Consider the following 72,089-nt stretch of genomic DNA (forward strand, 5'->3'; position numbering starts at 1 on the left):
GGCCTGGAAACATGACATCAGTGGATTCTGGAACCCTGTGGTCTGGGAACATGAGAACGGTTTGATTCTGGAACCCTGTGGCCTGGGAACATGTCTGAGGTTTGATGGTGGAATCCTGTGGCCTGGCAACATGACTGAGGTTTGTTTCTGGAATCCTTTTCCCTGGGAACATGACTGTGGTTTGATCCTGCACACCTTTGTCCTGGGAACATGACTGAGGTTTGATAGTGGAACCCTGTGGCCTGCGAACATGACAGACGTTTGATTCTAGAACCATGTGTCCTGGGAACATGACTGAGGTTTGATAGTGGAACACTGTGGCCTGCGAACATGACGGACGTTTGATTCTGGAACCATGTGTCCTGGGAATATGACTGAGGTTTGATTGTGGAAATCTGTGGCCTGGGAACTTGACTGAGGTTTGATGGCCGAAACCTGTGGACTGGCAACATGATGGAGGTTTGATTGTGGAACCCTGTGCCCTGGAAACATGACTGAGGCCTGGTACTGGAAACCCATGGCCTGGGAACTTGACATTGGTTGATTCTGGAACCCTGTTTCCTGTGAACAAGATTGAGGTTTGATGGAGGAACCCTGTGGCCTGGGAACATGACTGAGGTTTGATGGAGGAAACCTGTGGCCTGGGAACATGACTGAGGTTTGATGGTGGTACCCTGTGGCCTGGCAACATGACTGAGGCTTGATTCTGGAACCCTGTTGCCTGGAACTTGACTCTGATTTGATCGCAGAAACCTGTGGACTGGCAACATGACTGCGGTTTCATGGTGGAACCCTGTGCACTGGGAACATGACTGAGGCCTGATACTGGAACCCCGTGGCCTGGGAACATGACATTGGTTTGATTCTGGAACCCTGTTTCCTGGGAACGTGACTGAGGTTTGATAGTTGAACCCTGTGGCCTGGCAACATGACTGAGGTTTGATTCTGGAACCATGGGGCCTGGGAATATGACTGAGGTTTGATTCTGGAAACCATTGGCCTGGGAACATGACTGATATTAGATTGTGGAATTCTGTGGCCTGCGAACATGACATCGGTTTGGATTCTGGTACCCTGTTGCCTGGGAACATGAAATTAGTTTGATTCTGGAAACCTGTGGTCTGCGAATATGACTGAGGTTTGATGGTGGTACCCTATGTACTGGCAACATGACTGAGGTTTGATTCTGGTTTCCTGTGGCCTGGGAACATGACTGAGGCGTGATTCTGGAAACCTGTGACCTGGGAAGATGAAATCTGTTTAGATTGTGGAATACTGTGCCCTGGCAACCTGACTGAGGCTTGGTTCTGGAACCCTGTGGCCTGGGAACATGAAATCGGTTTGATTCTGGAAACCTGTGTCGTGGGAACATGACTGAGGTTTGAATGTGGAACCCTGTGGCGGGGGAACATGAGTGAGGTTTGATTCTGGAACCATGGGTCCTGGGAATATGACTGAGGTTTGATTCTGGATACCTGTGGCCTGGGAAAATGACTGAGGTTTCAGTGTGGAAATATGTGGCCTGGGATCATGAGTGAGGTTTGATGGTGGAACACTCTGGCCTGGCAAAATGACTGAGGCTTGATTCTGGAACCCTGTGGCCTGGGAACTTGACTGAGGTTTGGTGGCAGAAACCTGTGGAGTGGAAACATGACTGTGGTTTGATTGTGGAACCCTGTGCCCTGGAAACATGACTGTGTCCTGGTACAGGAAACCCATGGCCTGAGAACTTGACACTGGTTTGATTCTGGAACCCTGTGTCCTGGGAATATGATTGAGGTTTGATTTTGGAAACCATTGGTCTGGGAACATGACTGATGTTAGATTGTGGAATCCTGTGGCCTGGGAACATGACTGAGGTTTGATGGAGGAACCCTGTGGCCTGGGAATATGACTGAAGTTTGATGGTGGTACCCTGTGGCCTGGCAACATGACTGAGTCTTGATCATGGAACCCTGTGGCCTGGGAACTTGAATGTTGTGTGATCGCAGAAACCTGTGGACTGGCAACATGACTGAGGTTTGATGGTGGAACCCTGTGCACTGGGAACATGACTGAGGCCTGATACTGGAACCCCATGGCCTGGGAACATGACATTGGTTTGACTCTGGAAACCTGTTTCCTGGGAACATGACTGAGGTTTGATAGTTGAACCCTGTGTCCTGGCAACATGACAGAGGTTTGATTGTGGAACCCTCAGGATTTGGAACATGACTGAGGTTTGATGGTGGAAACCTGTGGCCTGGCAACAGGACTGAAGTTTGATGCTGGAATCCTGTGGCCTGGCAAGATGACACAGGTTTGATTGTGGAACACTCTGGCCTGGGAACATGACTGAGGCTTGATGGTGGAATCATGGCCTGGCAACAGTACTGAGGTTTGATTGTGGAACCCTCTGGCCTGGGAATATGACTGAGGTTTAATTGTGGAACCCTGTTTCCTGGGAATATGAGTGAGGCTTGATTCTGGAACCCTGTGGCCTGGGAACATGACTAGGGTTTTATGTTTGAATGCTGTGTCCAGGGAACATGACTGAGGTTTTATTCTGGAACCCTGTGTCCTGAGAACATGTCTGAGGTTTGATTCTGGAACCATGTGGCCTGGGAATATGACTGAGGTTTGATTCTGGAAACCATTGGCCTGGGAACATGACTGATGTTAGATTGTGGAATCCTGTGGCCTGGGAACATGACATCGGTTTGGATTCTGGTACCCTGTTGCCTGGGAACATGAAATCGGGGTGATTCTGGAAACCTGTGGTCTGGGAATATGACTGAGGTTTGATGGTGGTACCCTATGTCCTGGCAACATGACTGAGGTTTCATTCTGGATCCCTGTGGCCTGGGAACATGACTGAGGCGTGATTCTGGAAACCTGTGTCCTGGCAACATGACATCTGCTTACATTGTCCAATAATGTGCCCTGGGAACCTGACTGAGGCTTGGTTCTGGAATCCTGTGGACTGAGAACATGACTGAGGTTTTATTCTGGAAACCTGTAGCCTGGGAACATAACTGAGGATTGATTCTGGAACCCTGGGGCCTGGAAACATGACATCAGTGGATTCTGGAACCCTGTGGTCTGGGAACATGAGAACGGTTTGATTCTGGAACCCTGTGGCCTGGGAACATGTCTGAGGTTTGATGGTGGAATCCTGTGGCCTGGCAACATGACTGAGGTTTGTTTCTGGAATCCTTTTCCCTGGGAACATGACTGTGGTTTGATCCTGCACACCTTTGTCCTGGGAACATGACTGAGGTTTGATAGTGGAACCCTGTGGCCTGCGAACATGACAGACGTTTGATTCTAGAACCATGTGTCCTGGGAACATGACTGAGGTTTGATAGTGGAACACTGTGGCCTGCGAACATGACGGACGTTTGATTCTGGAACCATGTGTCCTGGGAATATGACTGAGGTTTGATTGTGGAAATCTGTGGCCTGGGAACTTGACTGAGGTTTGATGGCCGAAACCTGTGGACTGGCAACATGATGGAGGTTTGATTGTGGAACCCTGTGCCCTGGAAACATGACTGAGGCCTGGTACTGGAAACCCATGGCCTGGGAACTTGACATTGGTTGATTCTGGAACCCTGTTTCCTGTGAACAAGATTGAGGTTTGATGGAGGAACCCTGTGGCCTGGGAACATGACTGAGGTTTGATGGAGGAAACCTGTGGCCTGGGAACATGACTGAGGTTTGATGGTGGTACCCTGTGGCCTGGCAACATGACTGAGGCTTGATTCTGGAACCCTGTTGCCTGGAACTTGACTCTGATTTGATCGCAGAAACCTGTGGACTGGCAACATGACTGCGGTTTCATGGTGGAACCCTGTGCACTGGGAACATGACTGAGGCCTGATACTGGAACCCCGTGGCCTGGGAACATGACATTGGTTTGATTCTGGAACCCTGTTTCCTGGGAACGTGACTGAGGTTTGATAGTTGAACCCTGTGGCCTGGCAACATGACTGAGGTTTGATTCTGGAACCATGGGGCCTGGGAATATGACTGAGGTTTGATTCTGGAAACCATTGGCCTGGGAACATGACTGATATTAGATTGTGGAATTCTGTGGCCTGCGAACATGACATCGGTTTGGATTCTGGTACCCTGTTGCCTGGGAACATGAAATTAGTTTGATTCTGGAAACCTGTGGTCTGCGAATATGACTGAGGTTTGATGGTGGTACCCTATGTACTGGCAACATGACTGAGGTTTGATTCTGGTTTCCTGTGGCCTGGGAACATGACTGAAGCGTGATTCTGGAAACCTGTGACCTGGGAAGATGAAATCTGTTTAGATTGTGGAATACTGTGCCCTGGCAACCTGACTGAGGCTTGGTTCTGGAACCCTGTGGCCTGGGAACATGAAATCGGTTTGATTCTGGAAACCTGTGTCCTGGGAACATGACTGAGGTTTGAATGTGGAACCCTGTGGCGGGGGAACATGAGTGAGGTTTGATTCTGGAACCATGGGTCCTGGGAATATGACTGAGGTTTGATTCTGGATACCTGTGGCCTGGGAAAATGACTGAGGTTTCAGTGTGGAAATATGTGGCCTGGGATCATGAGTGAGGTTTGATGGTGGAACACTCTGGCCTGGCAAAATGACTGAGGCTTGATTCTGGAACCCTGTGGCCTGGGAACTTGACTGAGGTTTGGTGGCAGAAACCTGTGGAGTGGAAACATGACTGTGGTTTGATTGTGGAACCCTGTGCCCTGGAAACATGACTGTGTCCTGGTACAGGAAACCCATGGCCTGAGAACTTGACACTGGTTTGATTCTGGAACCCTGTGTCCTGGGAATATGATTGAGGTTTGATTTTGGAAACCATTGGTCTGGGAACATGACTGATGTTAGATTGTGGAATCCTGTGGCCTGGGAACATGACTGAGGTTTGATGGAGGAACCCTGTGGCCTGGGAATATGACTGAAGTTTGATGGTGGTACCCTGTGGCCTGGCAACATGACTGAGTCTTGATCATGGAACCCTGTGGCCTGAGAACTTGAATGTTGTGTGATCGCAGAAACCTGTGGACTGGCAACATGACTGAGGTTTGATGGTGGAACCCTGTGCACTGGGAACATGACTGAGGCCTGATACTGGAACCCCATGGCCTGGGAACATGACATTGGTTTGACTCTGGAAACCTGTTTCCTGGGAACATGACTGAGGTTTGATAGTTGAACCCTGTGTCCTGGCAACATGACAGAGGTTTGATTGTGGAACCCTCAGGATTTGGAACATGACTGAGGTTTGATGGTGGAAACCTGTGGCCTGGCAACAGGACTGAAGTTTGATGCTGGAATCCTGTGGCCTGGCAAGATGACACAGGTTTGATTGTGGAACACTCTGGCCTGGGAACATGACTGAGGCTTGATGGTGGAATCATGGCCTGGCAACAGTACTGAGGTTTGATTGTGGAACCCTCTGGCCTGGGAATATGACTGAGGTTTAATTGTGGAACCCTGTTTCCTGGGAATATGAGTGAGGCTTGATTCTGGAACCCTGTGGCCTGGGAACATGACTAGGGTTTTATGTTTGAATGCTGTGTCCAGGGAACATGACTGAGGTTTTATTCTGGAACCCTGTGTCCTGAGAACATGTCTGAGGTTTGATTCTGGAACCATGTGGCCTGGGAATATGACTGAGGTTTGATTCTGGAAACCATTGGCCTGGGAACATGACTGATGTTAGATTGTGGAATCCTGTGGCCTGGGAACATGACATCGGTTTGGATTCTGGTACCCTGTTGCCTGGGAACATGAAATCGGGGTGATTCTGGAAACCTGTGGTCTGGGAATATGACTGAGGTTTGATGGTGGTACCCTATGTCCTGGCAACATGACTGAGGTTTCATTCTGGATCCCTGTGGCCTGGGAACATGACTGAGGCGTGATTCTGGAAACCTGTGTCCTGGCAACATGACATCTGCTTACATTGTCCAATAATGTGCCCTGGGAACCTGACTGAGGCTTGGTTCTGGAATCCTGTGGACTGAGAACATGACTGAGGTTTTATTCTGGAAACCTGTAGCCTGGGAACATAACTGAGGATTGATTCTGGAACCCTGGGGCCTGGAAACATGACATCAGTGGATTCTGGAACCCTGTGGTCTGGGAACATGAGAACGGTTTGATTCTGGAACCCTGTGGCCTGGGAACATGTCTGAGGTTTGATGGTGGAATCCTGTGGCCTGGCAACATGACTGAGGTTTGTTTCTGGAATCCTTTTCCCTGGGAACATGACTGTGGTTTGATCCTGCACACCTTTGTCCTGGGAACATGACTGAGGTTTGATAGTGGAACCCTGTGGCCTGCGAACATGACAGACGTTTGATTCTAGAACCATGTGTCCTGGGAACATGACTGAGGTTTGATAGTGGAACACTGTGGCCTGCGAACATGACGGACGTTTGATTCTGGAACCATGTGTCCTGGGAATATGACTGAGGTTTGATTGTGGAAATCTGTGGCCTGGGAACTTGACTGAGGTTTGATGGCCGAAACCTGTGGACTGGCAACATGATGGAGGTTTGATTGTGGAACCCTGTGCCCTGGAAACATGACTGAGGCCTGGTACTGGAAACCCATGGCCTGGGAACTTGACATTGGTTGATTCTGGAACCCTGTTTCCTGTGAACAAGATTGAGGTTTGATGGAGGAACCCTGTGGCCTGGGAACATGACTGAGGTTTGATGGAGGAAACCTGTGGCCTGGGAACATGACTGAGGTTTGATGGTGGTACCCTGTGGCCTGGCAACATGACTGAGGCTTGATTCTGGAACCCTGTTGCCTGGAACTTGACTCTGATTTGATCGCAGAAACCTGTGGACTGGCAACATGACTGCGGTTTCATGGTGGAACCCTGTGCACTGGGAACATGACTGAGGCCTGATACTGGAACCCCGTGGCCTGGCAACATGACATTGGTTTGATTCTGGAACCCTGTTTCCTGGGAACGTGACTGAGGTTTGATAGTTGAACCCTGTGGCCTGGCAACATGACTGAGGTTTGATTCTGGAGCCATGGGGCCTGGGAATATGACTGAGGTTTGATTCTGGAAACCATTGGCCTGGGAACATGACTGATATTAGATTGTGGAATTCTGTGGCCTGCGAACATGACATCGGTTTGGATTCTGGTACCCTGTTGCCTGGGAACATGAAATTAGTTTGATTCTGGAAACCTGTGGTCTGCGAATATGACTGAGGTTTGATGGTGGTACCCTATGTACTGGCAACATGACTGAGGTTTGATTCTGGTTTCCTGTGGCCTGGGAACATGACTGAGGCGTGATTCTGGAAACCTGTGACCTGGGAAGATGAAATCTGTTTAGATTGTGGAATACTGTGCCCTGGCAACCTGACTGAGGCTTGGTTCTGGAACCCTGTGGCCTGGGAACATGAAATCGGTTTGATTCTGGAAACCTGTGTCGTGGGAACATGACTGAGGTTTGAATGTGGAACCCTGTGGCGGGGGAACATGAGTGAGGTTTGATTCTGGAACCATGGGTCCTGGGAATATGACTGAGGTTTGATTCTGGATACCTGTGGCCTGGGAAAATGACTGAGGTTTCAGTGTGGAAATATGTGGCCTGGGATCATGAGTGAGGTTTGATGGTGGAACACTCTGGCCTGGCAAAATGACTGAGGCTTGATTCTGGAACCCTGTGGCCTGGGAACTTGACTGAGGTTTGGTGGCAGAAACCTGTGGAGTGGAAACATGACTGTGGTTTGATTGTGGAACCCTGTGCCCTGGAAACATGACTGTGTCCTGGTACAGGAAACCCATGGCCTGAGAACTTGACACTGGTTTGATTCTGGAACCCTGTGTCCTGGGAATATGATTGAGGTTTGATTTTGGAAACCATTGGTCTGGGAACATGACTGATGTTAGATTGTGGAATCCTGTGGCCTGGGAACATGACTGAGGTTTGATGGAGGAACCCTGTGGCCTGGGAATATGACTGAAGTTTGATGGTGGTACCCTGTGGCCTGGCAACATGACTGAGTCTTGATCATGGAACCCTGTGGCCTGGGAACTTGAATGTTGTGTGATCGCAGAAACCTGTGGACTGGCAACATGACTGAGGTTTGATGGTGGAACCCTGTGCACTGGGAACATGACAGAGGCCTGATACTGGAACCCCATGGCCTGGGAACATGACATTGGTTTGACTCTGGAAACCTGTTTCCTGGGAACATGACTGAGGTTTGATAGTTGAACCCTGTGTCCTGGCAACATGACAGAGGTTTGATTGTGGAACCCTCAGGATTTGGAACATGACTGAGGTTTGATGGTGGAAACCTGTGGCCTGGCAACAGGACTGAAGTTTGATGCTGGCATCCTGTGGCCTGGCAAGATGACACAGGTTTGATTGTGGAACACTCTGGCCTGGGAACATGACTGAGGCTTGATGGTGGAATCATGGCCTGGCAACAGTAGTGAGGTTTGATTGTGGAACCCTCTGGCCTGGGAATATGACTGAGGTTTAATTGTGGAACCCTGTTTCCTGGGAATATGAGTGAGGCTTGATTCTGGAACCCTGTGGCCTGGGAACATGACTAGGGTTTTATGTTTGAATGCTGTGTCCAGGGAACATGACTGAGGTTTTATTCTGGAACCCTGTGTCCTGAGAACATGTCTGAGGTTTGATTCTGGAACCATGTGGCCTGGGAATATGACTGAGGTTTGATTCTGGAAACCATTGGCCTGGGAACATGACTGATGTTAGATTGTGGAATCCTGTGGCCTGGGAACATGACATCGGTTTGGATTCTGGTACCCTGTTGCCTGGGAACATGAAATCGGGGTGATTCTGGAAACCTGTGGTCTGGGAATATGACTGAGGTTTGATGGTGGTACCCTATGTCCTGGCAACATGACTGAGGTTTCATTCTGGATCCCTGTGGCCTGGGAACATGACTGAGGCGTGATTCTGGAAACCTGTGTCCTGGCAACATGACATCTGCTTACATTGTCCAATAATGTGCCCTGGGAACCTGACTGAGGCTTGGTTCTGGAATCCTGTGGACTGAGAACATGACTGAGGTTTTATTCTGGAAACCTGTAGCCTGGGAACATAACTGAGGATTGATTCTGGAACCCTGGGGCCTGGAAACATGACATCAGTGGATTCTGGAACCCTGTGGTCTGGGAACATGAGAACGGTTTGATTCTGGAACCCTGTGGCCTGGGAACATGTCTGAGGTTTGATGGTGGAATCCTGTGGCCTGGCAACATGACTGAGGTTTGTTTCTGGAATCCTTTTCCCTGGGAACATGACTGTGGTTTGATCCTGCACACCTTTGTCCTGGGAACATGACTGAGGTTTGATAGTGGAACCCTGTGGCCTGCGAACATGACAGACGTTTGATTCTAGAACCATGTGTCCTGGGAACATGACTGAGGTTTGATAGTGGAACACTGTGGCCTGCGAACATGACGGACGTTTGATTCTGGAACCATGTGTCCTGGGAATATGACTGAGGTTTGATTGTGGAAATCTGTGGCCTGGGAACTTGACTGAGGTTTGATGGCCGAAACCTGTGGACTGGCAACATGATGGAGGTTTGATTGTGGAACCCTGTGCCCTGGAAACATGACTGAGGCCTGGTACTGGAAACCCATGGCCTGGGAACTTGACATTGGTTGATTCTGGAACCCTGTTTCCTGTGAACAAGATTGAGGTTTGATGGAGGAACCCTGTGGCCTGGGAACATGACTGAGGTTTGATGGAGGAAACCTGTGGCCTGGGAACATGACTGAGGTTTGATGGTGGTACCCTGTGGCCTGGCAACATGACTGAGGCTTGATTCTGGAACCCTGTTGCCTGGAACTTGACTCTGATTTGATCGCAGAAACCTGTGGACTGGCAACATGACTGCGGTTTCATGGTGGAACCCTGTGCACTGGGAACATGACTGAGGCCTGATACTGGAACCCCGTGGCCTGGCAACATGACATTGGTTTGATTCTGGAACCCTGTTTCCTGGGAACGTGACTGAGGTTTGATAGTTGAACCCTGTGGCCTGGCAACATGACTGAGGTTTGATTCTGGAGCCATGGGGCCTGGGAATATGACTGAGGTTTGATTCTGGAAACCATTGGCCTGGGAACATGACTGATATTAGATTGTGGAATTCTGTGGCCTGCGAACATGACATCGGTTTGGATTCTGGTACCCTGTTGCCTGGGAACATGAAATTAGTTTGATTCTGGAAACCTGTGGTCTGCGAATATGACTGAGGTTTGATGGTGGTACCCTATGTACTGGCAACATGACTGAGGTTTGATTCTGGTTTCCTGTGGCCTGGGAACATGACTGAGGCGTGATTCTGGAAACCTGTGACCTGGGAAGATGAAATCTGTTTAGATTGTGGAATACTGTGCCCTGGCAACCTGACTGAGGCTTGGTTCTGGAACCCTGTGGCCTGGGAACATGAAATCGGTTTGATTCTGGAAACCTGTGTCGTGGGAACATGACTGAGGTTTGAATGTGGAACCCTGTGGCGGGGGAACATGAGTGAGGTTTGATTCTGGAACCATGGGTCCTGGGAATATGACTGAGGTTTGATTCTGGATACCTGTGGCCTGGGAAAATGACTGAGGTTTCAGTGTGGAAATATGTGGCCTGGGATCATGAGTGAGGTTTGATGGTGGAACAGTGTGGCCTGGCAAAATGACTGAGGCTTGATTCTGGAACCCTGTGGCCTGGGAACTTGACTGAGGTTTGGTGGCAGAAACCTGTGGAGTGGAAACATGACTGTGGTTTGATTGTGGAACCCTGTGCCCTGGAAACATGACTGTGTCCTGGTACAGGAAACCCATGGCCTGAGAACTTGACACTGGTTTGATTCTGGAACCCTGTGTCCTGGGAATATGATTGAGGTTTGATTTTGGAAACCATTGGTCTGGGAACATGACTGATGTTAGATTGTGGAATCCTGTGGCCTGGGAACATGACTGAGGTTTGATGGAGGAACCCTGTGGCCTGGGAATATGACTGAAGTTTGATGGTGGTACCCTGTGGCCTGGCAACATGACTGAGTCTTGATCATGGAACCCTGTGGCCTGGGAACTTGAATGTTGTGTGATCGCAGAAACCTGTGGACTGGCAACATGACTGAGGTTTGATGGTGGAACCCTGTGCACTGGGAACATGACAGAGGCCTGATACTGGAACCCCATGGCCTGGGAACATGACATTGGTTTGACTCTGGAAACCTGTTTCCTGGGAACATGACTGAGGTTTGATAGTTGAACCCTGTGTCCTGGCAACATGACAGAGGTTTGATTGTGGAACCCTCAGGATTTGGAACATGACTGAGGTTTGATGGTGGAAACCTGTGGCCTGGCAACAGGACTGAAGTTTGATGCTGGCATCCTGTGGCCTGGCAAGATGACACAGGTTTGATTGTGGAACACTCTGGCCTGGGAACATGACTGAGGCTTGATGGTGGAATCATGGCCTGGCAACAGTAGTGAGGTTTGATTGTGGAACCCTCTGGCCTGGGAATATGACTGAGGTTTAATTGTGGAACCCTGTTTCCTGGGAATATGAGTGAGGCTTGATTCTGGAACCCTGTGGCCTGGGAACATGACTAGGGTTTTATGTTTGAATGCTGTGTCCAGGGAACATGACTGAGGTTTTATTCTGGAACCCTGTGTCCTGAGAACATGTCTGAGGTTTGATTCTGGAACCATGTGGCCTGGGAATATGACTGAGGTTTGATTCTGGAAACCATTGGCCTGGGAACATGACTGATGTTAGATTGTGGAATCCTGTGGCCTGGGAACATGACATCGGTTTGGATTCTGGTACCCTGTTGCCTGGGAACATGAAATCGGGGTGATTCTGGAAACCTGTGGTCTGGGAATATGACTGAGGTTTGATGGTGGTACCCTATGTCCTGGCAACATGACTGAGGTTTCATTCTGGATCCCTGTGGCCTGGGAACATGACTGAGGCGTGATTCTGGAAACCTGTGTCCTGGCAACATGACATCTGCTTACATTGTCCAATAATGTGCCCTGGGAACCTGACTGAGGCTTGGTTCTGGAATCCTGTGGACTGAGAACATGACTGAGGTTTTATTCTGGAAACCTGTAGCCTGGGAACATAACTGAGGATTGATTCTGGAACCCTGGGGCCTGGAAACATGACATCAGTGGATTCTGGAACCCTGTGGTCTGGGAACATGAGAACGGTTTGATTCTGGAACCCTGTGGCCTGGGAACATGTCTGAGGTTTGATGGTGGAATCCTGTGGCCTGGCAACATGACTGAGGTTTGTTTCTGGAATCCTTTTCCCTGGGAACATGACTGTGGTTTGATCCTGCACACCTTTGTCCTGGGAACATGACTGAGGTTTGATAGTGGAACCCTGTGGCCTGCGAACATGACAGACGTTTGATTCTAGAACCATGTGTCCTGGGAACATGACTGAGGTTTGATAGTGGAACACTGTGGCCTGCGAACATGACGGACGTTTGATTCTGGAACCATGTGTCCTGGGAATATGACTGAGGTTTGATTGTGGAAATCTGTGGCCTGGGAACTTGACTGAGGTTTGATGGCCGAAACCTGTGGACTGGCAACATGATGGAGGTTTGATTGTGGAACCCTGTGCCCTGGAAACATGACTGAGGCCTGGTACTGGAAACCCATGGCCTGGGAACTTGACATTGGTTGATTCTGGAACCCTGTTTCCTGTGAACAAGATTGAGGTTTGATGGAGGAACCCTGTGGCCTGGGAACATGACTGAGGTTTGATGGAGGAAACCTGTGGCCTGGGAACATGACTGAGGTTTGATGGTGGTACCCTGTGGCCTGGCAACATGACTGAGGCTTGATTCTGGAACCCTGTTGCCTGGAACTTGACTCTGATTTGATCGCAGAAACCTGTGGACTGGCAACATGACTGCGGTTTCATGGTGGAACCCTGTGCACTGGGAACATGACTGAGGCCTGATACTGGAACCCCGTGGCCTGGGAACATGACATTGGTTTGATTCTGGAACCCTGTTTCCTGGGAACGTGACTGAGGTTTGATAGTTGAACCCTGTGGCCTGGCAACATGACTGAGGTTTGATTCTGGAACCATGGGGCCTGGGAATATGACTGAGGTTTGATTCTGGAAACCATTGGCCTGGGAACATGACTGATATTAGATTGTGGAATTCTGTGGCCTGCGAACATGACATCGGTTTGGATTCTGGTACCCTGTTGCCTGGGAACATGAAATTAGTTTGATTCTGGAAACCTGTGGTCTGCGAATATGACTGAGGTTTGATGGTGGTACCCTATGTACTGGCAACATGACTGAGGTTTGATTCTGGTTTCCTGTGGCCTGGGAACATGACTGAGGCGTGATTCTGGAAACCTGTGACCTGGGAAGATGAAATCTGTTTAGATTGTGGAATACTGTGCCCTGGCAACCTGACTGAGGCTTGGTTCTGGAACCCTGTGGCCTGGGAACATGAAATCGGTTTGATTCTGGAAACCTGTGTCGTGGGAACATGACTGAGGTTTGAATGTGGAACCCTGTGGCGGGGGAACATGAGTGAGGTTTGAATCTGGAAACATGGGTCCTGGGAATATGACTGAGGTTTGATTCTGGATACCTGTGGCCTGGGAAAATGACTGAGGTTTCAGTGTGGAAATATGTGGCCTGGGATCATGAGTGAGGTTTGATGGTGGAACAGTGTGGCCTGGCAAAATGACTGAGGCTTGATTCTGGAACCCTGTGGCCTGGGAACTTGACTGAGGTTTGGTGGCAGAAACCTGTGGAGTGGAAACATGACTGTGGTTTGATTGTGGAACCCTGTGCCCTGGAAACATGACTGTGTCCTGGTACAGGAAACCCATGGCCTGAGAACTTGACACTGGTTTGATTCTGGAACCCTGTGTCCTGGGAATATGATTGAGGTTTGATTTTGGAAACCATTGGTCTGGGAACATGACTGATGTTAGATTGTGGAATCCTGTGGCCTGGGAACATGACTGAGGTTTGATGGAGGAACCCTGTGGCCTGGGAATATGACTGAAGTTTGATGGTGGTACCCTGTCGCCTGGCAACATGACTGAGTCTTGATCATGGAACCCTGTGGCCTGAGAACTTGAATGTTGTGTGATCGCAGAAACCTGTGGACTGGCAACATGACTGAGGTTTGATGGTGGAACCCTGTGCACTGGGAACATGACTGAGGCCTGATACTGGAACCCCATGGCCTGGGAACATGACATTGGTTTGACTCTGGAAACCTGTTTCCTGGGAACATGACTGAGGTTTGATAGTTGAACCCTGTGTCCTGGCAACATGACAGAGGTTTGATTGTGGAACCCTCAGGATTTGGAACATGACTGAGGTTTGATGGTGGAAACCTGTGGCCTGGCAACAGGACTGAAGTTTGATGCTGGCATCCTGTGGCCTGGCAAGATGACACAGGTTTGATTGTGGAACACTCTGGCCTGGGAACATGACTGAGGCTTGATGGTGGAATCATGGCCTGGCAACAGTACTGAGGTTTGATTGTGGAACCCTCTGGCCTGGGAATATGACTGAGGTTTAATTGTGGAACCCTGTTTCCTGGGAATATGAGTGAGGCTTGATTCTGGAACCCTGTGGCCTGGGAACATGACTAGGGTTTTATGTTTGAATGCTGTGTCCAGGGAACATGACTGAGGTTTTATTCTGGAACCCTGTGTCCTGAGAACATGTCTGAGGTTTGATTCTGGAACCATGTGGCCTGGGAATATGACTGAGGTTTGATTCTGGAAACCATTGGCCTGGGAACATGACTGATGTTAGATTGTGGAATCCTGTGGCCTGGGAACATGACATCGGTTTGGATTCTGGTACCCTGTTGCCTGGGAACATGAAATCGGGGTGATTCTGGAAACCTGTGGTCTGGGAATATGACTGAGGTTTGATGGTGGTACCCTATGTCCTGGCAACATGACTGAGGTTTCATTCTGGATCCCTGTGGCCTGGGAACATGACTGAGGCGTGATTCTGGAAACCTGTGTCCTGGCAACATGACATCTGCTTACATTGTCCAATAATGTGCCCTGGGAACCTGACTGAGGCTTGGTTCTGGAATCCTGTGGACTGAGAACATGACTGAGGTTTTATTCTGGAAACCTGTAGCCTGGGAACATAACTGAGGATTGATTCTGGAACCCTGGGGCCTGGAAACATGACATCAGTGGATTCTGGAACCCTGTGGTCTGGGAACATGAGAACGGTTTGATTCTGGAACCCTGTGGCCTGGGAACATGTCTGAGGTTTGATGGTGGAATCCTGTGGCCTGGCAACATGACTGAGGTTTGTTTCTGGAATCCTTTTCCCTGGGAACATGACTGTGGTTTGATCCTGCACACCTTTGTCCTGGGAACATGACTGAGGTTTGATAGTGGAACCCTGTGGCCTGCGAACATGACAGACGTTTGATTCTAGAACCATGTGTCCTGGGAACATGACTGAGGTTTGATAGTGGAACACTGTGGCCTGCGAACATGACGGACGTTTGATTCTGGAACCATGTGTCCTGGGAATATGACTGAGGTTTGATTGTGGAAATCTGTGGCCTGGGAACTTGACTGAGGTTTGATGGCCGAAACCTGTGGACTGGCAACATGATGGAGGTTTGATTGTGGAACCCTGTGCCCTGGAAACATGACTGAGGCCTGGTACTGGAAACCCATGGCCTGGGAACTTGACATTGGTTGATTCTGGAACCCTGTTTCCTGTGAACAAGATTGAGGTTTGATGGAGGAACCCTGTGGCCTGGGAACATGACTGAGGTTTGATGGAGGAAACCTGTGGCCTGGGAACATGACTGAGGTTTGATGGTGGTACCCTGTGGCCTGGCAACATGACTGAGGCTTGATTCTGGAACCCTGTTGCCTGGAACTTGACTCTGATTTGATCGCAGAAACCTGTGGACTGGCAACATGACTGCGGTTTCATGGTGGAACCCTGTGCACTGGGAACATGACTGAGGCCTGATACTGGAACCCCGTGGCCTGGGAACATGACATTGGTTTGATTCTGGAACCCTGTTTCCTGGGAACGTGACTGAGGTTTGATAGTTGAACCCTGTGGCCTGGCAACATGACTGAGGTTTGATTCTGGAGCCATGGGGCCTGGGAATATGACTGAGGTTTGATTCTGGAAACCATTGGCCTGGGAACATGACTGATATTAGATTGTGGAATTCTGTGGCCTGCGAACATGACATCGGTTTGGATTCTGGTACCCTGTTGCCTGGGAACATGAAATTAGTTTGATTCTGGAAACCTGTGGTCTGCGAATATGACTGAGGTTTGATGGTGGTACCCTATGTACTGGCAACATGACTGAGGTTTGATTCTGGTTTCCTGTGGCCTGGGAACATGACTGAGGCGTGATTCTGGAAACCTGTGACCTGGGAAGATGAAATCTGTTTAGATTGTGGAATACTGTGCCCTGGCAACCTGACTGAGGCTTGGTTCTGGAACCCTGTGGCCTGGGAACATGAAATCGGTTTGATTCTGGAAACCTGTGTCCTGGGAACATGACTGAGGTTTGAATGTGGAACCCTGTGGCGGGGGAACATGAGTGAGGTTTGATTCTGGAACCATGGGTCCTGGGAATATGACTGAGGTTTGATTCTGGATACCTGTGGCCTGGGAAAATGACTGAGGTTTCAGTGTGGAAATATGTGGCCTGGGATCATGAGTGAGGTTTGATGGTGGTACCCTGTCGCCTGGCAACATGACTGAGTCTTGATCATGGAACCCTGTGGCCTGAGAACTTGAATGTTGTGTGATCGCAGAAACCTGTGGACTGGCAACATGACTGAGGTTTGATGGTGGAACCCTGTGCACTGGGAACATGACTGAGGCCTGATACTGGAACCCCATGGCCTGGGAACATGACATTGGTTTGACTCTGGAAACCTGTTTCCTGGGAACATGACTGAGGTTTGATAGTTGAACCCTGTGTCCTGGCAACATGACAGAGGTTTGATTGTGGAACCCTCAGGATTTGGAACATGACTGAGGTTTGATGGTGGAAACCTGTGGCCTGGCAACAGGACTGAAGTTTGATGCTGGCATCCTGTGGCCTGGCAAGATGACACAGGTTTGATTGTGGAACACTCTGGCCTGGGAACATGACTGAGGCTTGATGGTGGAATCATGGCCTGGCAACAGTACTGAGGTTTGATTGTGGAACCCTCTGGCCTGGGAATATGACTGAGGTTTAATTGTGGAACCCTGTTTCCTGGGAATATGAGTGAGGCTTGATTCTGGAACCCTGTGGCCTGGGAACATGACTAGGGTTTTATGTTTGAATGCTGTGTCCAGGGAACATGACTGAGGTTTTATTCTGGAACCCTGTGTCCTGAGAACATGTCTGAGGTTTGATTCTGGAACCATGTGGCCTGGGAATATGACTGAGGTTTGATTCTGGAAACCATTGGCCTGGGAACATGACTGATGTTAGATTGTGGAATCCTGTGGCCTGGGAACATGACATCGGTTTGGATTCTGGTACCCTGTTGCCTGGGAACATGAAATCGGGGTGATTCTGGAAACCTGTGGTCTGGGAATATGACTGAGGTTTGATGGTGGTACCCTATGTCCTGGCAACATGACTGAGGTTTCATTCTGGATCCCTGTGGCCTGGGAACATGACTGAGGCGTGATTCTGGAAACCTGTGTCCTGGCAACATGACATCTGCTTACATTGTCCAATAATGTGCCCTGGGAACCTGACTGAGGCTTGGTACTGGAATCCTGTGGACTGAGAACATGACTGAGGTTTTATTCTGGAAACCTGTAGCCTGGGAACATAACTGAGGATTGATTCTGGAACCCTGGGGCCTGGAAACATGACATCAGTGGATTCTGGAACCCTGTGGTCTGGGAACATGAGAACGGTTTGATTCTGGAACCCTGTGGCCTGGGAACATGTCTGAGGTTTGATGGTGGAATCCTGTGGCCTGGCAACATGACTGAGGTTTGTTTCTGGAATCCTTTTCCCTGGGAACATGACTGTGGTTTGATCCTGCACACCTTTGTCCTGGGAACATGACTGAGGTTTGATAGTGGAACCCTGTGGCCTGCGAACATGACAGACGTTTGATTCTAGAACCATGTGTCCTGGGAACATGACTGAGGTTTGATAGTGGAACACTGTGGCCTGCGAACATGACGGACGTTTGATTCTGGAACCATGTGTCCTGGGAATATGACTGAGGTTTGATTGTGGAAATCTGTGGCCTGGGAACTTGACTGAGGTTTGATGGCCGAAACCTGTGGACTGGCAACATGATGGAGGTTTGATTGTGGAACCCTGTGCCCTGGAAACATGACTGAGGCCTGGTACTGGAAACCCATGGCCTGGGAACTTGACATTGGTTGATTCTGGAACCCTGTTTCCTGTGAACAAGATTGAGGTTTGATGGAGGAACCCTGTGGCCTGGGAACATGACTGAGGTTTGATGGAGGAAACCTGTGGCCTGGGAACATGACTGAGGTTTGATGGTGGTACCCTGTGGCCTGGCAACATGACTGAGGCTTGATTCTGGAACCCTGTTGCCTGGAACTTGACTCTGATTTGATCGCAGAAACCTGTGGACTGGCAACATGACTGCGGTTTCATGGTGGAACCCTGTGCACTGGGAACATGACTGAGGCCTGATACTGGAACCCCGTGGCCTGGGAACATGACATTGGTTTGATTCTGGAACCCTGTTTCCTGGGAACGTGACTGAGGTTTGATAGTTGAACCCTGTGGCCTGGCAACATGACTGAGGTTTGATTCTGGAGCCATGGGGCCTGGGAATATGACTGAGGTTTGATTCTGGAAACCATTGGCCTGGGAACATGACTGATATTAGATTGTGGAATTCTGTGGCCTGCGAACATGACATCGGTTTGGATTCTGGTACCCTGTTGCCTGGGAACATGAAATTAGTTTGATTCTGGAAACCTGTGGTCTGCGAATATGACTGAGGTTTGATGGTGGTACCCTATGTACTGGCAACATGACTGAGGTTTGATTCTGGTTTCCTGTGGCCTGGGAACATGACTGAGGCGTGATTCTGGAAACCTGTGACCTGGGAAGATGAAATCTGTTTAGATTGTGGAATACTGTGCCCTGGCAACCTGACTGAGGCTTGGTTCTGGAACCCTGTGGCCTGGGAACATGAAATCGGTTTGATTCTGGAAACCTGTGTCCTGGGAACATGACTGAGGTTTGAATGTGGAACCCTGTGGCGGGGGAACATGAGTGAGGTTTGATTCTGGAACCATGGGTCCTGGGAATATGACTGAGGTTTGATTCTGGATACCTGTGGCCTGGGAAAATGACTGAGGTTTCAGTGTGGAAATATGTGGCCTGGGATCATGAGTGAGGTTTGATGGTGGAACAGTGTGGCCTGGCAAAATGACTGAGGCTTGATTCTGGAACCCTGTGGCCTGGGAACTTGACTGAGGTTTGGTGGCAGAAACCTGTGGAGTGGAAACATGACTGTGGTTTGATTGTGGAACCCTGTGCCCTGGAAACATGACTGTGTCCTGGTACAGGAAACCCATGGCCTGAGAACTTGACACTGGTTTGATTCTGGAACCCTGTGTCCTGGGAATATGATTGAGGTTTGATTTTGGAAACCATTGGTCTGGGAACATGACTGATGTTAGATTGTGGAATCCTGTGGCCTGGGAACATGACTGAGGTTTGATGGAGGAACCCTGTGGCCTGGGAATATGACTGAAGTTTGATGGTGGTACCCTGTCGCCTGGCAACATGACTGAGTCTTGATCATGGAACCCTGTGGCCTGAGAACTTGAATGTTGTGTGATCGCAGAAACCTGTGGACTGGCAACATGACTGAGGTTTGATGGTGGAACCCTGTGCACTGGGAACATGACTGAGGCCTGATACTGGAACCCCATGGCCTGGGAACATGACATTGGTTTGACTCTGGAAACCTGTTTCCTGGGAACATGACTGAGGTTTGATAGTTGAACCCTGTGTCCTGGCAACATGACAGAGGTTTGATTGTGGAACCCTCAGGATTTGGAACATGACTGAGGTTTGATGGTGGAAACCTGTGGCCTGGCAACAGGACTGAAGTTTGATGCTGGCATCCTGTGGCCTGGCAAGATGACACAGGTTTGATTGTGGAACACTCTGGCCTGGGAACATGACTGAGGCTTGATGGTGGAATCATGGCCTGGCAACAGTACTGAGGTTTGATTGTGGAACCCTCTGGCCTGGGAATATGACTGAGGTTTAATTGTGGAACCCTGTTTCCTGGGAATATGAGTGAGGCTTGATTCTGGAACCCTGTGGCCTGGGAACATGACTAGGGTTTTATGTTTGAATGCTGTGTCCAGGGAACATGACTGAGGTTTTATTCTGGAACCCTGTGTCCTGAGAACATGTCTGAGGTTTGATTCTGGAACCATGTGGCCTGGGAATATGACTGAGGTTTGATTCTGGAAACCATTGGCCTGGGAACATGACTGATGTTAGATTGTGGAATCCTGTGGCCTGGGAACATGACATCGGTTTGGATTCTGGTACCCTGTTGCCTGGGAACATGAAATCGGGGTGATTCTGGAAACCTGTGGTCTGGGAATATGACTGAGGTTTGATGGTGGTACCCTATGTCCTGGCAACATGACTGAGGTTTCATTCTGGATCCCTGTGGCCTGGGAACATGACTGAGGCGTGATTCTGGAAACCTGTGTCCTGGCAACATGACATCTGCTTACATTGTCCAATAATGTGCCCTGGGAACCTGACTGAGGCTTGGTTCTGGAATCCTGTGGACTGAGAACATGACTGAGGTTTTATTCTGGAAACCTGTAGCCTGGGAACATAACTGAGGATTGATTCTGGAACCCTGGGGCCTGGAAACATGACATCAGTGGATTCTGGAACCCTGTGGTCTGGGAACATGAGAACGGTTTGATTCTGGAACCCTGTGGCCTGGGAACATGTCTGAGGTTTGATGGTGGAATCCTGTGGCCTGGCAACATGACTGAGGTTTGTTTCTGGAATCCTTTTCCCTGGGAACATGACTGTGGTTTGATCCTGCACACCTTTGTCCTGGGAACATGACTGAGGTTTGATAGTGGAACCCTGTGGCCTGCGAACATGACAGACGTTTGATTCTAGAACCATGTGTCCTGGGAACATGACTGAGGTTTGATAGTGGAACACTGTGGCCTGCGAACATGACGGACGTTTGATTCTGGAACCATGTGTCCTGGGAATATGACTGAGGTTTGATTGTGGAAATCTGTGGCCTGGGAACTTGACTGAGGTTTGATGGCCGAAACCTGTGGACTGGCAACATGATGGAGGTTTGATTGTGGAACCCTGTGCCCTGGAAACATGACTGAGGCCTGGTACTGGAAACCCATGGCCTGGGAACTTGACATTGGTTGATTCTGGAACCCTGTTTCCTGTGAACAAGATTGAGGTTTGATGGAGGAACCCTGTGGCCTGGGAACATGACTGAGGTTTGATGGAGGAAACCTGTGGCCTGGGAACATGACTGAGGTTTGATGGTGGTACCCTGTGGCCTGGCAACATGACTGAGGCTTGATTCTGGAACCCTGTTGCCTGGAACTTGACTCTGATTTGATCGCAGAAACCTGTGGACTGGCAACATGACTGCGGTTTCATGGTGGAACCCTGTGCACTGGGAACATGACTGAGGCCTGATACTGGAACCCCGTGGCCTGGGAACATGACATTGGTTTGATTCTGGAACCCTGTTTCCTGGGAACGTGACTGAGGTTTGATAGTTGAACCCTGTGGCCTGGCAACATGACTGAGGTTTGATTCTGGAACCATGGGGCCTGGGAATATGACTGAGGTTTGATTCTGGAAACCATTGGCCTGGGAACATGACTGATATTAGATTGTGGAATTCTGTGGCCTGCGAACATGACATCGGTTTGGATTCTGGTACCCTGTTGCCTGGGAACATGAAATTAGTTTGATTCTGGAAACCTGTGGTCTGCGAATATGACTGAGGTTTGATGGTGGTACCCTATGTACTGGCAACATGACTGAGGTTTGATTCTGGTTTCCTGTGGCCTGGGAACATGACTGAGGCGTGATTCTGGAAACCTGTGACCTGGGAAGATGAAATCTGTTTAGATTGTGGAATACTGTGCCCTGGCAACCTGACTGAGGCTTGGTTCTGGAACCCTGTGGCCTGGGAACATGAAATCGGTTTGATTCTGGAAACCTGTGTCGTGGGAACATGACTGAGGTTTGAATGTGGAACCCTGTGGCGGGGGAACATGAGTGAGGTTTGAATCTGGAAACATGGGTCCTGGGAATATGACTGAGGTTTGATTCTGGATACCTGTGGCCTGGGAAAATGACTGAGGTTTCAGTGTGGAAATATGTGGCCTGGGATCATGAGTGAGGTTTGATGGTGGAACAGTGTGGCCTGGCAAAATGACTGAGGCTTGATTCTGGAACCCTGTGGCCTGGGAACTTGACTGAGGTTTGGTGGCAGAAACCTGTGGAGTGGAAACATGACTGTGGTTTGATTGTGGAACCCTGTGCCCTGGAAACATGACTGTGTCCTGGTACAGGAAACCCATGGCCTGAGAACTTGACACTGGTTTGATTCTGGAACCCTGTGTCCTGGGAATATGATTGAGGTTTGATTTTGGAAACCATTGGTCTGGGAACATGACTGATGTTAGATTGTGGAATCCTGTGGCCTGGGAACATGACTGAGGTTTGATGGAGGAACCCTGTGGCCTGGGAATATGACTGAAGTTTGATGGTGGTACCCTGTCGCCTGGCAACATGACTGAGTCTTGATCATGGAACCCTGTGGCCTGAGAACTTGAATGTTGTGTGATCGCAGAAACCTGTGGACTGGCAACATGACTGAGGTTTGATGGTGGAACCCTGTGCACTGGGAACATGACTGAGGCCTGATACTGGAACCCCATGGCCTGGGAACATGACATTGGTTTGACTCTGGAAACCTGTTTCCTGGGAACATGACTGAGGTTTGATAGTTGAACCCTGTGTCCTGGCAACATGACAGAGGTTTGATTGTGGAACCCTCAGGATTTGGAACATGACTGAGGTTTGATGGTGGAAACCTGTGGCCTGGCAACAGGACTGAAGTTTGATGCTGGCATCCTGTGGCCTGGCAAGATGACACAGGTTTGATTGTGGAACACTCTGGCCTGGGAACATGACTGAGGCTTGATGGTGGAATCATGGCCTGGCAACAGTACTGAGGTTTGATTGTGGAACCCTCTGGCCTGGGAATATGACTGAGGTTTAATTGTGGAACCCTGTTTCCTGGGAATATGAGTGAGGCTTGATTCTGGAACCCTGTGGCCTGGGAACATGACTAGGGTTTTATGTTTGAATGCTGTGTCCAGGGAACATGACTGAGGTTTTATTCTGGAACCCTGTGTCCTGAGAACATGTCTGAGGTTTGATTCTGGAACCATGTGGCCTGGGAATATGACTGAGGTTTGATTCTGGAAACCATTGGCCTGGGAACATGACTGATGTTAGATTGTGGAATCCTGTGGCCTGGGAACATGACATCGGTTTGGATTCTGGTACCCTGTTGCCTGGGAACATGAAATCGGGGTGATTCTGGAAACCTGTGGTCTGGGAATATGACTGAGGTTTGATGGTGGTACCCTATGTCCTGGCAACATGACTGAGGTTTCATTCTGGATCCCTGTGGCCTGGGAACATGACTGAGGCGTGATTCTGGAAACCTGTGTCCTGGCAACATGACATCTGCTTACATTGTCCAATAATGTGCCCTGGGAACCTGACTGAGGCTTGGTTCTGGAATCCTGTGGACTGAGAACATGACTGAGGTTTTATTCTGGAAACCTGTAGCCTGGGAACATAACTGAGGATTGATTCTGGAACCCTGGGGCCTGGAAACATGACATCAGTGGATTCTGGAACCCTGTGGTCTGGGAACATGAGAACGGTTTGATTCTGGAACCCTGTGGCCTGGGAACATGTCTGAGGTTTGATGGTGGAATCCTGTGGCCTGGCAACATGACTGAGGTTTGTTTCTGGAATCCTTTTCCCTGGGAACATGACTGTGGTTTGATCCTGCACACCTTTGTCCTGGGAACATGACTGAGGTTTGATAGTGGAACCCTGTGGCCTGCGAACATGACAGACGTTTGATTCTAGAACCATGTGTCCTGGGAACATGACTGAGGTTTGATAGTGGAACACTGTGGCCTGCGAACATGACGGACGTTTGATTCTGGAACCATGTGTCCTGGGAATATGACTGAGGTTTGATTGTGGAAATCTGTGGCCTGGGAACTTGACTGAGGTTTGATGGCCGAAACCTGTGGACTGGCAACATGATGGAGGTTTGATTGTGGAACCCTGTGCCCTGGAAACATGACTGAGGCCTGGTACTGGAAACCCATGGCCTGGGAACTTGACATTGGTTGATTCTGGAACCCTGTTTCCTGTGAACAAGATTGAGGTTTGATGGAGGAACCCTGTGGCCTGGGAACATGACTGAGGTTTGATGGAGGAAACCTGTGGCCTGGGAACATGACTGAGGTTTGATGGTGGTACCCTGTGGCCTGGCAACATGACTGAGGCTTGATTCTGGAACCCTGTTGCCTGGAACTTGACTCTGATTTGATCGCAGAAACCTGTGGACTGGCAACATGACTGCGGTTTCATGGTGGAACCCTGTGCACTGGGAACATGACTGAGGCCTGATACTGGAACCCCGTGGCCTGGGAACATGACATTGGTTTGATTCTGGAACCCTGTTTCCTGGGAACGTGACTGAGGTTTGATAGTTGAACCCTGTGGCCTGGCAACATGACTGAGGTTTGATTCTGGAGCCATGGGGCCTGGGAATATGACTGAGGTTTGATTCTGGAAACCATTGGCCTGGGAACATGACTGATATTAGATTGTGGAATTCTGTGGCCTGCGAACATGACATCGGTTTGGATTCTGGTACCCTGTTGCCTGGGAACATGAAATTAGTTTGATTCTGGAAACCTGTGGTCTGCGAATATGACTGAGGTTTGATGGTGGTACCCTATGTACTGGCAACATGACTGAGGTTTGATTCTGGTTTCCTGTGGCCTGGGAACATGACTGAGGCGTGATTCTGGAAACCTGTGACCTGGGAAGATGAAATCTGTTTAGATTGTGGAATACTGTGCCCTGGCAACCTGACTGAGGCTTGGTTCTGGAACCCTGTGGCCTGGGAACATGAAATCGGTTTGATTCTGGAAACCTGTGTCCTGGGAACATGACTGAGGTTTGAATGTGGAACCCTGTGGCGGGGGAACATGAGTGAGGTTTGATTCTGGAACCATGGGTCCTGGGAATATGACTGAGGTTTGATTCTGGATACCTGTGGCCTGGGAAAATGACTGAGGTTTCAGTGTGGAAATATGTGGCCTGGGATCATGAGTGAGGTTTGATGGTGGTACCCTGTCGCCTGGCAACATGACTGAGTCTTGATCATGGAACCCTGTGGCCTGAGAACTTGAATGTTGTGTGATCGCAGAAACCTGTGGACTGGCAACATGACTGAGGTTTGATGGTGGAACCCTGTGCACTGGGAACATGACTGAGGCCTGATACTGGAACCCCATGGCCTGGGAACATGACATTGGTTTGACTCTGGAAACCTGTTTCCTGGGAACATGACTGAGGTTTGATAGTTGAACCCTGTGTCCTGGCAACATGACAGAGGTTTGATTGTGGAACCCTCAGGATTTGGAACATGACTGAGGTTTGATGGTGGAAACCTGTGGCCTGGCAACAGGACTGAAGTTTGATGCTGGCATCCTGTGGCCTGGCAAGATGACACAGGTTTGATTGTGGAACACTCTGGCCTGGGAACATGACTGAGGCTTGATGGTGGAATCATGGCCTGGCAACAGTACTGAGGTTTGATTGTGGAACCCTCTGGCCTGGGAATATGACTGAGGTTTAATTGTGGAACCCTGTTTCCTGGGAATATGAGTGAGGCTTGATTCTGGAACCCTGTGGCCTGGGAACATGACTAGGGTTTTATGTTTGAATGCTGTGTCCAGGGAACATGACTGAGGTTTTATTCTGGAACCCTGTGTCCTGAGAACATGTCTGAGGTTTGATTCTGGAACCATGTGGCCTGGGAATATGACTGAGGTTTGATTCTGGAAACCATTGGCCTGGGAACATGACTGATGTTAGATTGTGGAATCCTGTGGCCTGGGAACATGACATCGGTTTGGATTCTGGTACCCTGTTGCCTGGGAACATGAAATCGGGGTGATTCTGGAAACCTGTGGTCTGGGAATATGACTGAGGTTTGATGGTGGTACCCTATGTCCTGGCAACATGACTGAGGTTTCATTCTGGATCCCTGTGGCCTGGGAACATGACTGAGGCGTGATTCTGGAAACCTGTGTCCTGGCAACATGACATCTGCTTACATTGTCCAATAATGTGCCCTGGGAACCTGACTGAGGCTTGGTTCTGGAATCCTGTGGACTGAGAACATGACTGAGGTTTTATTCTGGAAACCTGTAGCCTGGGAACATAACTGAGGATTGATTCTGGAACCCTGGGGCCTGGAAACATGACATCAGTGGATTCTGGAACCCTGTGGTCTGGGAACATGAGAACGGTTTGATTCTGGAACCCTGTGGCCTGGGAACATGTCTGAGGTTTGATGGTGGAATCCTGTGGCCTGGCAACATGACTGAGGTTTGTTTCTGGAATCCTTTTCCCTGGGAACATGACTGTGGTTTGATCCTGCACACCTTTGTCCTGGGAACATGACTGAGGTTTGATAGTGGAACCCTGTGGCCTGCGAACATGACAGACGTTTGATTCTAGAACCATGTGTCCTGGGAACATGACTGAGGTTTGATAGTGGAACACTGTGGCCTGCGAACATGACGGACGTTTGATTCTGGAACCATGTGTCCTGGGAATATGACTGAGGTTTGATTGTGGAAATCTGTGGCCTGGGAACTTGACTGAGGTTTGATGGCCGAAACCTGTGGACTGGCAACATGATGGAGGTTTGATTGTGGAACCCTGTGCCCTGGAAACATGACTGAGGCCTGGTACTGGAAACCCATGGCCTGGGAACTTGACATTGGTTGATTCTGGAACCCTGTTTCCTGTGAACAAGATTGAGGTTTGATGGAGGAACCCTGTGGCCTGGGAACATGACTGAGGTTTGATGGAGGAAACCTGTGGCCTGGGAACATGACTGAGGTTTGATGGTGGTACCCTGTGGCCTGGCAACATGACTGAGGCTTGATTCTGGAACCCTGTTGCCTGGAACTTGACTCTGATTTGATCGCAGAAACCTGTGGACTGGCAACATGACTGCGGTTTCATGGTGGAACCCTGTGCACTGGGAACATGACTGAGGCCTGATACTGGAACCCCGTGGCCTGGGAACATGACATTGGTTTGATTCTGGAACCCTGTTTCCTGGGAACGTGACTGAGGTTTGATAGTTGAACCCTGTGGCCTGGCAACATGACTGAGGTTTGATTCTGGAGCCATGGGGCCTGGGAATATGACTGAGGTTTGATTCTGGAAACCATTGGCCTGGGAACATGACTGATATTAGATTGTGGAATTCTGTGGCCTGCGAACATGACATCGGTTTGGATTCTGGTACCCTGTTGCCTGGGAACATGAAATTAGTTTGATTCTGGAAACCTGTGGTCTGCGAATATGACTGAGGTTTGATGGTGGTACCCTATGTACTGGCAACATGACTGAGGTTTGATTCTGGTTTCCTGTGGCCTGGGAACATGACTGAGGCGTGATTCTGGAAACCTGTGACCTGGGAAGATGAAATCTGTTTAGATTGTGGAATACTGTGCCCTGGCAACCTGACTGAGGCTTGGTTCTGGAACCCTGTGGCCTGGGAACATGAAATCGGTTTGATTCTGGAAACCTGTGTCCTGGGAACATGACTGAGGTTTGAATGTGGAACCCTGTGGCGGGGGAACATGAGTGAGGTTTGATTCTGGAACCATGGGTCCTGGGAATATGACTGAGGTTTGATTCTGGATACCTGTGGCCTGGGAAAATGACTGAGGTTTCAGTGTGGAAATATGTGGCCTGGGATCATGAGTGAGGTTTGATGGTGGTACCCTGTCGCCTGGCAACATGACTGAGTCTTGATCATGGAACCCTGTGGCCTGAGAACTTGAATGTTGTGTGATCGCAGAAACCTGTGGACTGGCAACATGACTGAGGTTTGATGGTGGAACCCTGTGCACTGGGAACATGACTGAGGCCTGATACTGGAACCCCATGGCCTGGGAACATGACATTGGTTTGACTCTGGAAACCTGTTTCCTGGGAACATGACTGAGGTTTGATAGTTGAACCCTGTGTCCTGGCAACATGACAGAGGTTTGATTGTGGAACCCTCAGGATTTGGAACATGACTGAGGTTTGATGGTGGAAACCTGTGGCCTGGCAACAGGACTGAAGTTTGATGCTGGCATCCTGTGGCCTGGCAAGATGACACAGGTTTGATTGTGGAACACTCTGGCCTGGGAACATGACTGAGGCTTGATGGTGGAATCATGGCCTGGCAACAGTACTGAGGTTTGATTGTGGAACCCTCTGGCCTGGGAATATGACTGAGGTTTAATTGTGGAACCCTGTTTCCTGGGAATATGAGTGAGGCTTGATTCTGGAACCCTGTGGCCTGGGAACATGACTAGGGTTTTATGTTTGAATGCTGTGTCCAGGGAACATGACTGAGGTTTTATTCTGGAACCCTGTGTCCTGAGAACATGTCTGAGGTTTGATTCTGGAACCATGTGGCCTGGGAATATGACTGAGGTTTGATTCTGGAAACCATTGGCCTGGGAACATGACTGATGTTAGATTGTGGAATCCTGTGGCCTGGGAACATGACATCGGTTTGGATTCTGGTACCCTGTTGCCTGGGAACATGAAATCGGGGTGATTCTGGAAACCTGTGGTCTGGGAATATGACTGAGGTTTGATGGTGGTACCCTATGTCCTGGCAACATGACTGAGGTTTCATTCTGGATCCCTGTGGCCTGGGAACATGACTGAGGCGTGATTCTGGAAACCTGTGTCCTGGCAACATGACATCTGCTTACATTGTCCAATAATGTGCCCTGGGAACCTGACTGAGGCTTGGTTCTGGAATCCTGTGGACTGAGAACATGACTGAGGTTTTATTCTGGAAACCTGTAGCCTGGGAACATAACTGAGGATTGATTCTGGAACCCTGGGGCCTGGAAACATGACATCAGTGGATTCTGGAACCCTGTGGTCTGGGAACATGAGAACGGTTTGATTCTGGAACCCTGTGGCCTGGGAACATGTCTGAGGTTTGATGGTGGAATCCTGTGGCCTGGCAACATGACTGAGGTTTGTTTCTGGAATCCTTTTCCCTGGGAACATGACTGTGGTTTGATCCTGCACACCTTTGTCCTGGGAACATGACTGAGGTTTGATAGTGGAACCCTGTGGCCTGCGAACATGACAGACGTTTGATTCTAGAACCATGTGTCCTGGGAACATGACTGAGGTTTGATAGTGGAACACTGTGGCCTGCGAACATGACGGACGTTTGATTCTGGAACCATGTGTCCTGGGAATATGACTGAGGTTTGATTGTGGAAATCTGTGGCCTGGGAACTTGACTGAGGTTTGATGGCCGAAACCTGTGGACTGGCAACATGATGGAGGTTTGATTGTGGAACCCTGTGCCCTGGAAACATGACTGAGGCCTGGTACTGGAAACCCATGGCCTGGGAACTTGACATTGGTTGATTCTGGAACCCTGTTTCCTGTGAACAAGATTGAGGTTTGATGGAGGAACCCTGTGGCCTGGGAACATGACTGAGGTTTGATGGAGGAAACCTGTGGCCTGGGAACATGACTGAGGTTTGATGGTGGTACCCTGTGGCCTGGCAACATGACTGAGGCTTGATTCTGGAACCCTGTTGCCTGGAACTTGACTCTGATTTGATCGCAGAAACCTGTGGACTGGCAACATGACTGCGGTTTCATGGTGGAACCCTGTGCACTGGGAACATGACTGAGGCCTGATACTGGAACCCCGTGGCCTGGGAACATGACATTGGTTTGATTCTGGAACCCTGTTTCCTGGGAACGTGACTGAGGTTTGATAGTTGAACCCTGTGGCCTGGCAACATGACTGAGGTTTGATTCTGGAGCCATGGGGCCTGGGAATATGACTGAGGTTTGATTCTGGAAACCATTGGCCTGGGAACATGACTGATATTAGATTGTGGAATTCTGTGGCCTGCGAACATGACATCGGTTTGGATTCTGGTACCCTGTTGCCTGGGAACATGAAATTAGTTTGATTCTGGAAACCTGTGGTCTGCGAATATGACTGAGGTTTGATGGTGGTACCCTATGTACTGGCAACATGACTGAGGTTTGATTCTGGTTTCCTGTGGCCTGGGAACATGACTGAGGCGTGATTCTGGAAACCTGTGACCTGGGAAGATGAAATCTGTTTAGATTGTGGAATACTGTGCCCTGGCAACCTGACTGAGGCTTGGTTCTGGAACCCTGTGGCCTGGGAACATGAAATCGGTTTGATTCTGGAAACCTGTGTCCTGGGAACATGACTGAGGTTTGAATGTGGAACCCTGTGGCGGGGGAACATGAGTGAGGTTTGATTCTGGAACCATGGGTCCTGGGAATATGACTGAGGTTTGATTCTGGATACCTGTGGCCTGGGAAAATGACTGAGGTTTCAGTGTGGAAATATGTGGCCTGGGATCATGAGTGAGGTTTGATGGTGGAACACTCTGGCCTGGCAAAATGACTGAGGCTTGATTCTGGAACCCTGTGGCCTGGGAACTTGACTGAGGTTTGGTGGCAGAAACCTGTGGAGTGGAAACATGACTGTGGTTTGATTGTGGAACCCTGTGCCCTGGAAACATGACTGTGTCCTGGTACAGGAAACCCATGGCCTGAGAACTTGACACTGGTTTGATTCTGGAACCCTGTGTCCTGGGAATATGATTGAGGTTTGATTTTGGAAACCATTGGTCTGGGAACATGACTGATGTTAGATTGTGGAATCCTGTGGCCTGGGAACATGACTGAGGTTTGATGGAGGAACCCTGTGGCCTGGGAATATGACTGAAGTTTGATGGTGGTACCCTGTCGCCTGGCAACATGACTGAGTCTTGATCATGGAACCCTGTGGCCTGAGAACTTGAATGTTGTGTGATCGCAGAAACCTGTGGACTGGCAACATGACTGAGGTTTGATGGTGGAACCCTGTGCACTGGGAACATGACTGAGGCCTGATACTGGAACCCCATGGCCTGGGAACATGACATTGGTTTGACTCTGGAAACCTGTTTCCTGGGAACATGACTGAGGTTTGATAGTTGAACCCTGTGTCCTGGCAACATGACAGAGGTTTGATTGTGGAACCCTCAGGATTTGGAACATGACTGAGGTTTGATGGTGGAAACCTGTGGCCTGGCAACAGGACTGAAGTTTGATGCTGGAATCCTGTGGCCTGGCAAGATGACACAGGTTTGATTGTGGAACACTCTGGCCTGGGAACATGACTGAGGCTTGATGGTGGAATCATGGCCTGGCAACAGTACTGAGGTTTGATTGTGGAACCCTCTGGCCTGGGAATATGACTGAGGTTTAATTGTGGAACCCTGTTTCCTGGGAATATGAGTGAGGCTTGATTCTGGAACCCTGTGGCCTGGGAACATGACTAGGGTTTTATGTTTGAATGCTGTGTCCAGGGAACATGACTGAGGTTTTATTCTGGAACCCTGTGTCCTGAGAACATGTCTGAGGTTTGATTCTGGAACCATGTGGCCTGGGAATATGACTGAGGTTTGATTCTGGAAACCATTGGCCTGGGAACATGACTGATGTTAGATTGTGGAATCCTGTGGCCTGGGAACATGACATCGGTTTGGATTCTGGTACCCTGTTGCCTGGGAACATGAAATCGGGGTGATTCTGGAAACCTGTGGTCTGGGAATATGACTGAGGTTTGATGGTGGTACCCTATGTCCTGGCAACATGACTGAGGTTTCATTCTGGATCCCTGTGGCCTGGGAACATGACTGAGGCGTGATTCTGGAAACCTGTGTCCTGGCAACATGACATCTGCTTACATTGTCCAATAATGTGCCCTGGGAACCTGACTGAGGCTTGGTTCTGGAATCCTGTGGACTGAGAACATGACTGAGGTTTTATTCTGGAAACCTGTAGCCTGGGAACATAACTGAGGATTGATTCTGGAACCCTGGGGCCTGGAAACATGACATCAGTGGATTCTGGAACCCTGTGGTCTGGGAACATGAGAACGGTTTGATTCTGGAACCCTGTGGCCTGGGAACATGTCTGAGGTTTGATGGTGGAATCCTGTGGCCTGGCAACATGACTGAGGTTTGTTTCTGGAATCCTTTTCCCTGGGAACATGACTGTGGTTTGATCCTGCACACCTTTGTCCTGGGAACATGACTGAGGTTTGATAGTGGAACCCTGTGGCCTGCGAACATGACAGACGTTTGATTCTAGAACCATGTGTCCTGGGAACATGACTGAGGTTTGATAGTGGAACACTGTGGCCTGCGAACATGACGGACGTTTGATTCTGGAACCATGTGTCCTGGGAATATGACTGAGGTTTGATTGTGGAAATCTGTGGCCTGGGAACTTGACTGAGGTTTGATGGCCGAAACCTGTGGACTGGCAACATGATGGAGGTTTGATTGTGGAACCCTGTGCCCTGGAAACATGACTGAGGCCTGGTACTGGAAACCCATGGCCTGGGAACTTGACATTGGTTGATTCTGGAACCCTGTTTCCTGTGAACAAGATTGAGGTTTGATGGAGGAACCCTGTGGCCTGGGAACATGACTGAGGTTTGATGGAGGAAACCTGTGGCCTGGGAACATGACTGAGGTTTGATGGTGGTACCCTGTGGCCTGGCAACATGACTGAGGCTTGATTCTGGAACCCTGTTGCCTGGAACTTGACTCTGATTTGATCGCAGAAACCTGTGGACTGGCAACATGACTGCGGTTTCATGGTGGAACCCTGTGCACTGGGAACATGACTGAGGCCTGATACTGGAACCCCGTGGCCTGGGAACATGACATTGGTTTGATTCTGGAACCCTGTTTCCTGGGAACGTGACTGAGGTTTGATAGTTGAACCCTGTGGCCTGGCAACATGACTGAGGTTTGATTCTGGAACCATGGGGCCTGGGAATATGACTGAGGTTTGATTCTGGAAACCATTGGCCTGGGAACATGACTGATATTAGATTGTGGAATTCTGTGGCCTGCGAACATGACATCGGTTTGGATTCTGGTACCCTGTTGCCTGGGAACATGAAATTAGTTTGATTCTGGAAACCTGTGGTCTGCGAATATGACTGAGGTTTGATGGTGGTACCCTATGTACTGGCAACATGACTGAGGTTTGATTCTGGTTTCCTGTGGCCTGGGAACATGACTGAGGCGTGATTCTGGAAACCTGTGACCTGGGAAGATGAAATCTGTTTAGATTGTGGAATACTGTGCCCTGGCAACCTGACTGAGGCTTGGTTCTGGAACCCTGTGGCCTGGGAACATGAAATCGGTTTGATTCTGGAAACCTGTGTCGTGGGAACATGACTGAGGTTTGAATGTGGAACCCTGTGGCGGGGGAACATGAGTGAGGTTTGATTCTGGAACCATGGGTCCTGGGAATATGACTGAGGTTTGATTCTGGATACCTGTGGCCTGGGAAAATGACTGAGGTTTCAGTGTGGAAATATGTGGCCTGGGATCATGAGTAAGGTTTGATGGTGGAACACTCTGGCCTGGCAAAATGACTGAGGCTTGATTCTGGAACCCTGTGGCCTGGGAACTTGACTGAGGTTTGGTGGCAGAAACCTGTGGAGTGGAAACATGACTGTGGTTTGATTGTGGAACCCTGTGCCCTGGAAACATGACTGTGTCCTGGTACAGGAAACCCATGGCCTGAGAACTTGACACTGGTTTGATTCTGGAACCCTGTGTCCTGGGAATATGATTGAGGTTTGATTTTGGAAACCATTGGTCTGGGAACATGACTGATGTTAGATTGTGGAATCCTGTGGCCTGGGAACATGACTGAGGTTTGATGGAGGAACCCTGTGGCCTGGGAATATGACTGAAGTTTGATGGTGGTACCCTGTGGCCTGGCAACATGACTGAGTCTTGATCATGGAACCCTGTGGCCTGGGAACTTGAATTTGGTTTGATCGCAGAAACCTGTGGACTGGCAACATGACTGAGGTTTGATGGTGGAACCCTGTGCACTGGGAACATGACTGAGGCCTGATACTGGAACCCCATGGCCTGGGAACATGACATTGGTTTGACTCTGGAAACCTGTTTCCTGGGAACATGACTGAGGTTTGATAGTTGAACCCTGTGTCCTGGCAACATGACAGAGGTTTGATTGTGGAACCCTCAGGATTTGGAACATGACTGAGGTTTGATGGTGGAAACCTGTGGCCTGGCAACAGGACTGAAGTTTGATGCTGGAATCCTGTGGCCTGGCAAGATGACACAGGTTTGATTGTGGAACACTCTGGCCTGGGAACATGACTGAGGCTTGATGGTGGAATCATGGCCTGGCAACAGTACTGAGGTTTGATTGTGGAACCCTCTGGCCTGGGAATATGACTGAGGTTTAATTGTGGAACCCTGTTTCCTGGGAATATGAGTGAGGCTTGATTCTGGAACCCTGTGGCCTGGGAACATGACTAGGGTTTTATGTTTGAATGCTGTGTCCAGGGAACATGACTGAGGTTTTATTCTGGAACCCTGTGTCCTGAGAACACGTCTGAGGTTTGATTCTGGAACCATGTGGCCTGGGAATATGACTGAGGTTTGATTCTGGAAACCATTGGCCTGGGAACATGACTGATGTTAGATTGTGGAATCCTGTGGCCTGGGAACATGACATCGGTTTGGATTCTGGTACCCTGTTGCCTGGGAACATGAAATCGGGGTGATTCTGGAAACCTGTGGTCTGGGAATATGACTGAGGTTTGATGGTGGTACCCTATGTCCTGGCAACATGACTGAGGTTTCATTCTGGATCCCTGTGGCCTGGGAACATGACTGAGGCGTGATTCTGGAAACCTGTGTCCTGGCAACATGACATCTGCTTACATTGTCCAATAATGTGCCCTGGGAACCTGACTGAGGCTTGGTTCTGGAATCCTGTGGACTGAGAACATGACTGAGGTTTTATTCTGGAAACCTGTAGCCTGGGAACATAACTGAGGATTGATTCTGGAACCCTGGGGCCTGGAAACATGACATCAGTGGATTCTGGAACCCTGTGGTCTGGGAACATGAGAACGGTTTGATTCTGGAACCCTGTGGCCTGGGAACATGTCTGAGGTTTGATGGTGGAATCCTGTGGCCTGGCAACATGACTGAGGTTTGTTTCTGGAATCCTTTTCCCTGGGAACATGACTGTGGTTTGATCCTGCACACCTTTGTCCTGGGAACATGACTGAGGTTTGATAGTGGAACCCTGTGGCCTGCGAACATGACAGACGTTTGATTCTAGAACCATGTGTCCTGGGAACATGACTGAGGTTTGATAGTGGAACACTGTGGCCTGCGAACATGACGGACGTTTGGTGGCAGAAACCTGTGGAGTGGAAACATGACTGTGGTTTGATTGTGGAACCCTGTGCCCTGGAAACATGACTGTGTCCTGGTACAGGAAACCCATGGCCTGAGAACTTGACACTGGTTTGATTCTGGAACCCTGTGTCCTGGGAATATGATTGAGGTTTGATTTTGGAAACCATTGGTCTGGGAACATGACTGATGTTAGATTGTGGAATCCTGTGGCCTGGGAACATGACTGAGGTTTGATGGAGGAACCCTGTGGCCTGGGAATATGACTGAAGTTTGATGGTGGTACCCTGTGGCCTGGCAACATGACTGAGTCTTGATCATGGAACCCTGTGGCCTGGGAACTTGAATGTTGTGTGATCGCAGAAACCTGTGGACTGGCAACATGACTGAGGTTTGATGGTGGAACCCTGTGCACTGGGAACATGACAGAGGCCTGATACTGGAACCCCATGGCCTGGGAACATGACATTGGTTTGACTCTGGAAACCTGTTTCCTGGGAACATGACTGAGGTTTGATAGTTGAACCCTGTGTCCTGGCAACATGACAGAGGTTTGATTGTGGAACCCTCAGGATTTGGAACATGACTGAGGTTTGATGGTGGAAACCTGTGGCCTGGCAACAGGACTGAAGTTTGATGCTGGAATCCTGTGGCCTGGCAAGATGACACAGGTTTGATTGTGGAACACTCTGGCCTGGGAACATGACTGAGGCTTGATGGTGGAATCATGGCCTGGCAACAGTACTGAGGTTTGATTGTGGAACCCTCTGGCCTGGGAATATGACTGAGGTTTAATTGTGGAACCCTGTTTCCTGGGAATATGAGTGAGGCTTGATTCTGGAACCCTGTGGACTGGGAACATGACTAGGGTTTTATGTTTGAATGCTGTGTCCAGGGAACATGACTGAGGTTTTATTCTGGAACCCTGTGTCCTGAGAACATGTCTGAGGTTTGATTCTGGAACCATGTGGCCTGGGAATATGACTGAGGTTTGATTCTGGAAACCATTGGCCTGGGAACATGACTGATGTTAGATTGTGGAATCCTGTGGCCTGGGAACATGACATCGGTTTGGATTCTGGTACCCTGTTGCCTGGGAACATGAAATCGGGGTGATTCTGGAAACCTGTGGTCTGGGAATATGACTGAGGTTTGATGGTGGTACCCTATGTCCTGGCAACATGACTGAGGTTTCATTCTGGATCCCTGTGGCCTGGGAACATGACTGAGGCGTGATTCTGGAAACCTGTGTCCTGGCAACATGACATCTGCTTACATTGTCCAATAATGTGCCCTGGGAACCTGACTGAGGCTTGGTTCTGGAATCCTGTGGACTGAGAACATGACTGAGGTTTTATTCTGGAAACCTGTAGCCTGGGAACATAACTGAGGATTGATTCTGGAACCCTGGGGCCTGGAAACATGACATCAGTGGATTCTGGAACCCTGTGGTCTGGGAACATGAGAACGGTTTGATTCTGGAACCCTGTGGCCTGGGAACATGTCTGAGGTTTGATGGTGGAATCCTGTGGCCTGGCAACATGACTGAGGTTTGTTTCTGGAATCCTTTTCCCTGGGAACATGACTGTGGTTTGATCCTGCACACCTTTGTCCTGGGAACATGACTGAGGTTTGATAGTGGAACCCTGTGGCCTGCGAACATGACAGACGTTTGATTCTAGAACCATGTGTCCTGGGAACATGACTGAGGTTTGATAGTGGAACACTGTGGCCTGCGAACATGACGGACGTTTGATTCTGGAACCATGTGTCCTGGGAATATGACTGAGGTTTGATTGTGGAAATCTGTGGCCTGGGAACTTGACTGAGGTTTGATGGCCGAAACCTGTGGACTGGCAACATGATGGAGGTTTGATTGTGGAACCCTGTGCCCTGGAAACATGACTGAGGCCTGGTACTGGAAACCCATGGCCTGGGAACTTGACATTGGTTGATTCTGGAACCCTGTTTCCTGTGAACAAGATTGAGGTTTGATGGAGGAACCCTGTGGCCTGGGAACATGACTGAGGTTTGATGGAGGAAACCTGTGGCCTGGGAACATGACTGAGGTTTGATGGTGGTACCCTGTGGCCTGGCAACATGACTGAGGCTTGATTCTGGAACCCTGTTGCCTGGAACTTGACTCTGATTTGATCGCAGAAACCTGTGGACTGGCAACATGACTGCGGTTTCATGGTGGAACCCTGTGCACTGGGAACATGACTGAGGCCTGATACTGGAACCCCGTGGCCTGGGAACATGACATTGGTTTGATTCTGGAACCCTGTTTCCTGGGAACGTGACTGAGGTTTGATAGTTGAACCCTGTGGCTTGGCAACATGACTGAGGTTTGATTCTGGAACCATGGGGCCTGGGAATATGACTGAGGTTTGATTCTGGAAACCATTGGCCTGGGAACATGACTGATATTAGATTGTGGAATTCTGTGGCCTGCGAACATGACATCGGTTTGGATTCTGGTACCCTGTTGCCTGGGAACATGAAATTAGTTTCATTCTGGAAACCTGTGGTCTGCGAATATGACTGAGGTTTGATGGTGGTTCCCTATGTACTGGCAACATGACTGAGGTTTGATTCTGGTTTCCTGTGGCCTGGGAACATGACTGAGGCGTGATTCTGGAAACCTGTGACCTGGGAAGATGAAATCTGTTTAGATTGTGGAATACTGTGCCCTGGCATCCTGACTGAGGCTTGGTTCTGGAACCCTGTGGCCTGGGAACATGAAATCGGTTTGATTCTGGAAACCTGTGTCCTGGGAACATGACTGAGGTTTGAATGTGGAACCCTGTGGCGGGGGAACATGAGTGAGGTTTGAATCTGGAACCATGGGTCCTGGGAATATGACTGAGGTTTGATTCTGGATACCTGTGGCCTGGGAAAATGACTGAGGTTTCAGTGTGGAAATATGTGGCCTGGGATCATGAGTGAGGTTTGATGGTGGAACACTCTGGCCTGGCAAAATGACTGAGGCTTGATTCTGGAACCCTGTGGCCTGGGAACTTGACTGAGGTTTGGTGGCAGAAACCTGTGGAGTGGAAACATGACTGTGGTTTGATTGTGGAACCCTGTGCCCTGGAAATATGACTGTGTCCTGGTACAGGAAACCCATGGCCTGAGAACTTGACACTGGTTTGATTCTGGAACCCTGTGTCCTGGGAATATGATTGAGGTTTGATTTTGGAAACCATTGGTCTGGGAACATGACTGATGTTAGATTGTGGAATCCTGTGGCCTGGGAACATGACATCGGTTTGGATTCTGGTACCCTGTTGCCTGGGAACATGAAATCGGGGTGATTCTGGAAACCTGTGGTCTGGGAATATGACTGAGGTTTGATGGTGGTACCCTATGTCCTGGCAACATGACTGAGGTTTCATTCTGGATCCCTGTGGCCTGGGAACATGACTGAGGCGTGATTCTGGAAACCTGTGTCCTGGCAACATGACATCTGCTTACATTGTCCAATAATGTGCCCTGGGAACCTGACTGAGGCTTGGTTCTGGAATCCTGTGGACTGAGAACATGACTGAGGTTTTATTCTGGAAACCTGTAGCCTGGGAACATAACTGAGGATTGATTCTGGAACCCTGGGGCCTGGAAACATGACATCAGTGGATTCTGGAACCCTGTGGTCTGGGAACATGAGAACGGTTTGATTCTGGAACCCTGTGGCCTGGGAACATGTCTGAGGTTTGATGGTGGAATCCTGTGGCCTGGCAACATGACTGAGGTTTGTTTCTGGAATCCTTTTCCCTGGGAACATGACTGTGGTTTGATCCTGCACACCTTTGTCCTGGGAACATGACTGAGGTTTGATAGTGGAACCCTGTGGCCTGCGAACATGACAGACGTTTGATTCTAGAACCATGTGTCCTGGGAACATGACTGAGGTTTGATAGTGGAACACTGTGGCCTGCGAACATGACGGACGTTTGATTCTGGAACCATGTGTCCTGGGAATATGACTGAGGTTTGATTGTGGAAATCTGTGGCCTGGGAACTTGACTGAGGTTTGATGGCCGAAACCTGTGGACTGGCAACATGATGGAGGTTTGATTGTGGAACCCTGTGCCCTGGAAACATGACTGAGGCCTGGTACTGGAAACCCATGGCCTGGGAACTTGACATTGGTTGATTCTGGAACCCTGTTTCCTGTGAACAAGATTGAGGTTTGATGGAGGAACCCTGTGGCCTGGGAACATGACTGAGGTTTGATGGAGGAAACCTGTGGCCTGGGAACATGACTGAGGTTTGATGGTGGTACCCTGTGGCCTGGCAACATGACTGAGGCTTGATTCTGGAACCCTGTTGCCTGGAACTTGACTCTGATTTGATCGCAGAAACCTGTGGACTGGCAACATGACTGCGGTTTCATGGTGGAACCCTGTGCACTGGGAACATGACTGAGGCCTGATACTGGAACCCCGTGGCCTGGGAACATGACATTGGTTTGATTCTGGAACCCTGTTTCCTGGGAACGTGACTGAGGTTTGATAGTTGAACCCTGTGGCTTGGCAACATGACTGAGGTTTGATTCTGGAACCATGGGGCCTGGGAATATGACTGAGGTTTGATTCTGGAAACCATTGGCCTGGGAACATGACTGATATTAGATTGTGGAATTCTGTGGCCTGCGAACATGACATCGGTTTGGATTCTGGTACCCTGTTGCCTGGGAACATGAAATTAGTTTCATTCTGGAAACCTGTGGTCTGCGAATATGACTGAGGTTTGATGGTGGTTCCCTATGTACTGGCAACATGACTGAGGTTTGATTCTGGTTTCCTGTGGCCTGGGAACATGACTGAGGCGTGATTCTGGAAACCTGTGACCTGGGAAGATGAAATCTGTTTAGATTGTGGAATACTGTGCCCTGGCATCCTGACTGAGGCTTGGTTCTGGAACCCTGTGGCCTGGGAACATGAAATCGGTTTGATTCTGGAAACCTGTGTCCTGGGAACATGACTGAGGTTTGAATGTGGAACCCTGTGGCGGGGGAACATGAGTGAGGTTTGAATCTGGAACCATGGGTCCTGGGAATATGACTGAGGTTTGATTCTGGATACCTGTGGCCTGGGAAAATGACTGAGGTTTCAGTGTGGAAATATGTGGCCTGGGATCATGAGTGAGGTTTGATGGTGGAACACTCTGGCCTGGCAAAATGACTGAGGCTTGATTCTGGAACCCTGTGGCCTGGGAACTTGACTGAGGTTTGGTGGCAGAAACCTGTGGAGTGGAAACATGACTGTGGTTTGATTGTGGAACCCTGTGCCCTGGAAACATGACTGTGTCCTGGTACAGGAAACCCATGGCCTGAGAACTTGACACTGGTTTGATTCTGGAACCCTGTGTCCTGGGAATATGATTGAGGTTTGATTTTGGAAACCATTGGTCTGGGAACATGACTGATGTTAGATTGTGGAATCCTGTGGCCTGGGAACATGACTGAGGTTTGATGGAGGAACCCTGTGGCCTGGGAATATGACTGAAGTTTGATGGTGGTACCCTGTGGCCTGGCAACATGACTGAGTCTTGATCATGGAACCCTGTGGCCTGGGAACTTGAATGTTGTGTGATCGCAGAAACCTGTGGACTGGCAACATGACTGAGGTTTGATGGTGGAACCCTGTGCACTGGGAACATGACTGAGGCCTGATACTGGAACCCCATGGCCTGGGAACATGACATTGGTTTGACTCTGGAAACCTGTTTCCTGGGAACATGACTGAGGTTTGATAGTTGAACCCTGTGTCCTGGCAACATGACAGAGGTTTGATTGTGGAACCCTCAGGATTTGGAACATGACTGAGGTTTGATGGTGGAAACCTGTGGCCTGGCAACAGGACTGAAGTTTGATGCTGGAATCCTGTGGCCTGGCAAGATGACACAGGTTTGATTGTGGAACACTCTGGCCTGGGAACATGACTGAGGCTTGATGGTGGAATCATGGCCTGGCAACAGTACTGAGGTTTGATTGTGGAACCCTCTGGCCTGGGAATATGACTGAGGTTTAATTGTGGAACCCTGTTTCCTGGGAATATGAGTGAGGCTTGATTCTGGAACCCTGTGGCCTGGGAACATGACTAGGGTTTTATGTTTGAATGCTGTGTCCAGGGAACATGACTGAGGTTTTATTCTGGAACCCTGTGTCCTGAGAACATGTCTGAGGTTTGATTCTGGAACCATGTGGCCTGGGAATATGACTGAGGTTTGATTCTGGAAACCATTGGCCTGGGAACATGACTGATGTTAGATTGTGGAATCCTGTGGCCTGGGAACATGACATCGGTTTGGATTCTGGTACCCTGTTGCCTGGGAACATGAAATCGGGGTGATTCTGGAAACCTGTGGTCTGGGAATATGACTGAGGTTTGATGGTGGTACCCTATGTCCTGGCAACATGACTGAGGTTTCATTCTGGATCCCTGTGGCCTGGGAACATGACTGAGGCGTGATTCTGGAAACCTGTGTCCTGGCAACATGACATCTGCTTACATTGTCCAATAATGTGCCCTGGGAACCTGACTGAGGCTTGGTTCTGGAATCCTGTGGACTGAGAACATGACTGAGGTTTTATTCTGGAAACCTGTAGCCTGGGAACATAACTGAGGATTGATTCTGGAACCCTGGGGCCTGGAAACATGACATCAGTGGATTCTGGAACCCTGTGGTCTGGGAACATGAGAACGGTTTGATTCTGGAACCCTGTGGCCTGGGAACATGTCTGAGGTTTGATGGTGGAATCCTGTGGCCTGGCAACATGACTGAGGTTTGTTTCTGGAATCCTTTTCCCTGGGAACATGACTGTGGTTTGATCCTGCACACCTTTGTCCTGGGAACATGACTGAGGTTTGATAGTGGAACCCTGTGGCCTGCGAACATGACAGACGTTTGATTCTAGAACCATGTGTCCTGGGAACATGACTGAGGTTTGATAGTGGAACACTGTGGCCTGCGAACATGACGGACGTTTGATTCTGGAACCATGTGTCCTGGGAATATGACTGAGGTTTGATTGTGGAAATCTGTGGCCTGGGAACTTGACTGAGGTTTGATGGCCGAAACCTGTGGACTGGCAACATGATGGAGGTTTGATTGTGGAACCCTGTGCCCTGGAAACATGACTGAGGCCTGGTACTGGAAACCCATGGCCTGGGAACTTGACATTGGTTGATTCTGGAACCCTGTTTCCTGTGAACAAGATTGAGGTTTGATGGAGGAACCCTGTGGCCTGGGAACATGACTGAGGTTTGATGGAGGAAACCTGTGGCCTGGGAACATGACTGAGGTTTGATGGTGGTACCCTGTGGCCTGGCAACATGACTGAGGCTTGATTCTGGAACCCTGTTGCCTGGAACTTGACTCTGATTTGATCGCAGAAACCTGTGGACTGGCAACATGACTGCGGTTTCATGGTGGAACCCTGTGCACTGGGAACATGACTGAGGCCTGATACTGGAACCCCGTGGCCTGGGAACATGACATTGGTTTGATTCTGGAACCCTGTTTCCTGGGAACGTGACTGAGGTTTGATAGTTGAACCCTGTGTCCTGGCAACATGACTGAGGTTTGATTCTGGAACCATGGGGCCTGGGAATATGACTGAGGTTTGATTCTGGAAACCATTGGCCTGGGAACATGACTGATATTAGATTGTGGAATTCTGTGGCCTGCGAACATGACATCGGTTTGGATTCTGGTACCCTGTTGCCTGGGAACATGAAATTAGTTTGATTCTGGAAACCTGTGGTGTGCGAATATGACTGAGGTTTGATGGTGGTACCCTATGTACTGGCAACATGACTGAGGTTTGATTCTGGTTTCCTGTGGCCTGGGAACATGACTGAGGCGTGATTCTGGAAACCTGTGACCTGGGAAGATGAAATCTGTTTAGATTGTGGAATACTGTGCCCTGGCAACCTGACTGAGGCTTGGTTCTGGAACCCTGTGGCCTGGGAACATGAAATCGGTTTGATTCTGGAAACCTGTGTCGTGGGAACATGACTGAGGTTTGAATGTGGAACCCTGTGGCGGGGGAACATGAGTGAGGTTTGATTCTGGAACCATGGGTCCTGGGAATATGACTGAGGTTTGATTCTGGATACCTGTGGCCTGGGAAAATGACTGAGGTTTCAGTGTGGAAATATGTGGCCTGGGATCATGAGTGAGGTTTGATGGTGGAACACTCTGGCCTGGCAAAATGACTGAGGCTTGATTCTGGAACCCTGTGGCCTGGGAACTTGACTGAGGTTTGGTGGCAGAAACCTGTGGAGTGGAAACATGACTGTGGTTTGATTGTGGAACCCTGTGCCCTGGAAACATGACTGTGTCCTGGTACAGGAAACCCATGGCCTGAGAACTTGACACTGGTTTGATTCTGGAACCCTGTGTCCTGGGAATATGATTGAGGTTTGATTTTGGAAACCATTGGTCTGGGAACATGACTGATGTTAGATTGTGGAATCCTGTGGCCTGGGAACATGACTGAGGTTTGATGGAGGAACCCTGTGGCCTGGGAATATGACTGAAGTTTGATGGTGGTACCCTGTGGCCTGGCAACATGACTGAGTCTTGATCATGGAACCCTGTGGCCTGGGAACTTGAATGTTGTGTGATCGCAGAAACCTGTGGACTGGCAACATGACTGAGGTTTGATGGTGGAACCCTGTGCACTGGGAACATGACTGAGGCCTGATACTGGAACCCCATGGCCTGGGAACATGACATTGGTTTGACTCTGGAAACCTGTTTCCTGGGAACATGACTGAGGTTTGATAGTTGAACCCTGTGTCCTGGCAACATGACAGAGGTTTGATTGTGGAACCCTCAGGATTTGGAACATGACTGAGGTTTGATGGTGGAAACCTGTGGCCTGGCAACAGGACTGAAGTTTGATGCTGGAATCCTGTGGCCTGGCAAGATGACACAGGTTTGATTGTGGAACACTCTGGCCTGGGAACATGACTGAGGCTTGATGGTGGAATCATGGCCTGGCAACAGTACTGAGGTTTGATTGTGGAACCCTCTGGCCTGGGAATATGACTGAGGTTTAATTGTGGAACCCTGTTTCCTGGGAATATGAGTGAGGCTTGATTCTGGAACCCTGTGGCCTGGGAACATGACTAGGGTTTTATGTTTGAATGCTGTGTCCAGGGAACATGACTGAGGTTTTATTCTGGAACCCTGTGTCCTGAGAACATGTCTGAGGTTTGATTCTGGAACCATGTGGCCTGGGAATATGACTGAGGTTTGATTCTGGAAACCATTGGCCTGGGAACATGACTGATGTTAGATTGTGGAATCCTGTGGCCTGGGAACATGACATCGGTTTGGATTCTGGTACCCTGTTGCCTGGGAACATGAAATCGGGGTGATTCTGGAAACCTGTGGTCTGGGAATATGACTGAGGTTTGATGGTGGTACCCTATGTCCTGGCAACATGACTGAGGTTTCATTCTGGATCCCTGTGGCCTGGGAACATGACTGAGGCGTGATTCTGGAAACCTGTGTCCTGGCAACATGACATCTGCTTACATTGTCCAATAATGTGCCCTGGGAACCTGACTGAGGCTTGGTTCTGGAATCCTGTGGACTGAGAACATGACTGAGGTTTTATTCTGGAAACCTGTAGCCTGGGAACATAACTGAGGATTGATTCTGGAACCCTGGGGCCTGGAAACATGACATCAGTGGATTCTGGAACCCTGTGGTCTGGGAACATGAGAACGGTTTGATTCTGGAACCCTGTGGCCTGGGAACATGTCTGAGGTTTGATGGTGGAATCCTGTGGCCTGGCAACATGACTGAGGTTTGTTTCTGGAATCCTTTTCCCTGGGAACATGACTGTGGTTTGATCCTGCACACCTTTGTCCTGGGAACATGACTGAGGTTTGATAGTGGAACCCTGTGGCCTGCGAACATGACAGACGTTTGATTCTAGAACCATGTGTCCTGGGAACATGACTGAGGTTTGATAGTGGAACACTGTGGCCTGCGAACATGACGGACGTTTGATTCTGGAACCATGTGTCCTGGGAATATGACTGAGGTTTGATTGTGGAAATCTGTGGCCTGGGAACTTGACTGAGGTTTGATGGCCGAAACCTGTGGACTGGCAACATGATGGAGGTTTGATTGTGGAACCCTGTGCCCTGGAAACATGACTGAGGCCTGGTACTGGAAACCCATGGCCTGGGAACTTGACATTGGTTGATTCTGGAACCCTGTTTCCTGTGAACAAGATTGAGGTTTGATGGAGGAACCCTGTGGCCTGGGAACATGACTGAGGTTTGATGGAGGAAACCTGTGGCCTGGGAACATGACTGAGGTTTGATGGTGGTACCCTGTGGCCTGGCAACATGACTGAGGCTTGATTCTGGAACCCTGTTGCCTGGAACTTGACTCTGATTTGATCGCAGAAACCTGTGGACTGGCAACATGACTGCGGTTTCATGGTGGAACCCTGTGCACTGGGAACATGACTGAGGCCTGATACTGGAACCCCGTGGCCTGGGAACATGACATTGGTTTGATTCTGGAACCCTGTTTCCTGGGAACGTGACTGAGGTTTGATAGTTGAACCCTGTGGCCTGGCAACATGACTGAGGTTTGATTCTGGAACCATGGGGCCTGGGAATATGACTGAGGTTTGATTCTGGAAACCATTGGCCTGGGAACATGACTGATATTAGATTGTGGAATTCTGTGGCCTGCGAACATGACATCGGTTTGGATTCTGGTACCCTGTTGCCTGGGAACATGAAATTAGTTTGATTCTGGAAACCTGTGGTCTGCGAATATGACTGAGGTTTGATGGTGGTACCCTATGTACTGGCAACATGACTGAGGTTTGATTCTGGTTTCCTGTGGCCTGGGAACATGACTGAGGCGTGATTCTGGAAACCTGTGACCTGGGAAGATGAAATCTGTTTAGATTGTGGAATACTGTGCCCTGGCAACCTGACTGAGGCTTGGTTCTGGAACCCTGTGGCCTGGGAACATGAAATCGGTTTGATTCTGGAAACCTGTGTCGTGGGAACATGACTGAGGTTTGAATGTGGAACCCTGTGGCGGGGGAACATGAGTGAGGTTTGATTCTGGAACCATGGGTCCTGGGAATATGACTGAGGTTTGATTCTGGATACCTGTGGCCTGGGAAAATGACTGAGGTTTCAGTGTGGAAATATGTGGCCTGGGATCATGAGTGAGGTTTGATGGTGGAACACTCTGGCCTGGCAAAATGACTGAGGCTTGATTTTGGAACCCTGTGGCCTGGGAACTTGACTGAGGTTTGGTGGCAGAAACCTGTGGAGTGGAAACATGACTGTGGTTTGATTGTGGAACCCTGTGCCCTGGAAACATGACTGTGTCCTGGTACAGGAAACCCATGGCCTTAGAACTTGACACTGGTTTGATTCTGGAACCCTGTGTCCTGGGAATATGATTGAGGTTTGATTTTGGAAACCATTGGTCTGGGAACATGACTGATGTTAGATTGTGGAATCCTGTGGCCTGGGAACATGACTGAGGTTTGATGGAGGAACCCTGTGGCCTGGGAATATGACTGAAGTTTGATGGTGGTACCCTGTGGCCTGGCAACATGACTGAGTCTTGATCATGGAACCCTGTGGCCTGGGAACTTGAATGTTGTGTGATCGCAGAAACCTGTGGACTGGCAACATGACTGAGGTTTGATGGTGGAACCCTGTGCACTGGGAACATGACTGAGGCCTGATACTGGAACCCCATGGCCTGGGAACATGACATTGGTTTGACTCTGGAAACCTGTTTCCTGGGAACATGACTGAGGTTTGATAGTTGAACCCTGTGTCCTGGCAACATGACAGAGGTTTGATTGTGGAACCCTCAGGATTTGGAACATGACTGAGGTTTGATGGTGGAAACCTGTGGCCTGGCAACAGGACTGAAGTTTGATGCTGGAATCCTGTGGCCTGGCAAGATGACACAGGTTTGATTGTGGAACACTCTGGCCTGGGAACATGACTGAGGCTTGATGGTGGAATCATGGCCTGGCAACAGTACTGAGGTTTGATTGTGGAACCCTCTGGCCTGGGAATATGACTGAGGTTTAATTGTGGAACCCTGTTTCCTGGGAATATGAGTGAGGCTTGATTCTGGAACCCTGTGGCCTGGGAACATGACTAGGGTTTTATGTTTGAATGCTGTGTCCAGGGAACATGACTGAGGTTTTATTCTGGAACCCTGTGTCCTGAGAACACGTCTGAGGTTTGATTCTGGAACCATGTGGCCTGGGAATATGACTGAGGTTTGATTCTGGAAACCATTGGCCTGGGAACATGACTGATGTTAGATTGTGGAATCCTGTGGCCTGGGAACATGACATCGGTTTGGATTCTGGTACCCTGTTGCCTGGGAACATGAAATCGGGGTGATTCTGGAAACCTGTGGTCTGGGAATATGACTGAGGTTTGATGGTGGTACCCTATGTCCTGGCAACATGACTGAGGTTTCATTCTGGATCCCTGTGGCCTGGGAACATGACTGAGGCGTGATTCTGGAAACCTGTGTCCTGGCAACATGACATCTGCTTACATTGTCCAATAATGTGCCCTGGGAACCTGACTGAGGCTTGGTTCTGGAATCCTGTGGACTGAGAACATGACTGAGGTTTTATTCTGGAAACCTGTAGCCTGGGAACATAACTGAGGATTGATTCTGGAACCCTGGGGCCTGGAAACATGACATCAGTGGATTCTGGAACCCTGTGGTCTGGGAACATGAGAACGGTTTGATTCTGGAACCCTGTGGCCTGGGAACATGTCTGAGGTTTGATGGTGGAATCCTGTGGCCTGGCAACATGACTGAGGTTTGTTTCTGGAATCCTTTTCCCTGGGAACATGACTGTGGTTTGATCCTGCACACCTTTGTCCTGGGAACATGACTGAGGTTTGATAGTGGAACCCTGTGGCCTGCGAACATGACAGACGTTTGATTCTAGAACCATGTGTCCTGGGAACATGACTGAGGTTTGATAGTGGAACACTGTGGCCTGCGAACATGACGGACGTTTGGTGGCAGAAACCTGTGGAGTGGAAACATGACTGTGGTTTGATTGTGGAACCCTGTGCCCTGGAAACATGACTGTGTCCTGGTACAGGAAACCCATGGCCTGAGAACTTGACACTGGTTTGATTCTGGAACCCTGTGTCCTGGGAATATGATTGAGGTTTGATTTTGGAAACCATTGGTCTGGGAACATGACTGATGTTAGATTGTGGAATCCTGTGGCCTGGGAACATGACTGAGGTTTGATGGAGGAACCCTGTGGCCTGGGAATATGACTGAAGTTTGATGGTGGTACCCTGTGGCCTGGCAACATGACTGAGTCTTGATCATGGAACCCTGTGGCCTGGGAACTTGAATGTTGTGTGATCGCAGAAACCTGTGGACTGGCAACATGACTGAGGTTTGATGGTGGAACCCTGTGCACTGGGAACATGACAGAGGCCTGATACTGGAACCCCATGGCCTGGGAACATGACATTGGTTTGACTCTGGAAACCTGTTTCCTGGGAACATGACTGAGGTTTGATAGTTGAACCCTGTGTCCTGGCAACATGACAGAGGTTTGATTGTGGAACCCTCAGGATTTGGAACATGACTGAGGTTTGATGGTGGAAACCTGTGGCCTGGCAACAGGACTGAAGTTTGATGCTGGAATCCTGTGGCCTGGCAAGATGACACAGGTTTGATTGTGGAACACTCTGGCCTGGGAACATGACTGAGGCTTGATGGTGGAATCATGGCCTGGCAACAGTACTGAGGTTTGATTGTGGAACCCTCTGGCCTGGGAATATGACTGAGGTTTAATTGTGGAACCCTGTTTCCTGGGAATATGAGTGAGGCTTGATTCTGGAACCCTGTGGACTGGGAACATGACTAGGGTTTTATGTTTGAATGCTGTGTCCAGGGAACATGACTGAGGTTTTATTCTGGAACCCTGTGTCCTGAGAACATGTCTGAGGTTTGATTCTGGAACCATGTGGCCTGGGAATATGACTGAGGTTTGATTCTGGAAACCATTGGCCTGGGAACATGACTGATGTTAGATTGTGGAATCCTGTGGCCTGGGAACATGACATCGGTTTGGATTCTGGTACCCTGTTGCCTGGGAACATGAAATCGGGGTGATTCTGGAAACCTGTGGTCTGGGAATATGACTGAGGTTTGATGGTGGTACCCTATGTCCTGGCAACATGACTGAGGTTTCATTCTGGATCCCTGTGGCCTGGGAACATGACTGAGGCGTGATTCTGGAAACCTGTGTCCTGGCAACATGACATCTGCTTACATTGTCCAATAATGTGCCCTGGGAACCTGACTGAGGCTTGGTTCTGGAATCCTGTGGACTGAGAACATGACTGAGGTTTTATTCTGGAAACCTGTAGCCTGGGAACATAACTGAGGATTGATTCTGGAACCCTGGGGCCTGGAAACATGACATCAGTGGATTCTGGAACCCTGTGGTCTGGGAACATGAGAACGGTTTGATTCTGGAACCCTGTGGCCTGGGAACATGTCTGAGGTTTGATGGTGGAATCCTGTGGCCTGGCAACATGACTGAGGTTTGTTTCTGGAATCCTTTTCCCTGGGAACATGACTGTGGTTTGATCCTGCACACCTTTGTCCTGGGAACATGACTGAGGTTTGATAGTGGAACCCTGTGGCCTGCGAACATGACAGACGTTTGATTCTAGAACCATGTGTCCTGGGAACATGACTGAGGTTTGATAGTGGAACACTGTGGCCTGCGAACATGACGGACGTTTGATTCTGGAACCATGTGTCCTGGGAATATGACTGAGGTTTGATTGTGGAAATCTGTGGCCTGGGAACTTGACTGAGGTTTGATGGCCGAAACCTGTGGACTGGCAACATGATGGAGGTTTGATTGTGGAACCCTGTGCCCTGGAAACATGACTGAGGCCTGGTACTGGAAACCCATGGCCTGGGAACTTGACATTGGTTGATTCTGGAACCCTGTTTCCTGTGAACAAGATTGAGGTTTGATGGAGGAACCCTGTGGCCTGGGAACATGACTGAGGTTTGATGGAGGAAACCTGTGGCCTGGGAACATGACTGAGGTTTGATGGTGGTACCCTGTGGCCTGGCAACATGACTGAGGCTTGATTCTGGAACCCTGTTGCCTGGAACTTGACTCTGATTTGATCGCAGAAACCTGTGGACTGGCAACATGACTGCGGTTTCATGGTGGAACCCTGTGCACTGGGAACATGACTGAGGCCTGATACTGGAACCCCGTGGCCTGGGAACATGACATTGGTTTGATTCTGGAACCCTGTTTCCTGGGAACGTGACTGAGGTTTGATAGTTGAACCCTGTGGCTTGGCAACATGACTGAGGTTTGATTCTGGAACCATGGGGCCTGGGAATATGACTGAGGTTTGATTCTGGAAACCATTGGCCTGGGAACATGACTGATATTAGATTGTGGAATTCTGTGGCCTGCGAACATGACATCGGTTTGGATTCTGGTACCCTGTTGCCTGGGAACATGAAATTAGTTTCATTCTGGAAACCTGTGGTCTGCGAATATGACTGAGGTTTGATGGTGGTTCCCTATGTACTGGCAACATGACTGAGGTTTGATTCTGGTTTCCTGTGGCCTGGGAACATGACTGAGGCGTGATTCTGGAAACCTGTGACCTGGGAAGATGAAATCTGTTTAGATTGTGGAATACTGTGCCCTGGCATCCTGACTGAGGCTTGGTTCTGGAACCCTGTGGCCTGGGAACATGAAATCGGTTTGATTCTGGAAACCTGTGTCCTGGGAACATGACTGAGGTTTGAATGTGGAACCCTGTGGCGGGGGAACATGAGTGAGGTTTGAATCTGGAACCATGGGTCCTGGGAATATGACTGAGGTTTGATTCTGGATACCTGTGGCCTGGGAAAATGACTGAGGTTTCAGTGTGGAAATATGTGGCCTGGGATCATGAGTGAGGTTTGATGGTGGAACACTCTGGCCTGGCAAAATGACTGAGGCTTGATTCTGGAACCCTGTGGCCTGGGAACTTGACTGAGGTTTGGTGGCAGAAACCTGTGGAGTGGAAACATGACTGTGGTTTGATTGTGGAACCCTGTGCCCTGGAAATATGACTGTGTCCTGGTACAGGAAACCCATGGCCTGAGAACTTGACACTGGTTTGATTCTGGAACCCTGTGTCCTGGGAATATGATTGAGGTTTGATTTTGGAAACCATTGGTCTGGGAACATGACTGATGTTAGATTGTGGAATCCTGTGGCCTGGGAACATGACATCGGTTTGGATTCTGGTACCCTGTTGCCTGGGAACATGAAATCGGGGTGATTCTGGAAACCTGTGGTCTGGGAATATGACTGAGGTTTGATGGTGGTACCCTATGTCCTGGCAACATGACTGAGGTTTCATTCTGGATCCCTGTGGCCTGGGAACATGACTGAGGCGTGATTCTGGAAACCTGTGTCCTGGCAACATGACATCTGCTTACATTGTCCAATAATGTGCCCTGGGAACCTGACTGAGGCTTGGTTCTGGAATCCTGTGGACTGAGAACATGACTGAGGTTTTATTCTGGAAACCTGTAGCCTGGGAACATAACTGAGGATTGATTCTGGAACCCTGGGGCCTGGAAACATGACATCAGTGGATTCTGGAACCCTGTGGTCTGGGAACATGAGAACGGTTTGATTCTGGAACCCTGTGGCCTGGGAACATGTCTGAGGTTTGATGGTGGAATCCTGTGGCCTGGCAACATGACTGAGGTTTGTTTCTGGAATCCTTTTCCCTGGGAACATGACTGTGGTTTGATCCTGCACACCTTTGTCCTGGGAACATGACTGAGGTTTGATAGTGGAACCCTGTGGCCTGCGAACATGACAGACGTTTGATTCTAGAACCATGTGTCCTGGGAACATGACTGAGGTTTGATAGTGGAACACTGTGGCCTGCGAACATGACGGACGTTTGATTCTGGAACCATGTGTCCTGGGAATATGACTGAGGTTTGATTGTGGAAATCTGTGGCCTGGGAACTTGACTGAGGTTTGATGGCCGAAACCTGTGGACTGGCAACATGATGGAGGTTTGATTGTGGAACCCTGTGCCCTGGAAACATGACTGAGGCCTGGTACTGGAAACCCATGGCCTGGGAACTTGACATTGGTTGATTCTGGAACCCTGTTTCCTGTGAACAAGATTGAGGTTTGATGGAGGAACCCTGTGGCCTGGGAACATGACTGAGGTTTGATGGAGGAAACCTGTGGCCTGGGAACATGACTGAGGTTTGATGGTGGTACCCTGTGGCCTGGCAACATGACTGAGGCTTGATTCTGGAACCCTGTTGCCTGGAACTTGACTCTGATTTGATCGCAGAAACCTGTGGACTGGCAACATGACTGCGGTTTCATGGTGGAACCCTGTGCACTGGGAACATGACTGAGGCCTGATACTGGAACCCCGTGGCCTGGGAACATGACATTGGTTTGATTCTGGAACCCTGTTTCCTGGGAACGTGACTGAGGTTTGATAGTTGAACCCTGTGGCTTGGCAACATGACTGAGGTTTGATTCTGGAACCATGGGGCCTGGGAATATGACTGAGGTTTGATTCTGGAAACCATTGGCCTGGGAACATGACTGATATTAGATTGTGGAATTCTGTGGCCTGCGAACATGACATCGGTTTGGATTCTGGTACCCTGTTGCCTGGGAACATGAAATTAGTTTCATTCTGGAAACCTGTGGTCTGCGAATATGACTGAGGTTTGATGGTGGTTCCCTATGTACTGGCAACATGACTGAGGTTTGATTCTGGTTTCCTGTGGCCTGGGAACATGACTGAGGCGTGATTCTGGAAACCTGTGACCTGGGAAGATGAAATCTGTTTAGATTGTGGAATACTGTGCCCTGGCATCCTGACTGAGGCTTGGTTCTGGAACCCTGTGGCCTGGGAACATGAAATCGGTTTGATTCTGGAAACCTGTGTCCTGGGAACATGACTGAGGTTTGAATGTGGAACCCTGTGGCGGGGGAACATGAGTGAGGTTTGAATCTGGAACCATGGGTCCTGGGAATATGACTGAGGTTTGATTCTGGATACCTGTGGCCTGGGAAAATGACTGAGGTTTCAGTGTGGAAATATGTGGCCTGGGATCATGAGTGAGGTTTGATGGTGGAACACTCTGGCCTGGCAAAATGACTGAGGCTTGATTCTGGAACCCTGTGGCCTGGGAACTTGACTGAGGTTTGGTGGCAGAAACCTGTGGAGTGGAAACATGACTGTGGTTTGATTGTGGAACCCTGTGCCCTGGAAACATGACTGTGTCCTGGTACAGGAAACCCATGGCCTGAGAACTTGACACTGGTTTGATTCTGGAACCCTGTGTCCTGGGAATATGATTGAGGTTTGATTTTGGAAACCATTGGTCTGGGAACATGACTGATGTTAGATTGTGGAATCCTGTGGCCTGGGAACATGACTGAGGTTTGATGGAGGAACCCTGTGGCCTGGGAATATGACTGAAGTTTGATGGTGGTACCCTGTGGCCTGGCAACATGACTGAGTCTTGATCATGGAACCCTGTGGCCTGGGAACTTGAATGTTGTGTGATCGCAGAAACCTGTGGACTGGCAACATGACTGAGGTTTGATGGTGGAACCCTGTGCACTGGGAACATGACTGAGGCCTGATACTGGAACCCCATGGCCTGGGAACATGACATTGGTTTGACTCTGGAAACCTGTTTCCTGGGAACATGACTGAGGTTTGATAGTTGAACCCTGTGTCCTGGCAACATGACAGAGGTTTGATTGTGGAACCCTCAGGATTTGGAACATGACTGAGGTTTGATGGTGGAAACCTGTGGCCTGGCAACAGGACTGAAGTTTGATGCTGGAATCCTGTGGCCTGGCAAGATGACACAGGTTTGATTGTGGAACACTCTGGCCTGGGAACATGACTGAGGCTTGATGGTGGAATCATGGCCTGGCAACAGTACTGAGGTTTGATTGTGGAACCCTCTGGCCTGGGAATATGACTGAGGTTTAATTGTGGAACCCTGTTTCCTGGGAATATGAGTGAGGCTTGATTCTGGAACCCTGTGGCCTGGGAACATGACTAGGGTTTTATGTTTGAATGCTGTGTCCAGGGAACATGACTGAGGTTTTATTCTGGAACCCTGTGTCCTGAGAACATGTCTGAGGTTTGATTCTGGAACCATGTGGCCTGGGAATATGACTGAGGTTTGATTCTGGAAACCATTGGCCTGGGAACATGACTGATGTTAGATTGTGGAATCCTGTGGCCTGGGAACATGACATCGGTTTGGATTCTGGTACCCTGTTGCCTGGGAACATGAAATCGGGGTGATTCTGGAAACCTGTGGTCTGGGAATATGACTGAGGTTTGATGGTGGTACCCTATGTCCTGGCAACATGACTGAGGTTTCATTCTGGATCCCTGTGGCCTGGGAACATGACTGAGGCGTGATTCTGGAAACCTGTGTCCTGGCAACATGACATCTGCTTACATTGTCCAATAATGTGCCCTGGGAACCTGACTGAGGCTTGGTTCTGGAATCCTGTGGACTGAGAACATGACTGAGGTTTTATTCTGGAAACCTGTAGCCTGGGAACATAACTGAGGATTGATTCTGGAACCCTGGGGCCTGGAAACATGACATCAGTGGATTCTGGAACCCTGTGGTCTGGGAACATGAGAACGGTTTGATTCTGGAACCCTGTGGCCTGGGAACATGTCTGAGGTTTGATGGTGGAATCCTGTGGCCTGGCAACATGACTGAGGTTTGTTTCTGGAATCCTTTTCCCTGGGAACATGACTGTGGTTTGATCCTGCACACCTTTGTCCTGGGAACATGACTGAGGTTTGATAGTGGAACCCTGTGGACTGCGAACATGACAGACGTTTGATTCTAGAACCATGTGTCCTGGGAACATGACTGAGGTTTGATAGTGGAACACTGTGGCCTGCGAACATGACGGACGTTTGATTCTGGAACCATGTGTCCTGGGAATATGACTGAGGTTTGATTGTGGAAATCTGTGGCCTGGGAACTTGACTGAGGTTTGATGGCCGAAACCTGTGGACTGGCAACATGATGGAGGTTTGATTGTGGAACCCTGTGCCCTGGAAACATGACTGAGGCCTGGTACTGGAAACCCATGGCCTGGGAACTTGACATTGGTTGATTCTGGAACCCTGTTTCCTGTGAACAAGATTGAGGTTTGATGGAGGAACCCTGTGGCCTGGGAACATGACTGAGGTTTGATGGAGGAAACCTGTGGCCTGGGAACATGACTGAGGTTTGATGGTGGTACCCTGTGGCCTGGCAACATGACTGAGGCTTGATTCTGGAACCCTGTTGCCTGGAACTTGACTCTGATTTGATCGCAGAAACCTGTGGACTGGCAACATGACTGCGGTTTCATGGTGGAACCCTGTGCACTGGGAACATGACTGAGGCCTGATACTGGAACCCCGTGGCCTGGGAACATGACATTGGTTTGATTCTGGAACCCTGTTTCCTGGGAACGTGACTGAGGTTTGATAGTTGAACCCTGTGGCCTGGCAACATGACTGAGGTTTGATTCTGGAACCATGGGGCCTGGGAATATGACTGAGGTTTGATTCTGGAAACCATTGGCCTGGGAACATGACTGATATTAGATTGTGGAATTCTGTGGCCTGCGAACATGACATCGGTTTGGATTCTGGTACCCTGTTGCCTGGGAACATGAAATTAGTTTGATTCTGGAAACCTGTGGTCTGCGAATATGACTGAGGTTTGATGGTGGTTCCCTATGTACTGGCAACATGACTGAGGTTTGATTCTGGTTTCCTGTGGCCTGGGAACATGACTGAGGCGTGATTCTGGAAACCTGTGACCTGGGAAGATGAAATCTGTTTAGATTGTGGAATACTGTGCCCTGGCAACCTGACTGAGGCTTGGTTCTGGAACCCTGTGGCCTGGGAACATGAAATCGGTTTGATTCTGGAAACCTGTGTCCTGGGAACATGACTGAGGTTTGAATGTGGAACCCTGTGGCGGGGGAACATGAGTGAGGTTTGAATCTGGAACCATGGGTCCTGGGAATATGACTGAGGTTTGATTCTGGATACCTGTGGCCTGGGAAAATGACTGAGGTTTCAGTGTGGAAATATGTGGCCTGGGATCATGAGTGAGGTTTGATGGTGGAACACTCTGGCCTGGCAAAATGACTGAGGCTTGATTCTGGAACCCTGTGGCCTGGGAACTTGACTGAGGTTTGGTGGCAGAAACCTGTGGAGTGGAAACATGACTGTGGTTTGATTGTGGAACCCTGTGCCCTGGAAACATGACTGTGTCCTGGTACAGGAAACCCATGGCCTGAGAACTTGACACTGGTTTGATTCTGGAACCCTGTGTCCTGGGAATATGATTGAGGTTTGATTTTGGAAACCATTGGTCTGGGAACATGACTGATGTTAGATTGTGGAATCCTGTGGCCTGGGAACATGACTGAGGTTTGATGGAGGAACCCTGTGGCCTGGGAATATGACTGAAGTTTGATGGTGGTACCCTGTGGCCTGGCAACATGACTGAGTCTTGATCATGGAACCCTGTGGCCTGAGAACTTGAATGTTGTGTGATCGCAGAAACCTGTGGACTGGCAACATGACTGAGGTTTGATGGTGGAACCCTGTGCACTGGGAACATGACTGAGGCCTGATACTGGAACCCCATGGCCTGGGAACATGACATTGGTTTGACTCTGGAAACCTGTTTCCTGGGAACATGACTGAGGTTTGATAGTTGAACCCTGTGTCCTGGCAACATGACAGAGGTTTGATTGTGGAACCCTCAGGATTTGGAACATGACTGAGGTTTGATGGTGGAAACCTGTGGCCTGGCAACAGGACTGAAGTTTGATGCTGGAATCCTGTGGCCTGGCAAGATGACACAGGTTTGATTGTGGAACACTCTGGCCTGGGAACATGACTGAGGCTTGATGGTGGAATCATGGCCTGGCAACAGTACTGAGGTTTGATTGTGGAACCCTCTGGCCTGGGAATATGACTGAGGTTTAATTGTGGAACCCTGTTTCCTGGGAATATGAGTGAGGCTTGATTCTGGAACCCTGTGGCCTGGGAACATGACTAGGGTTTTATGTTTGAATGCTGTGTCCAGGGAACATGACTGAGGTTTTATTCTGGAACCCTGTGTCCTGAGAACATGTCTGAGGTTTGATTCTGGAACCATGTGGCCTGGGAATATGACTGAGGTTTGATTCTGGAAACCATTGGCCTGGGAACATGACTGATGTTAGATTGTGGAATCCTGTGGCCTGGGAACATGACATCGGTTTGGATTCTGGTACCCTGTTGCCTGGGAACATGAAATCGGGGTGATTCTGGAAACCTGTGGTCTGGGAATATGACTGAGGTTTGATGGTGGTACCCTATGTCCTGGCAACATGACTGAGGTTTCATTCTGGATCCCTGTGGCCTGGGAACATGACTGAGGCGTGATTCTGGAAACCTGTGTCCTGGCAACATGACATCTGCTTACATTGTCCAATAATGTGCCCTGGGAACCTGACTGAGGCTTGGTTCTGGAATCCTGTGGACTGAGAACATGACTGAGGTTTTATTCTGGAAACCTGTAGCCTGGGAACATAACTGAGGATTGATTCTGGAACCCTGGGGCCTGGAAACATGACATCAGTGGATTCTGGAACCCTGTGGTCTGGGAACATGAGAACGGTTTGATTCTGGAACCCTGTGGCCTGGGAACATGTCTGAGGTTTGATGGTGGAATCCTGTGGCCTGGCAACATGACTGAGGTTTGTTTCTGGAATCCTTTTCCCTGGGAACATGACTGTGGTTTGATCCTGCACACCTTTGTCCTGGGAACATGACTGAGGTTTGATAGTGGAACCCTGTGGCCTGCGAACATGACAGACGTTTGATTCTAGAACCATGTGTCCTGGGAACATGACTGAGGTTTGATAGTGGAACACTGTGGCCTGCGAACATGACGGACGTTTGATTCTGGAACCATGTGTCCTGGGAATATGACTGAGGTTTGATTGTGGAAATCTGTGGCCTGGGAACTTGACTGAGGTTTGATGGCCGAAACCTGTGGACTGGCAACATGATGGAGGTTTGATTGTGGAACCCTGTGCCCTGGAAACATGACTGAGGCCTGGTACTGGAAACCCATGGCCTGGGAACTTGACATTGGTTGATTCTGGAACCCTGTTTCCTGTGAACAAGATTGAGGTTTGATGGAGGAACCCTGTGGCCTGGGAACATGACTGAGGTTTGATGGAGGAAACCTGTGGCCTGGGAACATGACTGAGGTTTGATGGTGGTACCCTGTGGCCTGGCAACATGACTGAGGCTTGATTCTGGAACCCTGTTGCCTGGAACTTGACTCTGATTTGATCGCAGAAACCTGTGGACTGGCAACATGACTGCGGTTTCATGGTGGAACCCTGTGCACTGGGAACATGACTGAGGCCTGATACTGGAACCCCGTGGCCTGGGAACATGACATTGGTTTGATTCTGGAACCCTGTTTCCTGGGAACGTGACTGAGGTTTGATAGTTGAACCCTGTGGCCTGGCAACATGACTGAGGTTTGATTCTGGAGCCATGGGGCCTGGGAATATGACTGAGGTTTGATTATGGAAACCATTGTCCTGGGAACATGACTGATATTAGATTGTGGAATTCTGTGGCCTGCGAACATGACATCGGTTTGGATTCTGGTACCCTGTTGCCTGGGAACATGAAATTAGTTTGATTCTGGAAACCTGTGGTCTGCGAATATGACTGAGTTTTGATGGTGGTACCCTATGTACTGGCAACATGACTGAGGTTTGATTCTGGTTTCCTGTGGCCTGGGAACATGATTGAGGCGTGATTCTGGAAACCTGTGACCTGGGAAGATGAAATCTGTTTAGATTGTGGAATACTGTGCCCTGGCAACCTGACTGAGGCTTGGTTCTGGAACCCTGTGGCCTGGGAACATGAAATCGGTTTGATTCTGGAAACCTGTGTCCTGGGAACATGACTGAGGTTTGAATGTGGAACCCTGTGGCGGGGGAACATGAGTGAGGTTTGATTCTGGAACCATGGGTCCTGGGAATATGACTGAGGTTTGATTCTGGATACCTGTGGCCTGGGAAAATGACTGAGGTTTCAGTGTGGAAATATGTGGCCTGGGATCATGAGTGAGGTTTGATGGTGGAACAGTCTGGCCTGGCAAAATGACTGAGGCTTGATTCTGGAATCCTGTGGCCTGGGAACTTGACTGAGGTTTGGTGGCAGAAACCTGTGGAGTGGAAACATGACTGTGGTTTGATTGTGGAACCCTGTGCCCTGGAAACATGACTGTGTCCTGGTACAGGAAACCCATGGCCTGAGAACTTGACACTGGTTTGATTCTGGAACCCTGTGTCCTGGGAATATGATTGAGGTTTGATTTTGGAAACCATTGGTCTGGGAACATGACTGATGTTAGATTGTGGAATCCTGTGGCCTGGGAACATGACTGAGGTTTGATGGAGGAACCCTGTGGCCTGGGAATATGACTGAAGTTTGATGGTGGTACCCTGTGGCCTGGCAACATGACTGAGTCTTGATCATGGAACCCTGTGGCCTGGGAACTTGAATGTTGTGTGATCGCAGAAACCTTTGGACTGGCAACATGACTGAGGTTTGATGGTGGAACCCTGTGCACTGGGAACATGACTGAGGCCTGATACTGGAACCCCATGGCCTGGGAACATGACATTGGTTTGACTCTGGAAACCTGTTTCCTGGGAACATGACTGAGGTTTGATAGTTGAACCCTGTGTCCTGGCAACATGACAGAGGTTTGATTGTGGAACCCTCAGGATTTGGAACATGACTGAGGTTTGATGGTGGAAACCTGTGGCCTGGCAACAGGACTGAAGTTTGATGCTGGAATCCTGTGGCCTGGCAAGATGACACAGGTTTGATTGTGGAACACTCTGGCCTGGGAACATGACTGAGGCTTGATGGTGGAATCATGGCCTGGCAACAGTACTGAGGTTTGATTGTGGAACCCTCTGGCCTGGGAATATGACTGAGGTTTAATTGTGGAACCCTGTTTCCTGGGAATATGAGTGAGGCTTGATTCTGGAACCCTGTGGCCTGGGAACATGACTAGGGTTTTATGTTTGAATGCTGTGTCCAGGGAACATGACTGAGGTTTTATTCTGGAACCCTGTGTCCTGAGAACATGTCTGAGGTTTGATTCTGGAACCATGTGGCCTGGGAATATGACTGAGGTTTGATTCTGGAAACCATTGGCCTGGGAACATGACTGATGTTAGATTGTGGAATCCTGTGGCCTGGGAACATGACATCGGTTTGGATTCTGGTACCCTGTTGCCTGGGAACATGAAATCGGGGTGATTCTGGAAACCTGTGGTCTGGGAATATGACTGAGGTTTGATGGTGGTACCCTATGTCCTGGCAACATGACTGAGGTTTCATTCTGGATCCCTGTGGCCTGGGAACATGACTGAGGCGTGATTCTGGAAACCTGTGTCCTGGCAGCATGACATCTGCTTACATTGTCCAATAATGTGCCCTGGGAACCTGACTGAGGCTTGGTTCTGGAATCCTGTGGACTGAGAACATGACTGAGGTTTTATTCTGGAAACCTGTAGCCTGGGAACATAACTGAGGATTGATTCTGGAACCCTGGGGCCTGGAAACATGACATCAGTGGATTCTGGAACCCTGTGGTCTGGGAACATGAGAACGGTTTGATTCTGGAACCCTGTGGCCTGGGAACATGTCTGAGGTTTGATGGTGGAATCCTGTGGCCTGGCAACATGACTGAGGTTTGTTTCTGGAATCCTTTTCCCTGGGAACATGACTGTGGTTTGATCCTGCACACCTTTGTCCTGGGAACATGACTGAGGTTTGATAGTGGAACCCTGTGGCCTGCGAACATGACAGACGTTTGATTCTAGAACCATGTGTCCTGGGAACATGACTGAGGTTTGATAGTGGAACACTGTGGCCTGCGAACATGACGGACGTTTGATTCTGGAACCATGTGTCCTGGGAATATGACTGAGGTTTGATTGTGGAAATCTGTGGCCTGGGAACTTGACTGAGGTTTGATGGCCGAAACCTGTGGACTGGCAACATGATGGAGGTTTGATTGTGGAACCCTGTGCCCTGGAAACATGACTGAGGCCTGGTACTGGAAACCCATGGCCTGGGAACTTGACATTGGTTGATTCTGGAACCCTGTTTCCTGTGAACAAGATTGAGGTTTGATGGAGGAAACCTGTGGCCTGGGAACATGACTGAGGTTTGATGGAGGAAACCTGTGGCCTGGGAACATGACTGAGGTTTGATGGTGGTACCCTGTGGCCTGGCAACATGACTGAGGCTTGATTCTGGAACCCTGTTGCCTGGAACTTGACTCTGATTTGATCGCAGAAACCTGTGGACTGGCAACATGACTGCGGTTTCATGGTGGAACCCTGTGCACTGGGAACATGACTGAGGCCTGATACTGGAACCCCGTGGCCTGGCAACATGACATTGGTTTGATTCTGGAACCCTGTTTCCTGGGAACGTGACTGAGGTTTGATAGTTGAACCCTGTGGCCTGGCAACATGACTGAGGTTTGATTCTGGAACCATGGGGCCTGGGAATATGACTGAGGTTTGATTCTGGAAACCATTGGCCTGGGAACATGACTGATATTAGATTGTGGAATTCTGTGGCCTGCGAACATGACATCGGTTTGGATTCTGGTACCCTGTTGCCTGGGAACATGAAATTAGTTTGATTCTGGAAACCTGTGGTCTGCGAATATGACTGAGGTTTGATGGTGGTTCCCTATGTACTGGCAACATGACTGAGGTTTGATTCTGGTTTCCTGTGGCCTGGGAACATGACTGAGGCGTGATTCTGGAAACCTGTGACCTGGGAAGATGAAATCTGTTTAGATTGTGGAATACTGTGCCCTGGCAACCTGACTGAGGCTTGGTTCTGGAACCCTGTGGCCTGGGAACATGAAATCGGTTTGATTCTGGAAACCTGTGTCCTGGGAACATGACTGAGGTTTGAATGTGGAACCCTGTGGCGGGGGAACATGAGTGAGGTTTGAATCTGGAACCATGGGTCCTGGGAATATGACTGAGGTTTGATTCTGGATACCTGTGGCCTGGGAAAATGACTGAGGTTTCAGTGTGGAAATATGTGGCCTGGGATCATGAGTGAGGTTTGATGGTGGAACACTCTGGCCTGGCAAAATGACTGAGGCTTGATTCTGGAACCCTGTGGCCTGGGAACTTGACTGAGGTTTGGTGGCAGAAACCTGTGGAGTGGAAACATGACTGTGGTTTGATTGTGGAACCCTGTGCCCTGGAAACATGACTGTGTCCTGGTACAGGAAACCCATGGCCTGAGAACTTGACACTGGTTTGATTCTGGAACCCTGTGTCCTGGGAATATGATTGAGGTTTGATTTTGGAAACCATTGGTCTGGGAACATGACTGATGTTAGATTGTGGAATCCTGTGGCCTGGGAACATGACTGAGGTTTGATGGAGGAACCCTGTGGCCTGGGAATATGACTGAAGTTTGATGGTGGTACCCTGTGGCCTGGCAACATGACTGAGTCTTGATCATGGAACCCTGTGGCCTGGGAACTTGAATGTTGTGTGATCGCAGAAACCTGTGGACTGGCAACATGACTGAGGTTTGATGGTGGAACCCTGTGCACTGGGAACATGACTGAGGCCTGATACTGGAACCCCATGGCCTGGGAACATGACATTGGTTTGACTCTGGAAACCTGTTTCCTGGGAACATGACTGAGGTTTGATAGTTGAACCCTGTGTCCTGGCAACATGACAGAGGTTTGATTGTGGAACCCTCAGGATTTGGAACATGACTGAGGTTTGATGGTGGAAACCTGTGGCCTGGCAACAGGACTGAAGTTTGATGCTGGAATCCTGTGGCCTGGCAAGATGACACAGGTTTGATTGTGGAACACTCTGGCCTGGGAACATGACTGAGGCTTGATGGTGGAATCATGGCCTGGCAATAGTACTGAGGTTTGATTGTGGAACCCTCTGGCCTGGGAATATGACTGAGGTTTAATTGTGGAACCCTGTTTCCTGGGAATATGAGTGAGGCTTGATTCTGGAACCCTGTGGCCTGGGAACATGACTGAGGCGTGATTCTGGAAACCTGTGGTCTGGGAATATGACTGAGGTTTGATGGTGGTACCCTATGTCCTGGCAACATGACTGAGGTTTCATTCTGGATCCCTGTGGCCTGGGAACATGACTGAGGCGTGATTCTGGAAACCTGTGTCCTGGCAACATGACATCTGCTTACATTGTCCAATAATGTGCCCTGGGAACCTGACTGAGGCTTGGTTCTGGAATCCTGTGGACTGAGAACATGACTGAGGTTTTATTCTGGAAACCTGTAGCCTGGGAACATAACTGAGGATTGATTCTGGAACCCTGGGGCCTGGAAACATGACATCAGTGGATTCTGGAACCCTGTGGTCTGGGAACATGAGAACGGTTTGATTCTGGAACCCTGTGGCCTGGGAACATGTCTGAGGTTTGATGGTGGAATCCTGTGGCCTGGCAACATGACTGAGGTTTGTTTCTGGAATCCTTTTCCCTGGGAACATGACTGTGGTTTGATCCTGCACACCTTTGTCCTGGGAACATGACTGAGGTTTGATAGTGGAACCCTGTGGCCTGCGAACATGACAGACGTTTGATTCTAGAACCATGTGTCCTGGGAACATGACTGAGGTTTGATAGTGGAACACTGTGGCCTGCGAACATGACGGACGTTTGATTCTGGAACCATGTGTCCTGGGAATATGACTGAGGTTTGATTGTGGAAATCTGTGGCCTGGGAACTTGACTGAGGTTTGATGGCCGAAACCTGTGGACTGGCAACATGATGGAGGTTTGATTGTGGAACCCTGTGCCCTGGAAACATGACTGAGGCCTGGTACTGGAAACCCATGGCCTGGGAACTTGACATTGGTTGATTCTGGAACCCTGTTTCCTGTGAACAAGATTGAGGTTTGATGGAGGAACCCTGTGGCCTGGGAACATGACTGAGGTTTGATGGAGGAAACCTGTGGCCTGGGAACATGACTGAGGTTTGATGGTGGTACCCTGTGGCCTGGCAACATGACTGAGGCTTGATTCTGGAACCCTGTTGCCTGGAACTTGACTCTGATTTGATCGCAGAAACCTGTGGACTGGCAACATGACTGCGGTTTCATGGTGGAACCCTGTGCACTGGGAACATGACTGAGGCCTGATACTGGAACCCCGTGGCCTGGGAACATGACATTGGTTTGATTCTGGAACCCTGTTTCCTGGGAACGTGACTGAGGTTTGATAGTTGAACCCTGTGGCCTGGCAACATGACTGAGGTTTGATTCTGGAACCATGGGGCCTGGGAATATGACTGAGGTTTGATTCTGGAAACCATTGGCCTGGGAACATGACTGATATTAGATTGTGGAATTCTGTGGCCTGCGAACATGACATCGGTTTGGATTCTGGTACCCTGTTGCCTGGGAACATGAAATTAGTTTGATTCTGGAAACCTGTGGTCTGCGAATATGACTGAGGATTGATGGTGGTACCCTATGTACTGGCAACATGACTGAGGTTTGATTCTGGTTTCCTGTGGCCTGGGAACATGACTGAGGCGTGATTCTGGAAACCTGTGACCTGGGAAGATGAAATCTGTTTAGATTGTGGAATACTGTGCCCTGGCAACCTGACTGAGGCTTGGTTCTGGAACCCTGTGGCCTGGGAACATGAAATCGGTTTGATTCTGGAAACCTGTGTCCTGGGAACATGACTGAGGTTTGAATGTGGAACCCTGTGGCGGGGGAACATGAGTGAGGTTTGAATCTGGAACCATGGGTCCTGGGAATATGACTGAGGTTTGATTCTGGATACCTGTGGCCTGGGAAAATGACTGAGGTTTCAGTGTGGAAATATGTGGCCTGGGATCATGAGTGAGGTTTGATGGTGGAACACTCTGGCCTGGCAAAATGACTGAGGCTTGATTCTGGAACCCTGTGGCCTGGGAACTTGACTGAGGTTTGGTGGCAGAAACCTGTGGAGTGGAAACATGACTGTGGTTTGATTGTGGAACCCTGTGCCCTGGAAACATGACTGTGTCCTGGTACAGGAAACCCATGGCCTGAGAACTTGACACTGGTTTGATTCTGGAACCCTGTGTCCTGGGAATATGATTGAGGTTTGATTTTGGAAACCATTGGTCTGGGAACATGACTGATGTTAGATTGTGGAATCCTGTGGCCTGGGAACATGACTGAGGTTTGATGGAGGAACCCTGTGGCCTGGGAATATGACTGAAGTTTGATGGTGGTACCCTGTGGCCTGGCAACATGACTGAGTCTTGATCATGGAACCCTGTGGCCTGGGAACTTGAATGTGGTTTGATCGCAGAAACCTGTGGACTGGCAACATGACTGAGGTTTGATGGTGGAACCCTGTGCACTGGGAACATGACAGAGGCCTGATACTGGAACCCCATGGCCTGGGAACATGACATTGGTTTGACTCTGGAAACCTGTTTCCTGGGAACATGACTGAGGTTTGATAGTTGAACCCTGTGTCCTGGCAACATGACAGAGGTTTGATTGTGGAACCCTCAGGATTTGGAACATGACTGAGGTTTGATGGTGGAAACCTGTGGCCTGGCAACAGGACTGAAGTTTGATGCTGGAATCCTGTGGCCTGGCAAGATGACACAGGTTTGATTGTGGAACACTCTGGCCTGGGAACATGACTGAGGCTTGATGGTGGAATCATGGCCTGGCAACAGTACTGAGGTTTGATTGTGGAACCCTCTGGCCTGGGAATATGACTGAGGTTTAATTGTGGAACCCTGTTTCCTGGGAATATGAGTGAGGCTTGATTCTGGAACCCTGTGGCCTGGGAACATGACTAGGGTTTTATGTTTGAATGCTGTGTCCAGGGAACATGACTGAGGTTTTATTCTGGAACCCTGTGTCCTGAGAACATGTCTGAGGTTTGATTCTGGAACCATGTGGCCTGGGAATATGACTGAGGTTTGATTCTGGAAACCATTGGCCTGGGAACATGACTGATGTTAGATTGTGGAATCCTGTGGCCTGGGAACATGACATCGGTTTGGATTCTGGTACCCTGTTGCCTGGGAACATGAAATCGGGGTGATTCTGGAAACCTGTGGTCTGGGAATATGACTGAGGTTTGATGGTGGTACCCTATGTCCTGGCAACATGACTGAGGTTTCATTCTGGATCCCTGTGGCCTGGGAACATGACTGAGGCGTGATTCTGGAAACCTGTGTCCTGGCAACATGACATCTGCTTACATTGTCCAATAATGTGCCCTGGGAACCTGACTGAGGCTTGGTTCTGGAATCCTGTGGACTGAGAACATGACTGAGGTTTTATTCTGGAAACCTGTAGCCTGGGAACATAACTGAGGATTGATTCTGGAACCCTGGGGCCTGGAAACATGACATCAGTGGATTCTGGAACCCTGTGGTCTGGGAACATGAGAACGGTTTGATTCTGGAACCCTGTGGCCTGGGAACATGTCTGAGGTTTGATGGTGGAATCCTGTGGCCTGGCAACATGACTGAGGTTTGTTTCTGGAATCCTTTTCCCTGGGAACATGACTGTGGTTTGATCCTGCACACCTTTGTCCTGGGAACATGACTGAGGTTTGATAGTGGAACCCTGTGGCCTGCGAACATGACAGACGTTTGATTCTAGAACCATGTGTCCTGGGAACATGACTGAGGTTTGATAGTGGAACACTGTGGCCTGCGAACATGACGGACGTTTGATTCTGGAACCATGTGTCCTGGGAATATGACTGAGGTTTGATTGTGGAAATCTGTGGCCTGGGAACTTGACTGAGGTTTGATGGCCGAAACCTGTGGACTGGCAACATGATGGAGGTTTGATTGTGGAACCCTGTGCCCTGGAAACATGACTGAGGCCTGGTACTGGAAACCCATGGCCTGGGAACTTGACATTGGTTGATTCTGGAACCCTGTTTCCTGTGAACAAGATTGAGGTTTGATGGAGGAACCCTGTGGCCTGGGAACATGACTGAGGTTTGATGGAGGAAACCTGTGGCCTGGGAACATGACTGAGGTTTGATGGTGGTACCCTGTGGCCTGGCAACATGACTGAGGCTTGATTCTGGAACCCTGTTGCCTGGAACTTGACTCTGATTTGATCGCAGAAACCTGTGGACTGGCAACATGACTGCGGTTTCATGGTGGAACCCTGTGCACTGGGAACATGACTGAGGCCTGATACTGGAACCCCGTGGCCTGGGAACATGACATTGGTTTGATTCTGGAACCCTGTTTCCTGGGAACGTGACTGAGGTTTGATAGTTGAACCCTGTGGCCTGGCAACATGACTGAGGTTTGATTCTGGAACCATGGGGCCTGGGAATATGACTGAGGTTTGATTCTGGAAACCATTGGCCTGGGAACATGACTGATATTAGATTGTGGAATTCTGTGGCCTGCGAACATGACATCGGTTTGGATTCTGGTACCCTGTTGCCTGGGAACATGAAATTAGTTTGATTCTGGAAACCTGTGGTCTGCGAATATGACTGAGGATTGATGGTGGTACCCTATGTACTGGCAACATGACTGAGGTTTGATTCTGGTTTCCTGTGGCCTGGGAACATGACTGAGGCGTGATTCTGGAAACCTGTGACCTGGGAAGATGAAATCTGTTTAGATTGTGGAATACTGTGCCCTGGCAACCTGACTGAGGCTTGGTTCTGGAACCCTGTGGCCTGGGAACATGAAATCGGTTTGATTCTGGAAACCTGTGTCCTGGGAACATGACTGAGGTTTGAATGTGGAACCCTGTGGCGGGGGAACATGAGTGAGGTTTGAATCTGGAACCATGGGTCCTGGGAATATGACTGAGGTTTGATTCTGGATACCTGTGGCCTGGGAAAATGACTGAGGTTTCAGTGTGGAAATATGTGGCCTGGGATCATGAGTGAGGTTTGATGGTGGAACACTCTGGCCTGGCAAAATGACTGAGGCTTGATTCTGGAACCCTGTGGCCTGGGAACTTGACTGAGGTTTGGTGGCAGAAACCTGTGGAGTGGAAACATGACTGTGGTTTGATTGTGGAACCCTGTGCCCTGGAAACATGACTGTGTCCTGGTACAGGAAACCCATGGCCTGAGAACTTGACACTGGTTTGATTCTGGAACCCTGTGTCCTGGGAATATGATTGAGGTTTGATTTTGGAAACCATTGGTCTGGGAACATGACTGATGTTAGATTGTGGAATCCTGTGGCCTGGGAACATGACTGAGGTTTGATGGAGGAACCCTGTGGCCTGGGAATATGACTGAAGTTTGATGGTGGTACCCTGTGGCCTGGCAACATGACTGAGTCTTGATCATGGAACCCTGTGGCCTGGGAACTTGAATGTGGTTTGATCGCAGAAACCTGTGGACTGGCAACATGACTGAGGTTTGATGGTGGAACCCTGTGCACTGGGAACATGACAGAGGCCTGATACTGGAACCCCATGGCCTGGGAACATGACATTGGTTTGACTCTGGAAACCTGTTTCCTGGGAACATGACTGAGGTTTGATAGTTGAACCCTGTGTCCTGGCAACATGACAGAGGTTTGATTGTGGAACCCTCAGGATTTGGAACATGACTGAGGTTTGATGGTGGAAACCTGTGGCCTGGCAACAGGACTGAAGTTTGATGCTGGAATCCTGTGGCCTGGCAAGATGACACAGGTTTGATTGTGGAACACTCTGGCCTGGGAACATGACTGAGGCTTGATGGTGGAATCATGGCCTGGCAACAGTACTGAGGTTTGATTGTGGAACCCTCTGGCCTGGGAATATGACTGAGGTTTAATTGTGGAACCCTGTTTCCTGGGAATATGAGTGAGGCTTGATTCTGGAACCCTGTGGCCTGGGAACATGACTAGGGTTTTATGTTTGAATGCTGTGTCCAGGGAACATGACTGAGGTTTTATTCTGGAACCCTGTGTCCTGAGAACATGTCTGAGGTTTGATTCTGGAACCATGTGGCCTGGGAATATGACTGAGGTTTGATTCTGGAAACCATTGGCCTGGGAACATGACTGATGTTAGATTGTGGAATCCTGTGGCCTGGGAACATGACATCGGTTTGGATTCTGGTACCCTGTTGCCTGGGAACATGAAATCGGGGTGATTCTGGAAACCTGTGGTCTGGGAATATGACTGAGGTTTGATGGTGGTACCCTATGTCCTGGCAACATGACTGAGGTTTCATTCTGGATCCCTGTGGCCTGGGAACATGACTGAGGCGTGATTCTGGAAACCTGTGTCCTGGCAACATGACATCTGCTTACATTGTCCAATAATGTGCCCTGGGAACCTGACTGAGGCTTGGTTCTGGAATCCTGTGGACTGAGAACATGACTGAGGTTTTATTCTGGAAACCTGTAGCCTGGGAACATAACTGAGGATTGATTCTGGAACCCTGGGGCCTGGAAACATGACATCAGTGGATTCTGGAACCCTGTGGTCTGGGAACATGAGAACGGTTTGATTCTGGAACCCTGTGGCCTGGGAACATGTCTGAGGTTTGATGGTGGAATCCTGTGGCCTGGCAACATGACTGAGGTTTGTTTCTGGAATCCTTTTCCCTGGGAACATGACTGTGGTTTGATCCTGCACACCTTTGTCCTGGGAACATGACTGAGGTTTGATAGTGGAACCCTGTGGCCTGCGAACGTGACAGACGTTTGATTCTAGAACCATGTGTCCTGGGAACATGACTGAGGTTTGATAGTGGAACACTGTGGCCTGCGAACATGACGGACGTTTGATTCTGGAACCATGTGTCCTGGGAATATGACTGAGGTTTGATTGTGGAAATCTGTGGCCTGGGAACTTGACTGAGGTTTGATGGCCGAAACCTGTGGACTGGCAACATGATGGAGGTTTGATTGTGGAACCCTGTGCCCTGGAAACATGACTGAGGCCTGGTACTGGAAACCCATGGCCTGGGAACTTGACATTGGTTGATTCTGGAACCCTGTTTCCTGTGAACAAGATTGAGGTTTGATGGAGGAACCCTGTGGCCTGGGAACATGACTGAGGTTTGATGGAGGAAACCTGTGGCCTGGGAACATGACTGAGGTTTGATGGTGGTACCCTGTGGCCTGGCAACATGACTGAGGCTTGATTCTGGAACCCTGTTGCCTGGAACTTGACTCTGATTTGATCGCAGAAACCTGTGGACTGGCAACATGACTGCGGTTTCATGGTGGAACCCTGTGCACTGGGAACATGACTGAGGCCTGATACTGGAACCCCGTGGCCTGGGAACATGACATTGGTTTGATTCTGGAACCCTGTTTCCTGGGAACGTGACTGAGGTTTGATAGTTGAACCCTGTGGCCTGGCAACATGACTGAGGTTTGATTCTGGAACCATGGGGCCTGGGAATATGACTGAGGTTTGATTCTGGAAACCATTGGCCTGGGAACATGACTGATATTAGATTGTGGAATTCTGTGGCCTGCGAACATGACATCGGTTTGGATTCTGGTACCCTGTTGCCTGGGAACATGAAATTAGTTTGATTCTGGAAACCTGTGGTGTGCGAATATGACTGAGGTTTGATGGTGGTACCCTATGTACTGGCAACATGACTGAGGTTTGATTCTGGTTTCCTGTGGCCTGGGAACATGACTGAGGCGTGATTCTGGAAACCTGTGACCTGGGAAGATGAAATCTGTTTAGATTGTGGAATACTGTGCCCTGGCAACCTGACTGAGGCTTGGTTCTGGAACCCTGTGGCCTGGGAACATGAAATCGGTTTGATTCTGGAAACCTGTGTCGTGGGAACATGACTGAGGTTTGAATGTGGAACCCTGTGGCGGGGGAACATGAGTGAGGTTTGATTCTGGAACCATGGGTCCTGGGAATATGACTGAGGTTTGATTCTGGATACCTGTGGCCTGGGAAAATGACTGAGGTTTCAGTGTGGAAATATGTGGCCTGGGATCATGAGTAAGGTTTGATGGTGGAACACTCTGGCCTGGCAAAATGACTGAGGCTTGATTCTGGAACCCTGTGGCCTGGGAACTTGACTGAGGTTTGGTGGCAGAAACCTGTGGAGTGGAAACATGACTGTGGTTTGATTGTGG

The sequence above is a fragment of the Eschrichtius robustus genome, chromosome 20 (assembly GCF_028021215.1).
Source record: "Eschrichtius robustus isolate mEscRob2 chromosome 20, mEscRob2.pri, whole genome shotgun sequence".
Lineage (NCBI taxonomy): Eukaryota > Metazoa > Chordata > Mammalia > Artiodactyla > Eschrichtiidae > Eschrichtius > Eschrichtius robustus.